The sequence below is a fragment of the Bos indicus genome, chromosome 10 (genome assembly GCF_029378745.1).
Source record: "Bos indicus isolate NIAB-ARS_2022 breed Sahiwal x Tharparkar chromosome 10, NIAB-ARS_B.indTharparkar_mat_pri_1.0, whole genome shotgun sequence".
Taxonomy (NCBI): Eukaryota; Metazoa; Chordata; class Mammalia; order Artiodactyla; family Bovidae; genus Bos; species Bos indicus.
In genome coordinates, this window is record NC_091769.1 from 94,726,442 (window position 1) to 94,798,530 (window position 72,089).

Genomic DNA, 72,089 nt, shown 5'->3' on the forward strand with positions numbered 1-72,089 from the left:
TAGAAGACATTCTTCTGGTCAACGATATCTCATGACAAGAAAGAGAAAACAAAAACCAACGAAAAACCAACTAAACACTGACAAATGGGACATCAAGCAGAGCTATGAATATAGTTAACATTCTTTTAACCTAATGATTGAAGAAAGCCAAAGGCATAATGAGAATCTGAAGGCAATTTTTTAAGTTTTAACTAAAGCTACACAATTAAGTTTTTGTCAATTCTATATCTTATCCTGACTCTATGACCTCACCTTCTGTTGAAAAAATTATAATATAAGAAAAAGCCAGTAAGTCAACTAAACAGTGATTAGCCTTTAATCTGGCTAGCTCTACATTCAAGGAAAATTTAAGGGGATTTGTGTTTCAGAGCAAGAAGAAAAAAAGTCACAAAATGCTAATTTGAATTTATGGGCTACACACACAGAATTGTTTCCTATTGTGGCTCTATCTGTTCTCCCACTAACTGGTTGGAATCAGCAGTAGGCACTGAGCCATGTGATTTCTAGTCTACTCTAGCACCACTGCTTGGAAGTAAACCATGGGAGAGCAGTGCCATGGACTGCTGTTGTTCTTGCTCAGTCACTGAGTCATGTCTGACTCTTTGTGACGGCATAGACTGAGCATGCCAGGCTTCCCTGTCCTCATGTCCATTGAGCTGTTGATGCTATGTAAACATCTCATCCTCTGCAGCTCCCTTCTTTGCCTCCAATCTTTCCCAGCATCAAGGTCTTTTCCCAGTCAGTCAGCTCTTCCCATCAAGTGGCCAAAGTATTGGAGCTTCAGCTTCAGCATCAGTCATTCCAATGAATATTCAGGGATGATTTCCTTTGGGTTTCACTGTTTGATCTCATTGCTGTCCAAGGAACTGTCAAGAGTCTTCTCTAGCTCCACAATTTGAAGGCATCAGTTCTTTGGTGCTCAGCTTTCTTTATGGTCCAATTCTCATATCCATACATGACTACTGGAAAAGCCATAGCTTTGACTATACGGACCTTTGTCAGTTAGGTGATGTCTTTGCTTTTTAATATGCTGTCTAGTTTTTTTTCATAACTTTTTTTCCAAAAAGAAGCATCTTTTAATTTCATGGCTGCCGTGGATTGCTCTCCTGAATTTACCATACTCCCAGAGGGTGGGATTATTTAGACTGAGGAAGATTTGAACAGAGATTTATGGTTGCTGTAAAGGATAAACCTCAAATTCTGCTGTACAGGATAAACCTCAAATTCCACTGTACAACCTATTTCTGAACTTGGAGATCAATTACCCAGTATAAGATAACTGAAAACTTTAGACAAAATGTGAAAGAATGACAATCAAATGAAACACACAAATAAATAAAAAATATCCCACTCAAACTAAGCTTGAAATTAAAATTCCAAATTTTATAAGTAGATATAATGTTAATAAAAACAGCTATAGGATCACTGACTAGAACATACATTTACTCTAAAATTAAAAAAAAAATTATTATGTAGAACCTAAAAGTAAAACCAATGCAATAAACTCATAATACAGAGAGGCGCATACTAAGTGATATCAACTGTAGCTAACACTCAGGGGAGAAGTGGTGAATTTCAAGAGAGTACTTGATATACCCCTTCCCTCTAAAATTCCAGAGTGATAATGATATATTTTATGTAATAAAGAACCAACTTTGATTAATATTTGTATAGTAAATATAATTTACATAGCAAATTAAATGGAGCAATATTTGTAAAGAAAAAATATATGAAGAATTTAAGAAGGACAGCAATTCATAGGTGAAACAGCCTAAGAAACAAGAGGGTTAAAATTAAATTTACAACCACACAGTTCATACTAAATTTGTATGTCATCACTGTTAAAGAGAAGTGATTGCAACTATCAGAAAGAAAAAAGAGATTATATGCAAAAGAATTAAGTAAGGTTAACCAGAGATGTCCCAGACAGATGGTAAAAGATAAATATCCCGGGAAAGATAAGAAAACATAACTCCACAATTCTATGCTGTTCAAACTGTCACTCAACACTGCAGGCAAAGTATTGAGACACAAAGGTAGGAGTGTTAACACCCCTATGACCAAAATAAAGAATTAATGAAGAATATACTTCAATGAGTGTACTACAAACAGGAGAGAAAAGAGACACAAGTAACGTTGTAGAGCACAGAAAGTGCACCTTAGTTAACTTCACTAAGACCGACCGCAAAGTAGTCATCATTACTTTGTGTTTAAAATTATATAAAATAAAATAACTAACAATATCAATGAAAAAGAAGTCATAATAAGTGGTTATTGTTCAAGAAAAGTTTATGAAGTTCCCTTAGTTTTATTAAGTAAGATGTGCAGTTAACTATGTTTGGGAAAATGTAAGTCAAACCAGTAAAATTACTGAAACAAATTTTGCATCCTTCAGCCCAGAAGAGGAAAGACAAGGGATATCAGGAATTTTATCCATCCAATCCAAATTAAAAAGAAAAAAACAAAAAAGGAAACAATAACAACAGGGAGATAGAGAAAGAATAAAAATAAAATGGAAAGCATATACAAAGAAAGAATAAAAATAAAATGGAAAGCATATACAAAATAAGATGTTGTACAATATGTATAGTATTTTATATTTATAATATAATTTTTGTGACTATATTTACATATAAAAACATCTATTTCTGCTTTATTGACTATGCCAAAGCCTTTGACTGTGTGGATCACAATAAACTGTGGAAAATTCTGAAAGAGATGGGAATACCAGACCATCTGACCTGCCTCTTGAGAAACGTTTATAAGAGTCAGGAAGCAACAGTTAGAACTGGACATGGAAAAACAGACTGGTTCCAAATAGGAAAAGGAGTACATCAAGGCTGTATATTGTCACCCTGTTTATTTAACTTATATGCAGAGTACATCATGAGAAACGCTGGACTGGAAGAAACACAAGCTGGAATCAAGATTGCTGGGAGAAATATCAATAACCTCAGATATGCAGATGATACCACCCTTATGGCAGAAAGTGAAGAGGAATTAAAAAGGTTCATGAAAGTGAAACTGGAGAGTGAAAAAGTTGGCTTAAAGCTCAACATTCAGAAAACGAAGATCATGGCATCCAGTCCCATCACTTCATGGGAAATAGATGGGGAAACAGTGTCAGACTTTATTTTTCTGGGCTCCAAAATCATTGCAGATGGTGATTGCAGCCATGAAATTAAAAGACGCTTACTCCTTGGAAGGAAAGTTATGACCAACCTAGACAGCATATTGAAAAGCAGAGACATTACTTTGCCAACAAAGGTTTGTGTAGTCAAGGCTATGGTTTTTCCTGTGGTCATGTATGGATGTGAAAGTTGGACTGTGAAGAAGGCTGAGCACCGAAGAATTGATGCTTTTGAACTGTGGTGTTGGAGAAGACTCTTGAGGGTCCCTTGGACTGCAAGGAGATCCAACCAGTCCATTCTGAAGGAGATCAGCCCTGGGATTTCTTTGGAAGGAATGATGCTAAAGCTGGAACTGCAGTACTTTGGCCACCTGATGGGAAGAGTTGACTCATTGGAAAAAACTCTGATGCTGGGAGGGATTGGGGGCAAGAGGAGAAGTGGACGGCAGAGGATGAAATGGCTGGATGGCATCACTAACTCGATGGACATGAGTCTGAGTGAACTCCAGGAGTTGGTGATGGACAGGGAGGCCTGGTGTGCTGCGATTCATGGGGTCGCAAAGAGTCGGATACGACTGAGCATGATCTGATCTGATTATATATAAATTATATATACACGTACAGTCACAACAAACATGACATAAATTTTACTTTTGAAAATATTATCAGATTGTATTAAAAACAACTCTAACAATACAAAATCAACTATATTCTACATAAAAGTCACATATAAACAAACGCAATATATAAAGGTGATAACAGAGGTCTGAAAGCAGGTATGCCTAGTAAACAGCAAATGAAAAAAGCAAGTAAAGCAATTTCAAATACCAGATAAGAGCTACTTTAAGGTGAAAGTATTAATTTGTATTTCACTTGGCACTCTCTTGCTCAGCCATATCCAACTCTTTGCAACTCCGGGACTATAGCCCACCTGGATCCTCTATCCATGGAGTTCTCCTGGCAAGACTACTGGAGCAGGTGGCCATTCTCTTCTCCGGGACACTTGGCACTGCATAGTATTAAAAGAAAAAGGCCACAGATCTCTTCAAGCAGCTCTGCAATTCATGAATATATAATCATGTAAGATCACAGCCTTCAAATACACAAAGCAAGAGCGATAAACTCTCACGAAGTAATTAAGGAATCAGTATCCTGAAGAATTTAATTTCAACACATATCCACTAGACATTGTCAGCCAGAAAGAGTGGTTCATAGATATACAAACAATTTTAACAAATAACTATAGTATGCTTGACATTAACACCTATTTATGTAGGATCCAGCCTTCCGAAATGGAGAATATTTTACCAAAAACTTTGTATTACTTTATTTTCACTTGCAAATTAAATGCCAAAGCAAAGCACACAATTATACCTCAATGCAATGATATTAAAAATTAAAAACAGAAAAAAATATGTTTAAAGACATAAATGCAAGCTAAATATTCTACAGGTGGTAAAGGAAACTGTTGAAAATTTTCAAATATATATAAAGTAGAACAAAAATAAAAATAATACACTAAAATTTGCATAAAAAGATCAATATAGTGATTAGTGGTAAATTTATAATTTTAAAGGCATTTACGTTAAAAAAAAATTCTGAAAACAAAGAGCTAAGAAAAGCTACAAAACAAATGACTAAGTTTATAGGAGAAATATGAGAGTAATAATAATAGCAAAAGTGGAAATTAATTTAATAGAAACACATTAGGAGAGAAAAGATCAATATATTTGTTACTTTGGCAATACTGATTAGGGGAGAAAAGCCACAAACAGATTTACAACAAAAAAGGAATGCTAATTTAGTTACAGTAGTGCTTCTTAAAATAATAAGATTGGTTTGAATAATTTTCTGTCAATTACCTAATAGAATATTGAGAAAATACAGAAATTATAAAAATGTACTGAGAATAACAGAAAACCTGAATATCTGATAAAGAACGTGAACCAAAAATTTAATCTTCAATCATCAGCCTTTTTACTTACAAAACACATGGTCAACCCAGATGACTTTACCTTCAAGGAACAGATGTTCCTGATTTTATACAATTACAGACAGTAAATTTAGAAAAAAAGGAGAACTATTCAGTTTAAGTTTATGAGGCTAGTATAAGCAGAATAACAAAACCAGACAAGAACAGCAAAAAGGAAAAAAAAAAAAAATATCAATACCAGTTTCCGAAAAAAGTCATGTACAACAACAATCCAAAATAAAGTACTAGCAAATCAAGTTCAATATTATAACCATATATGTACACATGTATAGGCATACACCTATGCACACATGCAAACTATATTGTAACAAATTAGTTTTTATTCCCAGGAATGTAAACAAATGTCAGTTTCAGATAAAACTATCACTATGTCATGCTGCATAGAGTTTAAGGGAGAAAAAACAATTGAGCTCAAAAAAAGCATATGAAGAATTTATTAAATTTCAATACCTAACTCATAATGGACACTCAAATGATTTCAACTGGAAAGGAAGCTCCTTGTTATCTGATGGACATCTATCAAAAACCTATACTAAATAATATGTTTAATGGTCCAATCCAGAGGCTAGATTGTATTCATTCTTATTTTGAGAAGTCCTAAACATAGTATTATTTAGAGACAAACATGATGTTAAAAAATAGGAATTGTCTCTGTTCATGCTGCTGTATCTTAAGCAATATCTAGAAGAATCAGCAAATTCAACTATCTAATTTTCTTTTAATTATCAACTTTCTACAATCGAGAACCATAAAAATATTAACTGTATTTTTAGTATTAACAGATAGAAAGTAAAATAGAAATGAAAAGACTATTTATAAAAACAACAAACTATAAGGTGTCTAGAGATAGAGCTTAAAAACAAAATATATGAATCAATAAAATTACCAATAATTATTGAAAAACATAAAAGAAGTTTTAGACAAAGAAACAGCTAGCTATGTACTATGTCCATGAATAGAAACAGTCAACATTTAGACATCAGTATTCCCAGTGAATCTAGAAATCCCTTAAATAGTATTTTAATAAATTTGCTGCAAGTTTGTTTGCTGCAAATGGAAAATGTAACTGAAGTAAATAATAAATTTTAAAAGGGATGCAAACCAGTACAGCCACTATGGAGAACAGTGTGGAGATTCCTTAAAAAACTGGAAATAGAACTGCCATACCACCCAGCAATCCCACTGCTGGGCATACACACCGAGGAAACCAGAATTGAAAGAGACACGTGTACCCCAATGTTCATTGCAGCACTGTTTATAATAGCCAGGACATGGTAGCAACCTAGATGTTCATCAGCAGATGAATGGATAAGAAAGCTGGGGTACATATACACAATGGAGTATTACTCAGCCATTAAAAAGAGTACACTTGAATCAGTTCTAATGAGGTGGATGAAACTGGAGCCTATTATACAGAGTGAAGTAAGTCAGAAAGAAAAACACCAATACAGTATACTAACACATATATACGGAATTTAGAAAGTTGGTAACGATAACCCTGTATTCAAGACAGCAAAAGAGATACAGGTGTATAGAACAGCCTTTTGGACTGTGTGGGAGAGGATGAGGGTGGGATGATTTGGGAGAATGGCATTGAAAGATGTATATTATTATATTTGAAATGAATCGCCAGTCCAGGTTCGACGCATGATACAGGATGCTCAGGGCTGGTGCACTGGGATGACCCAGAGGAATGGTATGGGGAGGAAGGTGGGAGGAGGGTTCAGGATGGGGAACACGTGAACACCCATGGCGGATTCATGTTGATGTATGACAAAACCAATACAATATTGTAAAGTAATTAGCCTCCAATTAAAATAAATAAATTTGTATATAAAAAAAAATAAAGATACACTGGTATGCCACACACACACAAAAAAAGTCACATTGTAGGAAAAATATAAGTTTTAAGCTCAGTTCAGTTCAGTTCAGTTCAGTCCCTCAGTCGTGTCCGACTCTTTGTGACCCCGTGAATTGCAGCACGCCAGGCCTTCCTGTCCATCACCAACTCCCGGAGTTCACTCAAACTCATGTCCATAGAGTCAGTAATACCATCCAGCCATCTCATCCTCTGTCGTCCCTTTCTCCTCCTGCCCTCAATCCCTCCCAGCATCAGAGTCTCTTCCAATGAGTCAACTCTTCGCATGAGGTGGCCAAAGTATTAGAGTTTCAGCTTTAGCATCAGTACTTCCAAAAAACACCCAGGACTGATCTCCTTTCAAATGGACTGGTTGGATAAATAATCCTAAATGCTTCACTTAATTAATTTAAAATAATTTAAAAGCCTATGAAATACACACCTTGTAGAAGTACTCTAAAATATCATAGTTTTAACTCAGAAAAGAGTGAAAAAAAAACTAAACAAATAAGTTAAAAATGAAGTGTCTATAATGTGAAAGTTGTCATGGAGGTTAACACAGAGATATCTAAGTGTCAGTCTCTGAGATCAAGCACCTCATAATTTAACAGAGCTGTATACACAGTATCTCCCATCTTAGGCAGCATATGTGTAGTCCCACAAAGATAGAGGAACAAAGAAAGGAGTACTTGAAAATGGCACTGACCAATGAGCAAGATTACAGTGAACTGCAAGGGCATTCTGGATAGAACATATTCTGAGCCACCATGGAGAAGCAGGAAAGTACACAGCATATTTTGAGACTCGTTGGTTTCCATAGGAGAGTAATAAGAGATAAACTAGGGATATGTATTGGTTGGTATCCCCTCTGTTTAAAAAGGAAGCAAAGAATCCAATTAAACTTCTGGCTACCATAGGAACAGAAAATGTGTAAACAATTGGGATGGATTACATATAAGAATTAGTTCTGGACAAAACTCTGGATGAAATTGGTCTGTGTTTCCCACGCTCTTCCCTGTTTAGTGTTCTAAAGCTTTCCTTAACCCTCTTTTCTCAATGTCTGTTGTTTTTATTAGATTTGGGAAATTTTAATAAAATTTTTAGAATGTAAAAAAAAAAAAAAGATATCAGAAGAGGATTTTTATCATTCTAAAGACAATACAAATAATGATAGTTTTATCAAAGCGTAGTATTGGCAGAATTAGGGACAAGTGGACCAGTGGCACTGAGTAGGACTGCATATAATATGTATATATAGAAAGACGTAGAATTGCTGCTGCTGCTGCTGCTAAGTCGCTTCAGTCGTGTCCGACTCTGTGCAACCCCAGAGACGGCAGCCCACCAGGCTCCCCCGTCCCTGGGATTCTCCAGGCAAGAACACTGGAGTCGGTTGCCATTTCCTTCTCCAATGCATGAAAGTGAAAAGTGAAAGTGAAGTCGCTCAGTCGTGTCCGACCCTCAGCGACCCCATGGACTGCAGCCCACCAGGCTCCTCCGTCCATGGGATTCACCAGGCAAGAGTACTGGAGTGGGGTGCCATTGCCTTCTCCAGGAAAAGCTACTGTGTTCAAATAAAAATGCTGGCACAGTCACTTGTTGTGTTCAGTTGCTCAGTTGCACTAAACTCTTTGGGACCCCATGAATTGCAGCACACCAGGCCTCCCTGTCCATCACCAACTCCCGGAGCTTGCTCAAACTCACGTCTATTGAGTCGGTAATGCCATCCAACCATCTCATCCTCTGTCGTCCCCTTCTCCTCCCACCTTCAGTTTGACCCAGTATCATGGTCTTTTTCCAATGCGTCAGTTCTTCCCATCAGGTGGCCAAAGTATTAGAGCTTCAGCTTCAGCATCAGTCCTTCCAATGAATATTCAGGATTGATTTCCTTTAGGATTGACTGGTTTGATCTCCTTGTGGTCCAAGGGACTCAAGAGTCTTCTCCATCACAGTTCAAAAGCATCAATTCTTAGTGCCTGATTTTACTCGTGAATCTCCTCCCATTTTAAAGTGAGTCCAAACTGGTTTGAGAGGTGATGTTTTGGTAGGGCTGGGACTGGTATCACTCTGAGGGATAGTTTAGGTGGTAGAAGTGTAGCCATGTTGAATTTCAGCTTTAGCATCAGTCCTTCCAAAGAACACCCAGGACTGACGTCCTTTAGAATGGACTGGTTGGATCTCCTTGCAGTCCAAGGGACCCTCAAAAGTCTTCTCCAACACCACAGTTCAAAAGTATCAATTCTTCGGCACTCAGCTTTCTTCACAGTCCAACTTTCACATCCATACATGACCACTGGAAAAGCCATAGTGAGATAAATTACCATATTCAATTTCAGATCTGATCTTACACATATAGAGTAAGTTTTCCTATTTGGTCAGTCAAAGCAATGGTAGTATTTAATATAAACTCTTGCCCAGGTTTGTGAAATCAGGGCTATTTCACATGGGATTTGTACAGCTGCAAATATGTTAGTTGAAGAAATGCAGATAAAGGTGATGGTAAAATTTAAAGAAAAAAGGAAAGAATTCTATCCCTGGAATAATTCAAAGTTGACGTCACCAAGTTTCCTCTTTCTTGGTCCTGCAACTTGTGGGATGAGCTTATTCCTGGAATATAAGAATACTCAAAGGGCCCAAATCGATGATAACCTGAAATTTTAATACTGAAGGAAATGGAAACCCACTCCAGTATTGTTGCCTGGGAAATTCCACGGACTGAGGAGCCTGGCAGGCTACATGGGGTCATGAGAGATGAGAGTCGGATATGACTTAGTGACTAGGGAAAAAAAAAAAAAAAAGAGGAGCTGGAGGGCTACAGTCCATGGGATCACAGAGTCGAACACAACTGAGCGTGCACACACACACACATGCTTTAATTCAAGGATCCTAAAAAACAGTTTTTAAGATATTAGGAGTTTCTTCTTTTTGAGTTTTAATGATGGGCTATAAAGAAAGCTGAGTGCAGAAGAATTGATGCTTTTGAACTGTGGTGTTGGAGAAAACTCTTGAAAGTCCCTTGGACTGCAAGGAGATCCAACCAGTCCATCCTAAAGGATATCAGTCCTGAGTGTTCATTGGAAGGACTGATGTTGAAGCTGAAAGTCCAATACTTTGGCCACCTGATGTAAAGAGCTGACTCATTTGAAAAGACCCTGATTCTGGGCAGGATTGGGGGCGGGAGGAGAAGGGGACGACAGAGGATGAAATGGTTGGATGGCATCACCGACTCAATGGACATGGGTTTGGGTGGACTCTGGGAGTTGGTGATGGACAGGAAAGCCTGGTGTGCTGGGGTTCATGGGGTCACAGAGAGTCGGACACAACTGAGTGACTGAACTGATGCACATTTATGATTTTTTTTTCTTAGATAATTTATTTCTGCCATGTTAGTTAACTACTTCTTAGTCATCCCAATTCCAGAATGTTGCTAAATAGCACGGGATAAAGGCAGAACAGAAATTCAAATTCAAAACTGTTTATTCCAATACCTGTCCCACTATGCCAAATCTTTTTTCTGAAAATGACTCAAAAAACATGTTGGCACATATGGGAAAGAAAACTAACATTTCAAAAAACTCTCCCTTTAGTCCCATTTATTACCATGCTTATATGAACCCTCACCACCAGAATTCGTTTTTAACTGTTCAGCTACCACAGGGTCTAAACTTATGTATCATCTTTAATTAATTATTCAGCCTACTTCAAACTACCTTCAATACCTATCACTTTATTGAAACTACTCATGAATGTGTTTTTTGCACTCAAATAGAATGGATCATTCTCAGTTCTCATTTATGTCTTCTTACACCTTGAAATATTTTCTGGTGTCTGTTAATGACATTGCATTTCACCTTGCTTACCTTTCTTAGGTGCTCCTTTCTATTCTCATAAAAATGAATGATTCTGCTTTCTCCTCCAAATTTGTATTGGTGGAGACACCAGTTTGGATGACACAGGCCTTGGACTTTTCACACTTATCTCTCTGGGTAAATATATCCAGTTCTAGAGTTTTGAACACTCTTTATACAGTGATTACTGCAATTGTACATGTCTAGCTGCTCATCATTGTTGGGATCCAGATACTAGCACCCAATTACTCGATATGACTCCTTAAATATTTTAAATATATGTATATAATTTGTATATATTTGCTAATATATTTATATATTTTTCCAATTATAACATTTACTTTATGATTATATTTATTATAAGCATTTCTTCTATTTATAGCATAAAATATATTTCCTTAAAATGCACATGCCCCCATGCTTGCCATGTGCATGCGTGCTCAGTTGCCCAGTTGTGTCTGACTATTTTGAGAACCCATGAGCTGTAACCCACCCGGCTTCTCTGTCCATGGGATTGTCCAGGCAGGAATACAGGAGTGGGTAGCCTTTTCCTCCTCCAGGGGATCTTCCTCACCCAGGGATGGAACCCAGGTCTCCTGCATTGGTATGTGGATTTTTTTTATCACTGAGCCAGCTGGGAAGCTGCACATGCCCCCAAAGTAATGCAAAATCCCTGATTCCAGTGGTTTCTGTGAAAATAAAACACACTGCCTTTTACGGGGTTGTTCCAACCCCAGACTCAAGAGTCTTACATGATTCTTTGTTTTTCCTCACCCCTCTTATCCAATTCATTAACAGATCCTTTTAACTATTCCCAGAATATACCCAGACAATTTTCACATCATCTTCTGGGCTTCTACCATATTTCTTGCTCAAGTTCCCACAGTATTTGGCCATGATAACTGTAATCATCAGTAATTGGTCTCCCTGCTTATTTTCTGCTTTGCTTTCTATTGCCGCTGTAACAAATAACCATAAACTTATGATGTAACATGGCACTCATTTATGAGCTCACAGTTCTGTAGGTCAGATATACAGGTAGGGCTTACTGGATTTTTTATTTGGAGTTACAAAAGGTTGAAACATAGGTGTTGATCAAACTGAGTTCTTAACTGCAGACTCTCAGGAAGAATATACTTCCAAGCTCAGTTGGATTGTTGGCAGAATTTATTCCTTGTGGTGGTAGGAATGAAGTCCCAGTTTTCTTGCTGCCTGTCAGCCACAGGCTGCTCTGGAAATCCAAGTGTATTGCTTCTCACTTGGCTGCTTTTATCTTTAACCCAGCAAACGAAGGTCAAATCCTTCCCATACTTTACATATCTTTGAATTGCTCTTTTTGGTAAACTCTTTTGCCATGTAGCAAGATAAACACAGCAGTAATGGACAAAGAGCAAAATTTATAGGGCCATCTAAAATTCTGTTTACCTACTGCTTCTTCTACTCTTGCCTCTCATCTACATGATTTGCTATTTATTTAAGAGCCAAAATGATAATTTCAAAGTATAAAATAAATGCACAGTTTTCCTACTTTAAGTCCTTTATGTCCTTTCTCAATTTATTGTCCCTAAGCTCCAAAACCATCCTTTTATTTTCTCTAATTACTAAAATTCTAATTGGATTATTTTAAGTTTGTAGCTGGTATTCTTTGTGTACTTTGGCAGATGACAACCTCTCTGAGTTTAGGTTCGATTGCCTATAAAATTTTATGTGATATGGTTATTTGGAGACATTGATACACACACACACATGCATATGTGTGTGTGTATATATACTTGAAAAAAGTGAAAGTATTAGTTTCTCAGTTGCATCCAACTCTTTGTGACCCCATGGACTGTAGCCTGCCAAGCTCCTCTGTTCATGGAATTCTCCAAGCAAGAATACTGAAGAGGATAGCCATTCCGTTCTCCAGATCTTCCTCACCCAGGGATCAAACCCAGAACTCCTGTATTGCAGGCAAGATTCTTTACCGTCTGAGCCACCAGGGAAGCCTATATATGTGTGTGCGTGTGTGTGTATACAGTGATTAACAGATGACTTATACTCTTCAAATAAGTCACCCCAATCATCCTATTTCCATGTTATCTTCCTGGGACCAGTCTGCTGACAATGATGACTACTTGCTCGCTCTATCTTTTGTCCAAATGGCTATGAAGAATGATTTATCTAAATGGTATATATTATATTGGGCAAAAGATAGGTATTCCTTTCAGTAAACACAGAGTGATTTCAGTCTAAAGTGTGTTGTAAACCCTGTGAAAAGCACAGAGACAACACAAGTGTTACATTGTGTCCTTCAAGAGTTTGGACTCTGGAGGTAGTGAATGAAATTAGATATGTCATGAAGTAGGATTGACATCTCACTATAAACAGAACTACGGTCTCATTTCAGGCAATGGATATGTCTGTCTCCAAAAGGCATCTTCTCAGATTTGGCTATTTATTTAATTTTGATTTGTGGTGGGAGAGATTGTCTGAAATGAGATTTATTAGAGATGTAATAGAATAAGCTAGGTAGTATGAATATGCCCTACTGTTTTCCCAAAAGAAAAATGGTACATGAGCTTAAACCACCATTGTAGATAGCCATTGGAAAATGATGATTCTAATTCATTAAATATGTTTCTCATAATTGCTATTTAGTTAACGACTGCAGTTAAATAAGACTATCATAAGACACACTATATTGGATACTAGTTAATTTAAAACATATGTTTTAAGACTAAGCAATTATAAATCAAGCTATTCACCCCCTAAACTTAAATAAATATATCCATGATAACTCACTTGTACATAATTAACAAACAATAATTACTTTAGTAAGCCTACATTATAAGGCCATGCTAATAAAAATAAGGAACAAAAATTTCTGTGTTGAACTTCCCAGCTGTTATTTATAGTTTTAAGACTTTTCACATTGAATTAAGCATAAAATAGGACAAACTCACTTGTGATTGCCACACTGGAATTGAGTACAAGAATTAAGCTTATTCACAACTATAACTCTTAAAAGAGATGCTAATAGAAGCATGTGATACACAGATTTAGTCTTCAGATATTTACTTCTATAGGCCCCTTCATCTTTAAACTTTAATAAAAATGTTAGCAAAGTTGGTTCTTAAACATAATTATTTGAAAGGAGAAATTTGAAGCATGAGTTCACTTTGGTTTGTGTGCTTTGTATTAATCCAATAAGTGACAAGAAGCCTTGTCACTCACCTTGTTACCCTGATCTTTACCATGAAATTATGTGTTACTTGTTAAAGGACACGGCATTACTACAGTGGTTAAATTCATTGGATCCTTCAGAGGATGATTGCAATGCATAGCAAATTGCTTTTATAATAATAGGTGGCATAATTGAAACAAAATCATCATTCTCTACCCAGTCAGGCTATTATGAATCCCTCTTTGTACTTCCTGACTATCTTGATGTAGCCCTATATTACAAATGATCATTATATTATGATCATATCATTGCTTGTGTATATTATTTACTGAAGTGTCGGTACAACAACTATGCTTATTTACATATTTAATTTAGTATTTAGCCTTAAAATGTATTATCACAATCTTAGTAGGCACAAAAAATTGTTTACTGAATGAATCTTTGAATGATGCATGCGGACTTCTCATTTGGAAAAAGGTTGCAAATAATTTAAAATAGTTTGTCTCAGTTTTTCTTTATACTGAAGAAGATAATTAAATCAATAAACTTTAGCTTAATGTATCTAGAGTAATGGGGCTTCCCTGGTGGGTCAGACAATAAAGAATCTGCCTGCAATGCAGCAGACCCCAGTTTGATCCCTGGGTCAGCAAAATCCTCTAGAGGAGGGAATGGCTAGCTGCTCCAATATTCTTGCCTGGAGACTTCTACTGACAGAGAGGCATGACCGGTTACAGTCCACAGGGTCACAAAGCGCCTGATACAGCTGAGTGACTAACACTTTCACTTTTAATTTTCATCTAGAGTAATATTGTTTAATCAAGTCACATCATTTTGTCAATTTTCTAGCTTTTTTTTTTGCATATGAACAAATTTATTTGTGAAATTGTTAAGAAGGAAAAAGAAATTCATGCTGAGTTTGCAGTAGTTTGACATTTATTTACTCATGTTTCTAATGTCTTTGCATTCTGGGCTTTCTTATATTATTTCACATACTCAAAAGATGGCTTCTGGATAGTCATGATTGGAGAAGCTTGACCTCGGGTAGGGTGTTTTGATTAGAAAAAAACTGAAATTATGCAGAGTATTTTCATGAGGAAAGTATTAGGCAGACTGGTCTTCCCAGATGGCACCAGTGGTGAAGAATCTGCCTGCTGATGCTGGAGGCACGAGTCATAGGTTCCATCCCTGGGTCAGAAAGATCACCCTGGAAGAGGAAATGGAACCTGCTCCAGTAATCTTGCATGGAAAATTCCGTGGACAGAGGTAGCTGGCGGGTTATAGTTCATGGGACTGCAGAGAGTTGGACACAACTGTGAGACTGAGAACACATTAAGCAAATGAAGAGTTTCTGTTGTTTTTATAGAAAGATTTATAAGAGTATTTAGGTTTTTACTTATTTATTTTTAATGTTTCTCATCAGGGCTGACAAGTTTAAAAAGGATGAAATAACTTAGGGGGTAAATCTTCCTAGAAATAGAGATCATGTTTAGCTGAAGTAATCTTTGTCTTGCATTCTTTGGAACATGAATATAACATGTGGAAAAAATTAATCTCACATTGAAATTACTATTATTACAATTGCTGATAGGAAGATACAGAATAGCAACATAATACCTTAGTCTGTGTCATTATACTCAGATCTAAATATCTTCTTCACTTGTCTGCCTCCAGAATTCTCTCTAATCAAACTGGTGTTCAGTACTAGAAATCAACCAATTTTAGAAGCTACTTTCTTAAGAAATCTCGGTTGCTCCCATTATTTAATTGATTCAAAACTCCTCTGATTTTTGAAAACATTTTTACTTAATACTTTTCAATAAAATCAAGTTAATTTCCCACAATATGCGAGTACGCAACTGTTACGTACATTTGAGTGAGCCTAATTATAGCTATCTTGCTTGATTCTGCACTCAAGCTTCCCCTTGTAGTATTTATTTCCTTATTGTTCCTTACTCTCATTCTACGTTCTGAACTCTCACCTAGCCAGCCATGACCTATTTAACTTCCACTCTCCATTTAAATAATTTCTCCATCTGTATCACTTGATTTTTGTCTTCAGCTATATTCAGATCCAGATGATTGACACACAATGGTTCTCAAGGTGTTACAAAATTTTCTGAAGACATGAAATTTTTCTCTCCTATTTCTTCCAGATATTTATCAAATGCTTTCTAATGATTGACAATTAGCAGAATTCATAATGACCTGTTAAAATCAATTGCTGTTAGTATTGAGAATTGACTGGAAATAGAAAAAGATTCTTGTGTAGGACTCATGTTTACTAAAAACACACACATGCTCTCTCTCCATATATATAAAATCTCTATTTATGGGGCAAGGAAGAAGTATGTTTAGTTGTCCCAACACTACTTCAGCCATATTAATAGAGAATACTTAAAGGAGATTTTTGTTCAAATGTACATTTTTATCATTACAAATTTTCCTGAGCCTTGTGATTTTAATCAAAGGATTTAAAAATGTGTTCCTTCATGTAGGCCTGCTTTTTAACAAATTCAGCTAATGGTGTCTTTGTGAATACATGTATAAATTAAAACAAAATAAATCTAAAAGATGTTTTAGTTTTTTTACTGGAGGTAAGTTGAAATATAAAATTTTATGCAGATATATGATTGTTTCGTCGATATCATCGTCTTAGTATAATAGCTATCAGAGCTAATAACACTTATTGTGAGCTTACTACATGCCAGAGTTCTCATTGCCTTACTGATACGCTATCTTATTTAATGTGCCTGTCTATGAGGCTGATAGTATTGCTATATTTATTACATAGATAAGGAATAAAAGTGTGAGAGAAATTCAGCTTTGTTTCAGATCACAAGCCAATAAATGATACATATGGATTCAAACTAAAAAATAGTTATAAATTATATAAATTTTGATTACTGTTGTTATCAAAATAATTTCTGAAGTTCCCAAAGGCACCAATTAGAGGAAAGACTTATTTTGTTTACATGTCTCAGGAATACATCTGCCACATGTGTTGCTACGATGCAAAGAATGAGAACAAATACCTTGAAAGTTCATACTATTGATAATTGTCATGTGGGCTGTGAAGCATACTGTTAAGGTAAAATTAGTCAATGGCTGCCCACTGCAGTACTCTTGCCTGGAAAATCCCATGGACGGAGGAGCCTGGAAGGCTGCAGTCCATGGTGTTGCGAAAAGTCGGACTCGACTGAGCAACTTCACTTTCACTTTTCACTTTCATGCATTGGAGAAGGAAATGGCAACCCACTCCAGTGTTCTTGCCTGGAGAATCCCAGGGACAGAGGAGCCTGGTGGGCTGCCATCTATGGGGTTGCACAGAGTCGGACACAACTGAAGCGACTTAGCAGCAGTAGCAGCAGCAGTCTCCTTCAGAAAAAACTTTTTTTTTTTGGCAATCTTTTTTTTTTTTCCAGTTCACTTAATTTTATTTCATTTATCAAATTTAATTTTATTTTAATTGAGATGTAATTGACATATAACATGGTGTAAGTTTAAGGAGTATGTTGTTGTTGTCTGGTCATTAAGTTGTGTCTGACTCTTTGTGACCCCATGGACTTCAGCACACTAGACTTCCCTATCCTTCACTATCTCCTGGAGTTTGCTCAAAGTCACGTCTAATTGAGTCAGTGATATTATCTAATCATCTCATCCTCTGCTACCCTCTTCTCCTTAAGGTGTATAACATGTTCATTTACTACCTTTACCCTTTGAAGTAGAAATTCCACTGTTGCATTAACTGACATCTCCATCAGGTCATGTAATAATTTATTTTTTGTGGTGAGAACATTTAATATCTTGTACCAGCAACTTTAAAGTACAAATAGAGTGTTGTTAACTATGATCACATTACTATACATTAGATGCTGCTGCTGCTGCTAAGTCGCTTCAGTCGTGTCCGACTCTGTTCGACCCCATAGACGGCAGCACACCAGGCTTCCCCATCCCTGGAATTCTCCAGGCAAGAACACTGGAGTGGGTTGCCATTGCCTTCTCCAATGCATGAAAGTGAAAAGTGAAAATGAAGTCGCTCAGTCGTATCCGACTCCTAGTGACCCCATGGACTGCAGCCTTCCAGGCTCCTCTGTCCATGGGATTTTCCAGGCAAGAGTACTGGAGTGGGTGGCATTGCCTTCTCCAATACATTAGATATCCAGAGCTTATTAATGAAGTTACCCACTAAGAACTGCTTTTGCACTATCATATAGATTCGGGCTTGCTGTTTTTTCATTTACATTTGTTTTGATTTTTTTTAACTTTTTTATTATTATTTTACATTGGAGTATAGCAGACTAACAATCTTGTGATAGTTTCAGGTGGATAGCAAAGGGATTCAGCCATTCTCCCCCATCCAGGTGTCACATAACACTGAGCAGAGTTCCCCGTGCTGTACAGTAGGTCCTAGTTGGTTATCCATTTTAAACACAGCAGTGTGTAAGTTAGTGTCCACCCCAAACTCCCTAACTATCTCTTCCTCTTGTTTTTTCCCCGTCATCAGTTACACTTAGTTTTAAACCTTACTTCAAATATATCTTTGGATGGACTGCTAATATTTTAACATTTCATGAACACCTATCACTGCTTGCTCTCTAGGTATCGTTGGAAACCAATAATACTTCCCTCAGAGAGGGACCACCTCTTTCTGTCAACCATAACTTCCCCGTAGGAGCTGTGCTATTTTTGCTTGACTCCCTTGCCTCTGGTTTAAATTTTATGGGTGTCTGACCATAGATAAGCCAATCAATCCCTTCCCTGGGACAATGAGATTAAACAGGTAAATTCATACAGGTATCAAAGTATTTTCCCCTTCAAAAGAGGCTGATCTGCAGAAGGAGAAAAAATATCTAACATAGAGAAACAAAGAAGGGGAAGAAAATTCTGAAGTCATTCAAAGTGCCTGACACAATATTCTTTTAGATTGAAGTAACCTCTTGGCCTTCACGGGTCTTCACCTGTGAACTCTACCTCTTATTCTGTGATACCTCTCAGCATCCTAATAATATAAAGCCCTTTCCTTTCCTTTCATTTTTAGCTTTATTTTTGTCTGAGTCTAATGGAAATGATTTTTTTCCTGAAATAGTCCTGGTTATTTTAAATGGTCAAATGAAAGTCTGTTTTTTATGCTATTCAAGTCCAGGTATCAAATGCTTAATAGAAGTTTATTACATTGAATTTCATTAAACTGTTTCAACTAAAGGCTATGAGACTAACTAGGATTGAAGTGGCTGAGGGAGAAGAAGACCTACTAGTTTTCTTTGACTTATAACTTTCTTTTATTTCCCAAATAACCTTAACGGAAAAGGAAATTACAAGCTTGTATAGAAAGACACTTGACTATTTTTATTGGACTGTATTGCTCTAGCTCAGCAGTAAAAAGGAGCCTTTCAATCTATTAGGGTGGAAAAAAATAGGAAAGAACTGTTTGAACCTGAGCAGTTATACAAAACAGAAATTGGCTTGGCCAGTCCACTCAAATCCTGATGCTTTTATTGGAAAAGGTTTCTTTTTCAGGAAGTTCTTTTTAGAGTTGCTGAGTTTGGACCGGCAACTAGAGACACCTGTTTGAGAAAATGATCATACAGAGACACTGACAGGGAGTTTTTCATAGAAGAGAATCTGGGAAGGAAAATATGAGTACCAAGTAGTGGGATTGTTTATATAAAATCCTCATGACCTATTGGTGGCAGAAAGCTTTTCTCCATAAGAAAATTCATCCATTCAGAGTCCAGTAACTCTCTTTCTCTCACAATCTCACTGTTAGGAAAAAAAAAGGAAACCCAGAATCTTGGCTCACTTTCATACAAATTCTGTTGAGGTTCCCAGTGAAGGAGTTTGAATGGTAACCCACCCCTGGGTTGCAAATGGCAATTCAGGAACAGATCATTTTGAATCATTCATGAAACAGTCAACCTTGAGATTCTGAACATTGTGTTTGAGAATAGAAGAACTGAACAAGGGACTTGGGATGGTCATTATTAAGAAGCAAAAGCTGCTATTCAGATGATTACTAGCACCCAGAAGGAGTAATCAGGTCTAAAATAGAGCTGTTTTACATTTGAAAGAGTTCTATACAAATGTCTTTGTGAAATATAACTGTTTCAGGTAGTATTTATTTTCCATCCTTTTCCATGTATTGGGTATTTTACAGTACATTTTCTTATCATATTACATTTCAGGCAGACCTATGGGATGTAGTCACACATGTATTTTAGAAGCTATATATTGAATGAGGCACATGTAAATCAATTAACTCCTAATTGTCCACATAGAGATTTGTGAATGTCTTTTTTTTCCTCCATATACTTTATTCATAGAGTTTGAAATAAAAGGGAGAAGTGAGAAAGGGGGTGTTATATGAAGGAGAACAGTTTTCTTAGCAAGAAACCTCTAAACTGCTGAGTTGAAGACATTTCAGCAAATTATCAAGGACATGGGGTCTCAGCAGCATTCACATCTCAGTAACATTGGATTGTGTGATATATAATCTTAATGATTGTGGCTTGAATTAAGCACACACACAATTTCTTACTCACAAATCTCAAGGTCCCCCAGTAATTTACTCAAATAACTTAGTGTAAGGTGACTTTTGGTTAGATGCCAGGTTATATCAAGTAAGATACTCCCGGGGCCAAAGTGTTAAGTTTGCTACATAAAAAGACTCAGAGATTATGGTCAAATTTAACTACTCATCCGAATCTCCTATATTGCCACTGTTTTAAAGACAGTTCTGTGTCTGTTTAATGTAGTTTTAAAATGTATTTTTTAAAAAAGGTATAAAAATCTATGCTTTTTTATTTAATAGCTTTGTACTAGAAAGCTTAGGAAGCTTTATTCAAAATAGTGTACACGAGCATTGTCAGAGATACATTATTACCTTAGTGCTTAAATTTGGCATGACCCATGGTAACATGCATTATTTCAATGCTCATATCAGGCTTGTTCTCTGTTAATGCTCACAACTGGCTCAGGTCTCCATTACTTGGGGCTCAATTTTAGGTGGTAAAGAATCTTCCTACAAGGCAGGATACATAGGAGAAGTGGGTTAAATCCTTGGTTGGAAAGATATCCTGAAGTAGGAAACGGCAACTTACTCCAGTATTGTTGCCTGGAAATTTCCAAGGACAGAGGACCCTGGTGGGCTACAGTCCATGGTATCACAAAGAGTCGCACACGATTGAGAATGCATGCATGTACATATAACATCGCTTAGAAGACATGAATGATTTTCTACCAATAAGACTAATTTTTCATCAGCTTTTATTTGGGAGTCTTATTAAGATACATATACTAAGACTGGAAGTTCCTGAAGCAGCTATTAATTATTTATTTGCATCTTGAGAAACCTGTACACAAGTCAGGAAGCAACAGTTAGAACTGGACATGGAACAACAGACTGGTTCCAAATAGGAAAAGGAGTACGTCAAGGCTGTATATTGTCACCCTGCTTATTTAACTTCTATGCAGAGTACATCATGAGAAACGCTGGACTGGTAGAAACACAAACTGGAATCAAGATTGCCAGGAGAAATATCAATAACCTCAGATATGCAGATGACACCACCCTTATGGCAGAAAGTGAAGAAGAATTAAAAAGCCTCTTGATGAAAGTGAAAGAGGAGAGTGAAAAAGTTGGCTTAAAGCTCAACATTCAGAAAACGAAGATCATGGCATCTGGTCTCATCACTTCATGGGAAATAGATGGGGAAACAGTGGAAACAGTGTCAGACTTTATTTTGGGGGGCTCCAAATCACTTCAGATGGTGACTGCAGCCATGAAATTAAAAGACGTTTACTCCTTGGAAGGAAAATTATGACCAACCTAGAGAGCATATTCAAAAGCAGAGATATTACTTTGTCAACAATGGTCCATGTAGTCGAGGCTGTGGTTTTTCTAGTTGTCATGTATGGATGTGAGAGTTGGACTCTAAAGAAAGCTGAGTGCCGAAGAATTGATGGTTTTGAACTGTGGTGTTGGAGAAGACTCTTGAGAGTCTCTTGGACTGCAAGGAGATCCAACCAGTCCATCCTAATGGAGATCAGTCCTGGGTATTCATTGGAAGGACTGATGTTGAAACTCCAATACTTTGGCCATCTCATGCGAAGAGCTGACTCATTGGAAAAGTCCCTGATGCTAGGAAAGATTGAGGGCTGGAGGAGAAGGAGACAACAAAGGATGAGATGGTTGGATGGCATCGCCGACTCTATGGACATGGGTTTGGGTGAACTCCGGGAGTTGGTGATGGACAGGGAGGCCTGCCGTGCTGTGGTTCGTGGAGTCACAAGGAGTCAGATATGACTGAGCAACTGAACTGACTGACTGACTTTCAAGGGAATCCCAGATCTTTCACTAAAGATAAATGTTTATAGTGGAAAACCATGGGGATAAAAAGGAAAATTTAATGAGTAAGGTCAAGGAAAATATATAAGAAAGGATTAAGAAAATATACTAAATCAAAATTGTTTCTTCTTGGAAACTACACAAAAGTGATTATAAATCTATTAGATTGGCTTTTCCTTCTATTAATTTGGATCAGTTGGTAGATAATGATAAAGACAAGTCAGAGAATATCATAGTTATACATTACTCTTGTAGGTATGGGAGCTGGAAACATAATATTATTGGAGTTACCATTAGATGCCTACTTTCTTCACTGAGCTCATCTCCTACCACTTTTCCTCATATATTTTGCAGTTATACTTTCTCTTTTCCTGTTTTTCAAATGCTTTATAATTATTCTCATTAATGGGCCTTGGCTGTCTGCTTACAAAACTGTAACTCCATTATTAAGATATTAATCTCATCTTTCTCAGGATTTGTATATCAGATCAAATGTCATCTTCTGGGAGACCTACTTCTTGATTACTCTAGTTAAAAACCAACCCCAATTTCCTATCTTCAATGGACTTGCTTTATATTTTTATAAACTATATCACTGCTTTGAAATTAATTACTTCTTTGCCTATATAAAAATGTAAACACAATGAGAGCATGTTTAAAGACAAATGGAGGCTCATTAGATTTGTAAGAGGTTATATGAGCCAATACCTACTTGAATGGGGCAGTGCCAGGCCTAGATTGGAATTGGTTAGGAGCCTCTCCACCAACAGGAGCTAGTGGAAAAACTTCTGTAGAGACGAGTTGGAAGCAAAGCAATTGCATTTTCTGACTAGCCATAGCTTATGAGGCTGTCTTATGTTTGAAAGCCTAGTTGGCTCTTTGTGACTGGTTGTCCTTAGGTTTTGTTGTCTCAACCAGGAGACATTTCAGACTTAGGTTTCTGTTTGCTTATATAAGCTAATGGACTCCTTGTCTAATTAATTTAAGGCATGGATTTTGCCTTGCTAGTTAGTGCATTCTAGTATCTAGAAGAAGGCCAGGCTCATATCTATACTCAATAAACGTTTGATAACGGACAAGTGATTATATTCAGATTCATGACATCATGATTGGATAGTGGCAACACCTTTGTAAGTGTCCATGATTACCACTAATTGTTCATTTGTCTATTTGTTGAATCATCCTTCATTGTAAAACTGCTTCTTGTTGTTCAGGGGCTCAGTAGTGTCCAACTCTTTGTGACTCCCTGTCCTTCACCATCTCCTGGAGCTTGTCCAAACTCATGTCCATTGAGTTGGTGATGCCATCATTCATTCTAAAACCACTTACCCACCACTAACTTAGTGCCATATACAGGACTACATTCTCTATGCCATGGAGAGTCCCAGAAAGATTTAAGTTAGTAATGAAACATTTATGAATGTGTATATATGTATACATATGTGTATGTGTATCTGTGTGCACATGCATATGTGTTTTTAGTAAATAACAATAATATCTGGAAAAAAGATGGATTTGAAAGAGTTTAGTCCAACTGTTATGGCAGTTTCAGAGCTAGATGATGACCAGTCAAATGCAAAGAAGTGACAAGTCCCAGATATACTTCAGTGATAAAGCTAACAGAACTTGTTAATTGAATGTTGAGGTGAGGAGGCTTTACAGATAGCCCTCGGTTTTTGAAAGACTGTGTGGTTAATGTTGCTTAAATTGATTAGATGGATCCAGATGGTTGAGAGAGAAAGGTCTGTGAGAGTTGTCTGAATGTCAGAAGTTGAGTTGAGGTCCTGTGGAGCATCTGTGTAAAGATATTCATCAGAGAGTAGGATACAATGATTTGAGGTTCAGGAAAATTGTATTTTGAGAAGATACACATTTGATAGCAATTATTTGAAATCATTAGAGTGTAAGGAACACAGAGGAATTCTCAGAGGAAACAGAGAAAGGAAGTCAAGAGACACATTAGGAAAACTATGTGAGTAAAGTTTGAAGAAAGAGAACTCGGTCAACGATATCAAATGTAGTAAAAGTTAAACGTGATGAAGAGTGAAAAATTATTAGAAGATATAATCATGCTATTTTTGGTTGCTACAGAGTCAATAATTTAGTTTATTACAGAACTTACGAATGTGAGACATTTTACAGCATACTGTTTTCTCAGATTCTTGGAAAAATGTTTTTTATGCTTTTTGATTTCCGATAAGAGGCATGCTAACTTTAGATGAGTATTCTACAGTTATTCTGAGGCAGACTCTATCTCAGATATGAAAATTTTTTGTCTGGGAAATGATGAAGAATAGACTAAGCCTGTGAATATCAAGATTTTCCAAACAGGACAACCTTGTAACAACCCCATTTGCTGCTGATTCCTTCTACTGTGATAAGCGCTGTTGCATTACACACCGACATTTCATTTAGCCATCTCTAAAAGAGAAAGGTCTTCAGTATTTCCAAAGGTGAAATGATCCCATATGCTACCTTTTACAACTAGCCTCAAACTTTTTCAGTTCAGTCCAGTTCAGTTCAGTCACTCAGTCGTGTCCAACTCTTTGCGACCCCATGGACCACAGCACGCCAGGCCTCCCTGTCCATCACCAACTCCCGGAGTTTACCCAAACTCATGTCCATTGAGTCGGTGATGCCATCCAACCATCTCATCCTTTGTCGTCCCCTTCTGCTCCTGCTTCAATCAAACTTCTTTCAAGTCTACTATCTTCCCCGTTGCATTGTCTACTCAAAGAAAACAATATATAAATCTTATCTTCTATAAATCTTATCTCAGCATTAAAATGTTGAGTCAGAATTGCTTTGAAATAGGACAGGTAAACCCAACACACACACACACACAGACACACACACACAGACACACACGCACACACAAACATAGGATTAAATAATGAGAAGAGATCAATGGAATAGAAATTAAAAATGGAGGAAAGAAACATCTTAGATGTTGAGAAAGCTCAACATCTAAAACTGATATAGAAGGTCTCTGAAAATTAACGTCTGTTTTTGCTTTCAGCCTCTTGTTCCACCTTTGTTTTCTCTGCCCGTGACTACTAGTGCTGTTCCCACTTTCCCAGTCACACCAAAGCCAAACCACGTCCGTTGTTTTGCTCCCTATCAACATGTAAACTGAAACTGGACCTGACGCCGCTCAGTCGTGTCCGGCTCTTCGAGACCCCGTGGACTGTAGCCTACCAGGCTCCTCCGTCCATGGGGTTCTCCAGGCAAGGACAGTGGAGTGGGTTGCCATTTCCTTCTCCAGGGGATCTTCCTGACCCAGGGATTGAACCTGGGTCTCCCGCCTTGCAGGCAGACGCTTTAACCTCTGAGCCACCAGGGAAGCCAACCACTCACCAAATCCTTTTGCTACTACCTCTTTAATAATCCAGATACCAGTGATTTTTCTGTTTCCTTAGACTGCATTCTAGTGGTATTTGGTCCTTCTGTGCACAGATTATTACAGTGGCCTCTTGATATCTATAACCCTTGCTTTGAATGGTTCTAAAATGAGTTCATAATTCATAGTACTTTCAGAATAATCTTTTTAAAATGAAAAATCTCGTCCCACTTTTTCCCTACTTAGAATCCTGCAATGACTCCCCAGGGGATTCAGTGTAAAATTCAACTCCTTACCAGCTTAGTGGTACCCTATCTAATCTGGAACCTGTAAGTTTTCTGACCTCATATCCTTCTAGTCTTTACATAAAGTCCAGCCTCTGGAAAACTTGTGGTTGATTTTATAGACCTTTCTTCTTTTTAGTACAAGCATTTAAAGTCATACGTTTCCTTATAAATCACATTTTTGCTTCATCCTACAAAACTAGATATGCTGAATTTAATTATTTAGTTAAAATAGTTTCTAATTCCTTTGTGCTTTATACAGATTATCTAAAACTATTTTGCATTATTTCTAAATATTTCTGTTTTCCTATTTTATAATTTTGATTTATAATTTAATTGTATTGATATTAGAGAATATACCATATGTTGAATTCAAATTCAAAGATTTGAATCCTTTGAATTCTACTTAATTTTTTTGGTAAGGTTATATATATTTTATCTTGGTGATATGTTACTTGCATTTGTGAAGAATGTGTAAACTAAAACCGTTGCACATATTCTGTGTGTATGTGCCTGCTGAGTCACTTCAGTCATGTCTGACTCTTTGCAACTCTATGGACTGCAGCCTGCCAGGTTCCTTGTGCATGGGGATTCTCCAGGCAAGGCTACTGGAGTGGGTTGCCACACTCTCCTCCAGGAGATCTTCGCAATACAGGGATGGAACCTGCATTTCTTATGTCTTCTGCATTGGCAAGAATGTTCTTTACCACTAGCGCCACCGTTCTATAAATATCAATTAAATCATGGTAGTGAGATAATGTCCAGATCACCTGTGTCTTTACTGAGTCTTTTATGTTTAGTTCTGTCAATTTTTGAATTAAAGATGTTAAAAATTTGGCAGTGTTTGTGAAATTGTCTCTTTGCTTGGTTCTGTCTGTCTTTGCTTCATGATTTTAAAGCTCTGTTATCAACTGAATATAGACTTCTGATTGCTTAATGTTCCTGACTCTTTTCTCAGTGTTAAATGTATATCTTATTTATGATAATTCATTTACCCCGTCTATTTTATCTGTTACTTATATAACCATTTTAGCTTTCTAATACATACTATTTGCATGATATCTATATTTTATTCATTTATTTTTAACCTGTATTTTTATATATATAGTACATCTCATATGGTATAGAGTTGATTTTTAATCACTTCTGACATTTTTATCTTTTCATTGGAATGTTTAATTTATTTATTGTCATTAATATAGTTGGATTTAAGTTTAATATTTTTTCCTGTTTGTCCTGTTTGTTTTTGTTCCTTTTTTTAAATTCCTTATCCTCTTTTATATTATTTTTATATTTAAAAAATTATTTTATTGCAACTTATGTATTGCTTTGTCTTAGTGATTACTCTAGGGATAACACTTCCTCAATGTTTCAGTATATTTTGAATTACTGTTTTATCAGTTCACAAAATGCATTTTTATGCATACAATGCAGAAACATTTTAATTGGTTATAGCTCTTTATTTTTATGCTACTGTGTCATATGTTACAAATACATGCATTGTAACAATCAGAACTTGTAATATTTTTGTAAAATATTCACGTGTATTTTAAAACAGAGAAAGAAAAGATAGTATTTTGAATTTATTTCAATATTTACCATTTCTGATGTTCTTCATTCATTCCTGATGATACTGTTCTTTACCATTACATATCCCTTCAACCTGAAGAATATCTTTTAACATTCCTTATATTTGGGATCTGCATATAGTTAACTTATTTTTATTTTCTCTAAAAATGTCTCACTATTATTCTTGAAAGATATTTGTGTACACATGAAATTCCAGGTGGGCAAGCTTTTCTTTCAACACTTCAAATATGTCATTTTGCTGTCTTCTGTTTTCTATCATTTCTGATTAGAAATTTTGTAACATTCTAATTATTTTACCCCTGAATGTACATTGTCCTTCTTCTCTGTCTGCTTCGAGACTTTACTCTTTATCTCTAGTTTTCAATAGCTGACTATGAAACATCTAGTTATGCTTTCTTTATATTTATTATGTTTGAATTTGACCAAGTCTATTGCATCTGTAAATATATGTCTTTCACCAAAACTGGGAAATTTTCAGGCCAGTATTTGTTCAAGTATTTTTCCTAGTCCAGTGTCTTTCAACTCTGTGGGATTATCATCATGTACACATTAAACGATTTTGCCTTTTGTTATGCTACTTGTCTCTAAAGTTCTGTTCCTTTTTCTTTCATCATTTTCTCCCCTTTTCTTTAGATTAGATATCTTCTATCAATCTATCTTTCTTTCTAGTGATTCTTTAAAAAAAAAAAAAAAACTCTCTCCAGTCTATTAAGACCACACTGAGTCTTAATATCTAACCAGGGTTAGATACTGTATTTTTCACTTCTAAAGTTTGCATTTGATTCCTTTCAGTTCAGTTCAGTTCAGTTCAGTCGCTTAGTCATGTCCGACTCTTTGCAATCCCATGAATCGCAGCACACCAGGCCTCCCTTTTATTGTTTCTATTTTCCTCTGACATCTATCATTTCATTTATTATAAGCTTATATTCCTCTTTTGGTCAGTCATAGTTATAATACTTGCTTCAAAGTCCTAGACTAAACATTCTAATACCTGGATCATCTCAGTATTGATTTCTGATGATTATTATTTTCCTTGAGAACAGTTCATATTTTCCAAGTTCTTCATACACTTAATAATTTTGGATTGTATTCTGGAACTGTAAATATTATATTGTGGATGATATTGACTCTGTATTATTTCTCCAGAGTTTTGGTATCATTCATATAGCAGGCAGCTAATACTGTTTAACTCAATTTACAAACCCCTTCTCTTGAGCAGCAGCTATGTTCCACTTTGTTCTTTTCTCTTTAGAGAGTTGTTGGCAGTCTGCCCCATACCGTGTGTTTCTCACTTCAGTGCAGAGATTTAGGAATAGGGTAAACATAGAATTTGGAGTTTACCCTGATGATTCACATGGGAAAGAATCTGCCTGCATTGCAGGAGACCTGGGTTTGATCCCTGGGTTGGGAAGATCCCCTGGAGAAGATAATGGCTACTCATGCCAGTATTCTTGCCTGGAGAATCCCATGGACAGAGGAGCTTGGTGGGCTGCAGTCCACGGCCCTGCAAAGAGTCAGACACCACTGAGCGGCTAACACTTTCACTTCTTTTCTCTTGCTCTATTACTCTGCAGTGGAGAAGGCAATGGCACCCCACTCCAGTACTCTTGCCTGGAGAATCCCATGGATGGAGGAGCCTAGTAGGCCGCAGTCCAGGGGGTCTCGAAGAGTCAGACAGGACTGAACGACTTCACTTTCACTTTTCACTTTCATGCATTGGAGAAGGAAATGGCAACCCACTCCAGCGTTCTTGCCTGGAGAATCCCAGGGACGGGGGAGCCTGGTGGGCTGCTGTCTATGGGGTCGCACAGAGTCGGCCACGACTGAAGCGACTTAGCAGCAGCAGCAGCATTACCCTCCAGGATTAACTACTCACTTTCCAAAGATAGTGGTTGCTTTGAAATCTGATGCCTGTTACTGTAGGCCAAAAGACTTTGTGTTTTCTTTCTGAGTTTCAGCCTCTGTCATCCAACTGAAAGTTCTAAGAATGAGTAACATTGTAAGTTATTCTCTTCTTCCAACTCTGCATCAGAAAACTTCTTTGGTCTTGTGTATATCTCAGAGTCCATAGGTAGTTTTTGTTTGGGTTATTCATAACTGATGTTCATCTGTTGGTCTCTTGATTTAGAGTTTACAGGAATGTATTTGAATATACCTGAAACAGAACCCAGATATTCAGTTTGTATTTTGTCGTATAGTTCAGCAACAATGAAAGCAAGCCTCAGGTTGGAGACACAGACATAAAATTCGTTCGGCTATCAACCCAGTTGATATTTAATTAGGAATGGTGATTTTCAGATGCTGGCCTCAAATAATAATCTACTTTCAATTTTGAACCTACCTTTTTATGTCTAAATTTCTAAAACAACTATTAAAATATATAAAAACCTGTGAGGTCTTTTCCCTGAGGTCATCACACAGTTATATAATCATCTTTTGCATATTTAGAAATACTTATAAGCAAAACAACTCTTCAACATTATAAGGTATCCTATTAAGGCATTTGCTTAATTTACCTTGTATAAAGATCAGTCCTTTGCACCAATTTTATTCATGAAGTAACATCTATTTGAAAAGAAGATAGTGCCATGATACATGGCCATAGTATGATAATCTGATAACTGTTCGGGAGATGGGAGAGGCATAATAGATTGAAAATGTGGATCCTGTGAAGCCCCAATAACACTATTATTAGACTGAGTTTATTTTGTGAAAAAACTGCATCTTTACTATTTTTATATCTCCAGTATCTAGTTCCTTGACTTATATACGCTGTGTATTTGGTAGATTTTAAGAAAATTACATCAGATAAAAAACAATTTTGTTCATTCAATAATCATCTCTTGATGGATGTTGTTTGCAGAAGAGTATGACATTCATAGTCTGAAACATTTTGATACTAGGTTTTAGAATTTAATGAACACAATCAGGTAAGTGAAACTTTTTGACTCTAACTGACTTTACAAAATGGCAATCATGTTGACTAATTTACCAGGTGGTGCAAGTCACATAAGATAATGTAGGTGAAATTGTTTTCAAAATAGTAAATGTCTATTAAATGATAGGACTTCCCTAGTAGCTCAGTGGTTAAACAATCCTCCTGCCAGTGCAGATGGGGAGTTCGATCCCTGGGTTGGGAAAATTTCCCTGGAGAAGGAAATGGCAGTCCACTCCAGTATTCTTGACTGGGAAACCCCATGGGCAGAGGAGCCTGGCAGACTACAGCCCATTGGGTCACAAAAGAGTTGGACATGACTTAGCAACTAAACAACAATAACCATAAAATGCTAATCATGATTATCTCTGTGTAACTCAGTATTCTAGTTAGTGTAGCAAACATAAAATACTCAAGATAAAATTCATTGCAAGGAAGAAGTTGCAGTCTAGACAAATGAACCTGTGAGCCTATAATTATGTAAAAAAATTCCCATGTGTAAGATTCATGTGTTCAAATTAAATGGTCTCTGATTGAGGATGCAAGCAATTCATCTAGAAGATGATATCTACAAACTTTGGAATGTAACTCTGTAATGCCTTCCTTTTGGCCTTCTAAAGCCCTATGCTTTCTTTTCCTGCTTATTTCAAGAAAGTTGAATAAATAAAATATCATAATGTATATTTGTATATTATGTTTATTTATCATTGCTACATTGGTTCATCATTTGTATATTCAAAAATATTTTTAAGATGGTGGGTGGCATGCAATTTGTAAAAAGAAGGTAAAAGTGTGGAGACAAGCCTCCTGTTTAGTTATCAGGCAATCCTCTCTGTTCTTGCATCACTTTAGCTTTTCTGCTTCCTTTTCTGAACCCAAGAGTACCCACTCTGATACTCTTGCCTGGAAAATTCCATGGGCGGAGAAGCCTGGTGCAGGCTATAGTCCATGGGGATCGCAGAGTCGGACATGACTGAGCAACTTCACTTTCACTTTGAGAAAAGAGACCTGGGATTCCCATTTTAAAGTAATAAATGCTATTGTTCTGATCCTGACTCAAAATAGACAATTTAGAGGTTGGAGGTTAGGCTTTAATTCTAAAAGTACCTTCTCTGTGACTCACACTTCTTCCCTTTTCCATTTAAAGACTTAGCTGAGACCTTTATTTCAAAGAAGCAAACTATATAGTGCTAACTACACTATTAAATACAGCAGTGGACTTGGTGAATATGTTGAACGAGAGACAATAGTTTGCAATAACTGTAAATGGATATGACCTTTAAAATTGTATAAAAATAAAAATAAAGTGGGTTCTGTTCTGACAGTTTTCATGTAGCAGATACATTATAACTAGCACATTAGCTTCCCTTGTTTCTTAATTAACTACGGCTTGGGGGAGAAAATTGATATTTTGTGTTGGCTCCTCACACAGGACCAACACATGAAAGCCATCACAGACTAAAATGTGCTGGTTTCCTAGGCCCTCCTGCCTGTCCTTTGGAAAAGGTTTACATCTCTGTGCTAAAGATTATTTCCATTTTTCATGTTTAAGAAAAGGTCCTCCAATTGCACCATGACATTTATATCATCTAAGAGACATCTCATTGCTAAAGTAAATTTGTACATAATATATCTCAGCATTAAGGTTTCTGGATTTTAATTAGGGGATGAAACATAAATCAGAATTTTAAGCCACAGTAGTTAATAGACCTGTCCGTATGCTTTCTATTAGACTAACAGTGCCAATCACAATATTCACACATAAACATGCCAAATTTTAGTTTGTGCTTAGGAAAGCCTTTGAAAACTTGTTCTCTACCTTGTATTGATAAAAGGTGGGATTTTTAGCCTTAGGTACTTTGCAGCAAAATGTGCACTGCAGTGAGAGTGCACCACTAAAAATAAATTCAGACTCACCTGCCTATCTGGCCTCCCCCTTGAGCCCTTTCTTATTTAATATGTGATATAGTGAGCAAAGCAAGAAAAAAAGCAAAAACAAAAAAGACGTGTGGTATGCATGTTTACATCCACTGCACTTTAAAGGATTTAAAAAAATTTGTTTGGCTTTTTCAGTGCATTTAACTGCTCACAAATATATGAAAACATGCTTACATGTAGTAGTTTTTAAATTTAATGGTGTATTTTTTGGAAAACCAGGGAAATGTGGAACACCTGCTTTTAAACAGCCTGTTAAAGTTTTCAGTTATATGCTTAGGCAACTACAGAGCCACTGAAAGCAGCAGTGTACCAAGAACCACAGTATTTAGAATTATCCACAAAATAAATAGAATATCCTACCAAGGATCAAAAACTTAATGTGAATCATTTGTCTCATGGATACTTTTGGTAGGTTGTGTTAAAGAAAACCACAGCCTATGGCAATGTTAAATGCTAAAGCATAATTAGTGATAATACGTCCTTCACTTTCTGCCAGGCAAGTAAAAATGCCCAAAGTTATCTTCTTTCAAATAGTTCATTCTCTTTTGTTTGGTACAAAATTTCCTAAAAAGCATGAGTCTCACTCTATTGTTAACATAAGTTAATTTTGAGAAGAAAAGAATGAAAAGAAACCAAAGGCGATTTTCACGTATTACTTTGTACATTTTTGACATTTTAAGTCCAGTGAGAATTTACCCATATATAAACATTGCATAAAGAAAGAATGCATGTATTGATTTTCACTCTAAGAAAAAAGAATTTTCATTAGTTGTCTAAATTAGCATCGTTTTTTCTAGATTTCCTCCTATAAACTAGAGAATGTGATTGGTGCATGGTTGTATTTTAAAAATGCACAGGACTGTCTTAACTACTGATCTTACAGTCTGGCAGAGAAGACCGGCAAGTGACATTGGACTGATATTAGAATGACAGAACAGCATTATTAGAGGTATTCTGAAGTGCTTGGGTGTTCATTGGAAGGACTGATGTTGAAGCTGAAATTCCAGTAACTTGGCCACCTGATGCGAAGAGCTGACTCATTTGAAAAGACCCTGATGCTGGAAAAGATTGAGGGCAGGAGGAGAAGGGGACGACAGAGGATGAGATGGTTGGATGGCATCATCGACTTGATGGACATGGGTTTGGGTGGACTCTGGGAGTTGGTGATGGACAGGGAGGCCTGGCGTGCTGCGGTACATGGGGTCGCAAAGAGTCGGACACAACTGAGCGACTGAACTGAACTGAACTGAAGTGCTTAGGGAACAGAGGAGAAAGATACACAACAGGTGGGGAATTTCAGGAAGGGGCAGTGATATCAGCTTGGTGCTGAGCCCTGTGGAAAAAACACAAATATCTCAGTTGAATACAGAAAGGAAGGCCAATATAACAGAGAGAAGAGCATCTGTGAAGCACAGACTGGAACACAACATGACTACCTTTACAAGAGTAATTCGCGTATCCCAGAGCAAGCTAAGAAAGCGTATTTTCTAGGAAGTGACATAGAATGAGTTCGCACACATAGACCAGCTATTCTACATTAATGCTTGTTTTTAGTGCTGGTCCAGGGCGTCAGAGATTGGGGAAAAAAAGTTCAAACAGAGGAATAAATACTCAGATTTACATTCCATGGTGCCTGAGGATCACAGCCAAATGATTTCTCAACAGCTGTCTGTACTTCATCTAGCATTTAATATATGTACAATTAGTGATAATTTCAATAATTGTTATGCCACCACCTGGGAGAAGGTATCAGTGTCCTATTTCCCACATGCAAAGGGTTATCTGTAGACTCCTTAAATATGTGAGCAACTTAACCCAAGAATCTCATTTTGAGTGTGTATTTCCTAGGGCTGTTCATGAGTCCAACAGGAAAGAGATGGCAACATCAATGGCAACAATTCATAAAGCAAAAGCAGTTTTAATAGAAATGGTGATGAAACATCCTAAATCTAACAACAGTGGACAGAAAAGTTGCTATTCACAGGTCTAAAGGGGGAAGAGGAGGTGTGGTTACATAAGCTAGGGAGATTACCTGTAGGCAAATGCTGCCTGATAGTAGGTTTGGTCTTTAGTAGAGGGACACTGCCAATTTGTAGTGGTTTTGTGGGGAGACACTCAGAGTAACAAGGACTGGACCTCTCACCCATTCTCTTAATTCCTATTGGTGCCAACCTTTGGCTAATTTGAAATCAAAATGAAGAACTGATCAGCTATTTAGGAAGCTGTGTGGAAACAGTGAAGCCAATCTGATGGGAAGAATGGAAATATCAAACATATCACACCTCTTTTTTTTTTTCATCAGTGGGATGGTTGGCTTCAGGGCACCATATCTCAAAAAGTTTCCTAGAGTCATAGTTTTATAGTGTGCTAATCATTTAATTTTAAGAATTTTCAAGTGATCAATTATGATTATATCAAATACACAGAAAACATGTCCATATGGATGAGCCACTCAGGTCTTTAATATACAAATAGCAGTGCAGCCCTCCAAGTACACATGCAGTATTCTTAGATGCATTTGAATATTAAACTCCTTTTTAGAGTTTAAGTTGGAGGGCGAATTAGGAACTATGAGGCTATACTTACAAATTCAAGGAAAAAAGATACTCAATTTTTATATTTTTTCTGAGTTATTGTGTTGGCTGACAAAAAATTCATCTGCCACAGCTATCATATTCACGAAACTCAACGTTTTCTGTCTTTTCATCATGGAAGATATGACCCTACTGACCACAGTTCATTGGCTCATTGAAAATATTATAGTTTTATCAAAAACTATTTGTGTATACATCATTTTGCAATTTGACTTGAAGTAATCTTTATAAAAACTTCAAAGCTATAAGCTTGCATTTTCAAAAATGAAATTCTTTCAGTTCTGGGGTAGGGTTCCATATTTTCCCTCTTCAGTTCTCTGCTCTTAACATTATGTCTTTTAGTAGCTAAATCTCCTTGTCATTTCTGCTGCTAAAGAGCTACGTAAGAATAAATAAAATGGCCCAACTTCCTTGATATGGCTGTGGAATCTTCTAGCTCTTGCCTTGGGATTAGTGCTTCAAAATCTGAAATGTATATTCTCTTGCTTACGTTCTTTTCCCGTATTTACTTTGAGGCCATTCTTGTATTCTCTTCTGAGCATCTTTATACATTTATTTTTGGCTGTACGGAGTTTTGTTGCTGTGCATCCTTTCCTCTACTTGCTGTGAACAGAGACTCCCTCTAGTTGCGGTCCGCAGACGGCTCACTGCAGTGGCTTCTCTTGCTGTTCTCTAGGCTTCAGTAGTCGCGGTGAGTGGGCTCAGTAGTTGCGGTTCCTGGACTCTAGAGCCCAGGCTCAGTAGTTTGTGGCGTACGGGCTTGGGCTTCGTTGCTCCTTGGCATGTGGGACCTTCCCCACCCAGGGACGGAGGCTGCGTCTTCTGCGGCGTACGGGCTTCGTTGCTCCTTGGCATGTGGGACCTTCCCCACCCAGGGACGGAGGCTGCGTCTTCTGCATTGGAAGCGTACTCTTTACCACTGAGCCATCGGGGAAACCCCATCCTTATATTCTTAAACGTGAAACGCGTATACTTAGTGTACTTTTCTTATTGTAGTTTGAACTTTTCAATATCAGAAGAATAACTGGAAAGCAATTACAGGAAAGAAAATAAAGGAATCTTGAAAACTGCAAAATTAAGCACAATGATTTCAGATAATTGACAAGTCAGTATGTGATATCATCTCAAAATATTTTGGACAGTTGGTTAAAATATCCACCTTGACACTATGATTTATGGCAAACTAGTTAATCATTAGGTCTGTGATGGACACGCTTACATTCTGCAGCTGCAGTTTCATTGGGGGGTCTCGTGATCACTTGCAGATGTGCAAAGGAATTTGAGCATTCTGTCCTCAATCCTCTTACTCTTTTAAAACCTTCTCTCATTTCACTGAACAATACGATTAATATGATTGGATACAATACATATTCATCGATTCATTTACATAAACAATACATTTATAAACAATTCATAAACAATACATTTACATCAAATTTTGGTGTAAATTTTTATTCTATCAATAAATGTATATTTGGAATTTTCTAATTTTTCTGTTTTTATTTTTGATATTATAACTGATTTAAATTAAAAAAATTAGAGTAGACACCCATAGATTATTTTGAAATTTTCACAATATAGTGCTTGGAACATAGAAGTATTTGTTGAATTAAAAAAAATATATTCTGGATTATAGCTTTGTCCTTCTGCTACATATTAAAAAATAAAAATTGCTAATAAATAGGGAAAGGTAGCCCAATATCACTCATTGCTATATAACTTCCAAGGTTTAATATTTACTTCAGAAAATATAGAATTTAGCCATGGGTAAAATGAAAATTTTAAATTATTCATAAGGTAAGATGTTATTGGAAAAGATGGTACATCTGTGTCTGAAACATGTCAATTATTTTACAAAAGAATGCTATCATTTATGATGTACAAACAGATTCTCCAAAGCTAATATATTGAGTCATAAATCTTTGCTTGAATATTTTTCATTTCAAGTCACTGATGGGCAGAATCGTGGAGATGTGCCACTATAAATAAAATGGTATTGGAGTGTCACAAGCTGAGTGATTTTTGCATGAGTAAAAGTAGACTGCAGTATTCCAGATGATGACAGAATGATTTCTTCAAAATATCAATTTTTACTTAAATCCACTTAAAGAATATTTTCATAACTTATTAATTAATAGAACAAGATAAAACATTCTATAATTACATTCTCTATTAGTTTTTGCTTTTTAAGAATAAATTTCATTGAAAATATGTGTTAGAAGGTAATTATACTAAAGCTTTGAAAGTTTATAAAAGAGTGTGTGCATGTGTATAAAAATGTAAATTGCTTCTCCTTAGAACAAATCAATCATTTCTTTATAATAAATATTGCTGGTATGCTTTTGGTGTGAAAATGAATATGTCATTTCTGATTTGGTGTTATAATGTATTAATCTCCTGTGGGTAATAGCCAACCTACTGTATAAAAGAGTGCTTCACAGTACATCAAAAATTGCAATCAGAGTTCTTTCCCCTGTGATTTGTATTCTAGAAAGAAAAATACAAAACTAAAGTGGTCTGTGGGCACCTTCTCTCCATGTGAGAACAGGGTCAAGACCATCAATTTGACTCATATTTAAAAGCTCATATCTTTCAATGGTAAACACTAGAGAAGAAAAATATTTGTTTATTAGTTTTCTCAGTTTAGCCTGACAATACCAATGTATACATATACATGACTTTCGTATTTAGAGAATTAAATCTTAATTCAGAAACAGCTGATCAAAATGTTTACTTTCAGTAACTGTTTTTATTTTATTTTTTTTAATTTTTTTTTCTTTAATAGAAAATTATTTAATTAGTATACATGTGTTCCCCATCCTGAACCCTCCTCCCTCCTCCCTCCCCACACCATCCCTCTGGGTCGTCCCAGTGCACCAGCCCCAAGCATCCAGCATCGTGCATTGAACCTGGACTGGCATCTCGTTTCATACATGACGTTTCACATGTTTCAATGCCATTCTCCCAAATCTTCCCACCCTCTCCCTCTCCCACAGAGTCCATAAGACTGTTCTATACATCAGTGTCTCTTTTGCTGTCTCGTATACAGGGTTATCGTTACCATCTTTCTAAATTCCATATATATGCGTTAGTATACTGTCTTGGTGTTTTTCCTTCTGGCTTACTTCACTCTGTATAATAGGCTCCAGTTTCATCCACCTCATTAGAACTGATTCAAATGTATTCTTTTTAATGGCTGAGTAATACTCCATTGTGTATATGTACCACAGCTTTCTTATCCATTCATCTGCTGATGGACAACTAGGTTGCTTCCATGTCCTGGCTATTATAAACAGTGCTGCGATGAACACTGGGGTACACGTGTCTCTTTCCCTTCTGGTTTCCTCAGTGTGTATGCCCAGCAGTGGGATTGCTGTTTTTAAAGTGAAGTCACTCAGTCGTGTCCGACTCTTTGCGACCCCATGGACTGTGGCCTACCAGGCTCCTCAGTCCGTGGAATTTTCCAGGCAAGAGTAGTGCAGTGGGTTGCCATTTCCTTCTCCAGGGGATCTTCCCAACCCAGGGATGGAACCCGGGTCTCCTGCACCACAGGCAGACGCTTTACCATCTGAGCCACAGGGTAGATAAACATGGTTGTCAATGATGGTGATCTTTATAGTCAGAAAGATGTATGTTTTAGTATAAATTCCCATAATACGGATGCATGGGCTTAATCATGACATGAGAAACCTTGTATAAATGCTTGGCATGTATCCAGTATTATATTAAAGGTCTTCTGAACATTATCACACACAATCCTCATAGCAACATGATGATGCATTTCATAGATTATAGAAATGAGACAGAAAGTTTGCGAGTTAGCTGAAGAAAAAAAATAAAAGATATTAAACTTGTCTGTCCAACTCAAGTTTATACTCAAAACACCTGTGTTCTGCCTCCTTCCAATTTATGTAAAATTTCCGAGTTTGTTTCCTCTTAAGACGGGAACATTTGTTTCCTTCTTCAAAGCTCGTGTTAGAATTAGAAAGCATAAATGAAAAATCCTTAGCATGGAATCTGGTGCATAACGGTCTGTAAAAAATACAACTGCTATTACTTTAACATATGTTGAAAGGATATTTCTTCTAAATAATTAACAGATATGATGTTGTTGATGATACTGTTATAATAGTTGAATTGCCAATTTATCCTTTTTCAAATTGGATGTTCCATTCTTCATAGGGAGTGCGATTGCCTGTCTTGTTCTCTCTCTGTAAGAGAAGGTCAGAGAGAGAGATGTGTTCCTGAATACTTTGCTGCAGGGAAATGACATTATAACTAACTCAATGAATCATGAGAAAAGGATAAATAGAATAACTACTGAATTTGAGATAAGATATGAATCATAAACAAACATGGTGTGTCAATTGTAAATTTTTTTCATCAAAAACTCACTTTCTCTTGATTTTGGAATGGGAATATCTAGAAAGAAAGTGATCTGGATAGTAGCAGAAAAAAATGGGCCAATAATAATAACTAGCATTTACCAACTGCATAAGTTCAGTGCCTACTGCTGTTCTAGGGAGTTTTATATGGAAACTCTGTTAACAAGAGGTACAATGGTTATCACCTTTTACAGATGAGGAAACTGAGGTACATGTAAGTAAAATACAATTGATTCAAGATTACACAAAAGATTGAACTCAGTCAATGTGGCCTCAGAGTCCATAATTTAAAACAAGAAATAATTGAGTGTATATATTTATCCATGCATTTTTTTTTCCTTTGGTATTTAAACAGGCAAAGTGACTTAAAATATAAGACTCACTGGCAAAATATAGCATAAAGGATAAAAGCTCTAGCTTTGGAATACAAAAAATAGGTAATGCATTAATTATGTGACTTTAGGCTATATAAGACTTCTCTGAGCCTCATTCTCCTTATCTATTAACTGGAATGATACTAGTTCTTCTGTGGTTTGTAATAGTGCCTTTAAGAGATACTTAAGTTAAAGGTTGGCATAACTTTGCATGTAGAATATCTTCAACAACTATTCACTGAATATGAAATTAGAAAGCATCTTGAATTTTAGAATATTACTCTTTTAACATTTCATTGTGATTGAATCTACCTTATCTGTGAATTCATAATCAGCAGTTCATTTCAAGATCTTAAAGCATTATTTAAATGAAAGTGAAATAATTCTATAATATAAAGCAACACAACTTCCCTGAATAAACCATTATAGAAGATTTAAGTGAAGAAATAACTTTTCCTTCCTCAGCTTTCCTCCTTCCTATTAAATATCCCAATAGGTTTATTTACGTTATTTTTCTGATTAAATGCTGAGTAAATGTTTAAAATCTAAATGATTTTTTAAACTGTTTTCTCTCTTTTTTTATTTTTTAAAAGAATTATCACATAATCAAAAAAAATCTAAGTTTGCCATAAACAAGGTATTTTTTTAACCATGATCATAATTTGTTTGCTATGAGAGGTAATCTGTGAGAAGTCATATTACCCCTCCCTTTTTTTTAATAGAAAATGCATCTGAATTTTAAAGAAGTAAACCACCTTCTTCTAGATAGAAAATGCTAGTAAACCAGATTATAAATCCAGATTTGTCCACCGAAACAAACAGGCGCTCATTACCCGCACAGGTTTAATAGCCCCTGATGATTTGTGCTGATCGTCCACAGGCAGCATCTGATTCATTAACATAATATAGGTCTGGCCTTACATTTCAGGTAGCAAAGTAATTTATAATCTATCATTAGCTGAATGTCTGAGAGAGGTAGTAAAACTTCATGTTGAGTCATTAGCATGACTTCACAACCCGGCAATCACATTAATGTCCGGGAACCAGAGACCCGAAGGCTGCTTTCTGCTTACTGCATCTGTTTTCAATTATGATGCTATCTGGATTCCCAGTTCAAGTCAATGTTCTGACCTTTAAAATTTTTTTAAACAATACCGTAGTTACAGTCTTCTTCTTGAGTTACTTCTTCCTGAAATAATTTTGTTCTTGTTGCATAAATTTGCAGCTCTTGAAAAGTCTTGAACCATGTCTGTGCAGTCAGGCTGGGTTAGGGAAAAACAAGTGGCCTTTTACTATTCCCAGATAGAATAACTAGTGATTGAAGCAATTAGAACAAGAAGAGCATTCTTGTACCAATTGCCATATTTGACCAAAATAAACAGACATTTTATTAAGTATATATTGATTTTCCAGTCTGGCTACAAGTTCAAGTACATATTAGGATAATGCACATTGATCAGTGCAGTACAGCACAGAGCACATTGTAAGAACACGGGTTATTTAACCTGTTTCAGATTTCAGGGAGCTACATAGAAGGCTCATGCTGCATTTGGTAATAGAAATTTATTTTGAGAATATATAAGGTAATGTAGAAGCACAGGAAACTCAACTTTTTTGGTCAAACCTTCTGGTCTTGAAGATTTGAAACTACAGTCAGAGTATCAAAATGTCCAATGGAAGCTTTTTATAAGCCAGCCACTATACAAGGCATTTTATGTACATTATATATTAATCCCCTTGATAACTCAGAGAAGATATTATCATACCTACTTTTATATGACAGCATTCAGGTTTAAGAGATAGAATGATTCTCTCTCTATCACATAGCTAGTAGATGTCAGGGTTAGAATCTGAACTTGAGCTTTGGTAGAAATCAATTATGGAGAAGGCAATGGCACCCCACTCCAGTACTCTTGCCTGGAAAATCCCATGGATGGAAGAGCTTGGTGGGCTGCAGTCCATGGGGTCGCTAAGAGTTGGACACAACTGAGCAACTTCGCTTTCACTTTTCACTCTCATGCTTTGGAGAAGGAAATGGCAACCCACTCCAGTGTTCTTGCCTGGAGAATCCCAGGGGCAGAGCATGGTGGGCTGCCATCTATGGGGTCGCACAGAGTCGGCCACAACTGAAGCAGCTGCAGCAGCAGCAGAAATCAATTATGGGATGGGGTTGATAAAGCCAAATAAAATAATACTGTTATGCTGATAGTCTTTCTGTGTACCACATCCTCCACCCAACCCCATGTTATTTTCTTGACTCTTACTTTCTCACAAGGAAAGATTAATGATATTTGTACATGAAATGGTCCAAGAATATCAGAAAGATATTAAAAGGAGGAATTTCCTGCTGTATCAACAAACCAGAAGTATTGGCCTGGGTATATAGTTTGGATTCTGAATTCTGCCCCTACCCAAATACTTGATCTTAACCAGCCTTCTGAGCCCTCCCTTTGCTCATTGTTTTAAAGTCCATATTCCCCTCACACTCAGTGTAATGTGTGACTTCCTAATTAATGGGACTTTTCTATGGAAAATGTTAGTTGCTCAATCATGTCCAATTCTTTTTGACCCCATGCTGTAGCCTGCCAGGCTCCTAAATCCATGGGATTTTCCAGGCAAGTATAGTGGAGTGGGTTGCCCTTTCCTTCTCCAGGGGGTATTCCCAACCCAGGGATCAAACCTGGATCTCTCACATTGCAGGCAGGCTCTTTACTGTCTGAGCCACCAGGGAGCCAGCTTCATTGATGGCTCAGACCTTAAAGAACAGCCTGCGATGAGGGAGACCTGGGTTGGATCCCTGGGTTGGGAAGATCCCCTGGAGGAGGGCATGGCAACCCACTCCAGTATTCTTACCTGGAGAATCCCATGGACAGAGAAGCCTGGTGGGCTACAGTCCATGGGGTCACAACTGAGCGAGCACAGCACATTCTATCCAATCTCACACACTTAATTTTCAGCATTGTAGACATTCTATAAATATTTACTAAATGAATATAAAAAAAGGGGATGAATGTAAAACTGTGGATTATGATAAATAATTGTGAATAATTTAAAAAGATTCTAGCATTCATTGAGGTAATATTGGCACTTGATTAAGTTGTTTATGATATTTTGTTTTGGATCTGTGTGATCCCCACCACAGAAGAAAAATGGCCAGATACTGATAAAAATTTTCTTGTACTTGACATTTATTATTGAAATAATACTTAATAGCTACTAATTGTATTGTAGAAAGATATACTCTGGGTAATTCAGAGTTCAAAAAGTCAATTACCAATTGGCAAGCTTTTAGAATCTCCTAAGACTATTACCTCACTATCTTTTAGAGATACACATTTCATGGTTTCCTATTTAAAAAATTATATCCTTTATCAGAGTGAGTCAGAAGCTGTTAAACAGTGTTATGCTTGTTATCAAATGCTATTCATGATATTGAAAACAAATAATTAAAGTATGAAATGTGTGTGTTTATTCATATTTGTGATTTAAACTCTTACAGAAATTTTTTTAGTAAAATTATATTCAACCTAAGGATTATTTTTATCAGACACTGGAGAATAATACATTTTGTAGGCTGTTAATTTATTTTAAAGTTTATTTGTAGAACTAAAACAATCATATCTATGAATAAAATGTACTTTTCTTTTGAATGATCCATGGGGATGCATTTCTTACCAGCCAGTGTTGAAAATTTCTTGTTAGTTTCTATGCTATGTTGATTTGAGGCCAAAGGTTATTGTCTTGATCATCAGAAGTTTATGTGGAATAATTTTATGATATTAGTCATAGTCTTTACTATAAATCTGGAGAAGGGAATGGCAACCTACTCCAGTGTTCTTGCCTGTAGAATCCCATGGACAGAGGAGCCTGGCGAGCTACAGTCCACGGGGTCACAAAAAGTCAGACACAACTGAGTGATGAACACTTACTGTGAATAATTCTTCAGTCAGTGTTTAGCACATCTTCTTTAGTTTTATAAAATAATATTGGAGCCAAATGAATTATTTCAATGTCATCATGGAAATTTTAGCCTCTTTCTTAAGAAAAATATACACATAGAGACACACCTACATACCCATATGTCTTCACGTTTTTAAGTGTTCTTAAACTCATCCATAAATCTCAGGTTAATTACTTGCAAATAAATAATGAAAGGAAGTCACTAATGAATGAATATCTGTCATTGTACTGTGGGTGAAATGAGGCCAAGATAAATATGAAGCTTGCTTCTTGCCTTGGAGGAGCTCACTACTAGAATTCCACATAAAGATTTCATAAACAGTAAAACACCCAGTTAGAGAGACATATTAAAGATCAATAGCACATGTGAAGCAAATATTTGTAGAGTGAATACTAAAATATAATTCAATGAGAAAGAATAAAGAGTAAAGTAGAAAAATAAAAAATACTCTTTATAGAAAAACATGCACAATATTAAAAAATTCTCAACCTCAGTCATAATTAAAGAAATAAAAATACTTCAAAAATAATTGTTATTTATTCCTACTATTTAGCAAGGGTAAATAAGGTTTATATAATACTTCACAGGAAAATGGAAGAGCAATTTTGCATTGCATGAAAATTGAAAGAGTTCGTTCGCCCTACCTCTCCCTCTTCTCCTGTTCCTTTCCCCAAACTGAACTCTTTAAGAACTATTAATATTTAATCCTAGGTTTTGACAGCTCCAGGTGTTAGTGATGGACAGGGAAGCCTGGCTTGCAGCAGTCCATGTGGTAGCAAAGATTCAGACATGACTGAGTGACTGAACTGAACTGAAGGTTTTGAGTCAAGACAGAAGAAATCAAACGTCCAAAAAGGGGATGGGAAGCCACTTTGGTCCAGGGAGAGGTGACAACCCAAGTAGCTTGATGAGAGCATCTTTACCAAAGAGTCAGCAATGACAGAAAAAGACTAAGTGTAAAAATCCAAGTGGAGTGGAGGAAGGCATCTTCATGGAGGAAGAGGGCAGTAAACACATTAGTAATAATGGAGCCAGCTGAATAAGCTACAAATAAGAAAAAGAGAAAAAAAATCATCGGGTTGGAATTGCTTGTATTGGCACAAATACATAGCTTTCGATATATACAGGTGCGGAAATAAATATAGGTAGATTATATATAGGCATAAACAGTGCAAAAGACTTAGAAGGAAATAGAAAAATATTTTTAAAAAATTGATAATCTAGCTCTGCCCTTTGAGAGGGCTGGAAACTAGTGATACCTCATAGTAATGATGATACCAAACTCCAAATTTTGGCTTCTATGCACCAATCTCCACTAAAAAGAACTCTGATTCGTGGAGAAATGACTAATCGTAGGGTTCAGTTCAGTTCAGTTCAGTCGCTCAGTCGTGTCCGACTCTTTGCCACCCATGGACCAAAGCACGTCAGGCCTCCCTGTCCATCAGCAACTCCCGGAGTCCACCCAAACCCATGTCCGTTGAGTCAGTGATGCCATCCAACCATCTCATCCTCTGTCAACCCCTTCTCCTCCCACCTTCAATCTTTTCCAGCATTACGGTCTTTTCAAACGAGTTAGCTCTCCACATCAGGTGGCCAAAGTATTGGAATTTCAGCTTCAGCATCAGTCCTTTCAATGAACACCCAGGACTGATCTCCTTTAGGATGGACTGGTTGGATCTCTTTGCAGTCCAAGGGACTCTCAAGAGTCTTCTCCAACACCACAGTTCAAAAGCATCAATTCTTTGTCACTCAGCTTTCTTTATAGTCCAACTCTCACATCCGTACATGACTACTGGAAAAACCATAGCCTTGACTAGATAGACCTTTGTTGGCAATGTCTCTGCTTTTTAATATGCTGCCTAGGTTGGCCATAACTTTCCTTTCAAGGAGCAAACATCTTTTAATTTCATGGCTGCCATCACCATCTGCAGTGATTTTGGAGCCCCCAAAAATAAAGTCAGCCACTGTTTCCTCATCTATTTCCCATGAAGTGATGGACTGTGATCTTAGTAATCATAGAGTAGCAAAAGGAAATAAGATAAAACCTTAGAACCTGTTGGGTCAGAAAGCAGGGAAGGTCTGGAAAATGATGGAGCCAATAAAAGTAATAGCTTATAGATTATAAGCTATTGAATAAAATAAGACACCTTGAATCCAAGCTAAAATAATAAACAGGTATGATGGGAGAGGGGATATTTAAATAATTTTAAAGAACTTCCTTATAGAATGAAAAGTACAAATGTTGGTGGGGGGAGGTGGAAAGTAACTTTAGCAGAAAAGCTTGGAAGAACAATTACAAATTAATTAAGGTTAACATCATCAATATTTAGATAAATTAAAAATGCTCACTAATGGATAGGGTGCAATGAGAAGAAATAGCATGATCTCTGTAGCATTCCTGCCAAGGGCACATCACCAAAATCTAATCATGAGAAAACCTCAGATAAATCAAGCTGAAGGACCTTCTGCAACATACCAATGGGCTATTTTCAAAAGTATCAAGGTCATAAAAATCAAGGGAAGCTAAAGGTAATATTTTAGACTGGAGAAGACTAAAGAGAAATAAGAAATAAATGTAAAACACAATCTGAATTTCAGTGCGTCTGTTGTAAAAAGGACATTAGGAAAAATTTTTAGAGGGTCTGAGAATTAGATGGTAGTAATGTACCAAAATAAAAGAAAACAATAGAATAAGAAAGACTAGAGATCTTTTCAAGAAAATTGAAGATATGAAGGGAACATTTCATACAAATATGGGTCACGATAAAGGACAGAAAAAGTAAGGGCCTAATAGAAGCCGAAGAGATCAGGAGGTGCCAAGAATACACAGAAGAACTGTACAAAGAAAGTTCTTAATGACCTGTTAATAACCACGATGGTGTGGTCACTCGCTGAGAGCCAGAGATCCTGGAATGTGAAGTCAAGTGGGCCTTAGGAAGCATTACTATGAAAAAAGCTGGTGGAGGTGATGGAATTCCAGCTGATCTGTTTAAAATCTTATGAGATGATGCTGTAAAGTACTGCACTCAATACGTCAGCAAATTTGGTAAACTCAGCAGTGGCCACTGGACTGGAAAAGGGCTGATTTCATTCCAGTCCCAAAGAAGGTCAAGGCCAAAGAATATTCAAACTACTATAGAGCTGTGCTCATTTCACATGCTAGCCACATAAGGCTCAAAATCCTTCAAGCTACGCTTCAACAGTACTTGAACTGAGAATTTTCAGATGTAAAATCTGGATTTAGAAAAGGCAGAGGAAATAGAAGTCAAGTCACCAGTATCTGTTGGGTCATAGAGAAAGCAAGGTAATTCAAGAAAAACATCTACTTCTGCTTCATAGACTACGCTAAAAACCTTTGACTGTGTGCGTGTGCTAAGTCACTTTAATTTCCAACTCTTTGAGACACTATGGCCTGTAGCCCTCCGGGCTCCTCAGTCTATGAGATTCTCCACGCAAGAATACTTGAGCGGGTTACCATTTCCTCCTCCAGGGGATCTTCTTGACCCAGGGATCCAACCCTGTGTCTGTTAGGTCTCCTGCTTTGGCAAGAGGGTTCTTTACCACTAATGCCACCTGGTGTGGATCACAACAAATTGTGGAAAATTCTTAAAATAGATGGGCATACCAGACCACCTTACCTGCCTTCTAGGAAGTCTGTATGCAGGTCAAGAAGAAACAATTGCAACCAGACATGGAACAATGGATTTTGTTTTTAAGAAAGGAGTACAACAAGACTGTATATAGTCACCTAGCTTGTTTAACTTCTATGCAGAGTGCATCATGCAAAATACTGTGGTAGATGACTCTCAATCTGGAATCAAAAAGTAATTAGCCTCCAACTAAAATAAATAAATTTAAATTTAAAAACAAAAGATTCCTAGGAGAAATATCAACAACCTCAGATATGCAGATGATGCCACTCTAATGGTAGAAGTGAAGAGGAGCTAAAGAGCCTCTTGATGAAGATGAAAGAGGAGAGTGAAAAAGCTGGCTTAAAACTCAGCATTCAAAACACTAAGACCATGGCATCCAGTCCATCACTTCATGGCAAATAGAAGGGGAAAAAGTGGAAGCAGTGACAAATTTTATTTTCTTGGGCTCCAAAATCACTGCAGACAGTGACTGCAGCCATGAAATTAAAAGACATTTTTTCCTCGGAAAGAAAACTATGACAAACTAAGACATCATATTAAAAAAACAAACAAACAAAAAAAACAGAGCCACCATTTTGCCATCAAAAGTCCGTGTAGTCAAAGCTATGGTTTTTTTCAGTAGTCATGTACAGATGTGAAATTTGTACCATAAAGAAGGCTGAATACCAGAGATGTGATGCTTTCGAATTGTGATGCTGGAGAAGACTCTTAAGAGTCCCTTGGAGGTGAAGGAGCATCTCCTTGTTGTAAGGAGATTAAGCCAGTCAATCATAAAGGAAATCAACCCTGAATATTCATTGGAAGGACTGATGCTGAGGCTGAAGCTCCAATACATTGGTCACCTGATGTGAAGAGCCAGCTCATTGAAAAAGACCCTGATGTTGTGAATGATTGAAGGCAGGAGGAGAAATTGGCATCAGAAGATGAGACAGTTGGATAGCATCACCCACAAATCAACAATGAGTTTGAGCAAACTCCAGGAAGGATACAGGGATCTGGCATGCTGCAGTCCATGGTGTCACAAAGAATTGGGCATTACTTTGCAACTGAACAATAACAACACTACCAATTCTACTAGTTCTAAGGTTTCCTTGTTAGTAAAAAATACATATTAAAATATTTGGAAGTTATGACCATTACATAATGACTTGAGTTCAAATGGTTTAGGGAAACAAATCCTTTGTCATGTTCTTGCAATTTTTATATAACTGAGACTGTTTCAAAATTTAAAAAAGAAGTTTATTAATTTCAACTTTGTAATTTCACAAGTAATCTATACCATATACATACTTTCACTAGTATTTAAAAAATATACACACACATACACACAACCCACAGGGCTTCCCCTCCACTCTGAGATGCCTTTTGTCACTGAGGAAAGAGGAAAAGACAGAAATCCTCTACCTCAAATAGTCTTGAGTGCAGACCTTTACATGAAAGAATTTAAGGGCTGACAGACTGATTTTGACTGTGATGCTGATTATACGACCCTATGTGTTTGTCGAAATTCATAGAACTACACGGTAAAAACACTTTATCAGACAAATGGTTACCTCAGGTTAGGGAGATAGTGACAGAAACAGGTGGTAAAATATTGCTTTGGGATCTAATTAATGCTCTGTTTTTTGTTGTGAGTGGTATTTATAATAAGGCAAAAAATCACTGGGCCAAACACCAATGTTTTAAATATGTTATTATTTTATGCCTAAGCAAAAATTACATTAGGTGTTTAATGTTAATGATTGAAATGCCAATAATATCATCATACCAGTAATGTTAATAACTGTTTTATAGTCATGCCAGAAATATAAACTGATGACAAACATTTAAATTTCCAGGAAGATTTGAAATAATTCATTGAAAAGACCATATTATGGAAATGCTTTATCAATACTCACCTGGAACAGGCTGTAAATTATATTCCTATCTCTGTCCTCACTTGCATGCAGTCGACATCATTATAATGAAAGGAAAACAGTGGTTCAAGGGGGTTAAAAGCAATTATGCTAAGATTATTGGTAGTGCCTAAAAGTAATCAAGAGGATGCGTGCCCTGTGTGCTCAGGTGCTTAGGTGTGTCAGACTGCTTGTGGCGCTATGGACTGTAGCTCCCAGGCTCCTCTGTCCATGGGATTTTCCAGGCAAGGCTGCTGGAGGGCTTGCCATGCCCTCCTCCAGGGGATCTTCCTGACCCACGGACTGAACCGGGACATCCTGTGTCTGCTGCATTGCAGGTGGATTCTTTACCACTGAGCCACCATGGAAGCCCAGTTGAGAGTATACTGGAATCTATATTCAAAATTCGATCCCCAGTTCTAGCTTGTCTTTATTCACCAAAAACTAGAGTCTCTTCCAGTAGAACCATATCTTATTTGAGGGAGGAAGCAGGGATAACATGGTGACAAAGAAAAATGAGGTAGATGAAAGGCATCATCCATAGGATATGTTGAAAAAATAGAACATGTAGCATAAAATACCTGCTGCATATGTTTCATGATTTTATTACCATTAATAACTATTGCTACTAAAAGAAATGAAAGGATGCTAGTGCAGCTAGTGATTGTATCAGACAGATATTAGTACAGAACAGTCATGATTGTGTCTACTCTTTGAAGAATTCAGTGTAATTTTAATAGTGTCTATGAAATTCTAACATCCAGCCACACTCCCCACTAACAGCTTTTTCTCCACATCATATGTGAATTGCCAAATTAAAATATGAGACCTCCTAAAGTTTATGCCATCAAAAAACTCTTTTTCAAATCAACATTGTAGTAGTTCACCATTTCTCCTCCCATAGAAGAATAAAGCATGCTCTCAAAGCTCAATATTCAAAGCAAAACAGGGAGTATTTCCTACAAGTTGTTTGTTTTCAATTTACACTTCTCCTCACCTCAGCATACCCATGGATCTGCAAAACTGTTACTTCTCAGCCATCTGGGAGAGAGTGTGAGTTCCTGTTGTAAAGCTGTTTCTCTCAAAAAAAGCTCTTCCTGTAAAGAATGTATGTTTAGAAATGGCAATAAAAGAGAATATTAGATAACTGAATTTCCTCACGTTGTAGAAAAACAATTCCTTAGTTGAATTGGTTGACTCTGGCATGCTAAAGCTATATTGAAATGGATTTGTCCATTCATTTTAAATAGGCCTCTACCTTCTTAAGATATCATATTGCTCTATACCCATGAGGTTAGCTAAATATTAAAAAATCTTTTTCACAGTAACACATTTTAGGCTACCTTGTGTCTCTATTCTGCACATTAAGTTAGTATTCTACTTTCAATGTATTTCATCAGGAAATTAAATTAATAAATTAGCATTAGTAGAAGGTCATGGAGATAAAATTTTCTTTGCTTTCATGTGACTTTTCCTTTAAAACCATATGTGTTACACTGTATTACATTATATTTATTTCTGTATTTGTTTGGGGCTTGGCTCAGATGGTAAAGAATCTGCCTGCAAAGCAAGAGACCCAAGTTTGATCCTTGGGTTGGCAAGACTCTCTGGAGAAGGGTATGGTAACACAGTCTAGTCTTCTTGCATAGAGAATTCCGTAGAGAGAGGAGCCTGGTGGGCTGCAGTCCACGGGGTCACAAAGAGTCAGACGTGACTGAAGTGATTTAGCCTGCATGCAGCTATATTTGTCTACTTGCACTGAGGACTATTATTAATATTACTGGGAGAATAATTTTTATTACAACTTTTCTGTTATATAAGTTTGAGATTGTTTCAAAACAATGTCATCATCTGTAAAGAACACTCCATATTAACTTCTGTTGATTTTTATATCAGTCTTGTTACACAGAATTTTATTTCTGAATGTATTTTATCACCCAAAACATTTTTATTTCAGCTACTAATACTTCCTTGTCAATGCAGATAACTCGATGATAATCTCTGGTCAGTAAAAAAAAAAGTCACACAATCCCTTTTATCTCCACTAGCAACATAGATGATATACATGTATTTTAATGGCTAATGGATTTAAAAATGAACATGTTTCCTGTTCGATGAGCTGCACTTAGTTTCTCAGTCCTGTCTGACTCTTTGAGACTCAATGGACTGTCGCCTGCCAGGCTCCTCTGTCCGTTAGAAGTCCTGTTCTATGCAGATATGTTTTTTCCAGGGTGGAAATCCCTAGATAGTTCAGGGTATGTAATACTGAATATATATGTTTTTTGCCCAGTCTCCTCTGGGAACAACCAATCATACACAGTTCAGTTCAGTTCAGTCGCTCAGTCATGTCCGACTCTTTGCAACCCCATGAATCGAAAAAATGCCAGGCCTCCCTGTCCATCGCCAACTCCCAGAGTTAACCCAAACTCATGTGCATTGAGTCAGTGATGCCATCCAGCCATCTCATCCTCTGTCATTCCCTTCTCCTCCTGCCCCCAGTCCCTCCCAGAATCAGGATCTTTTCCAATGAGTCAGTTCTTTGCATCAGGTGGCCAAAGTATTGGAGTTTCAGCTTCAGCATCATTCCCTCCAAAGAAATCCCAGGGCTGATCTCCTTCAGAATGGACTGGTTGGATCTCCTTGCAGTGCAGGGGACTCTCAAGAGTCTTCTCCAACACCACAGTTCAAAAGCATCAATTCTTTGGCACTCAGCTTTCTTCACAGTCCAACTCTTATATCCATACACGACCACAGGAAAAACCATAGCCTTGACTAGACGGACCTTCGTTGGCAAAGTAATGTCTTACTTTTGAATATGCTGTCTAGGTTGGTCATAACTTTCCTTCCAAGGAGTAAGCGTCTTTTAATTTCATGGCTGCAGTCACCATCTGTAGTGATTTTGGAGCCCCCCCAAAATAAAATCTGACACTGTTTCCACTGTTTTCCCATCTATTTCCCATGAAGTGATGGGACCAGATGCCATGATCTTCGTTTTCTGAATGTTGAGCTTTAAACCAACTTCTTCACTCTCCTCTTTCACTTTCATCAAGAGGCTTTTGAGTTCCTCTTCACTATCTGCCATAAGGGTGGTGTCATCTGCATATCTGAGGTTATTGATATTTCTCCTGGCAATCTTGATTCCAGCTTGTGCTTCTTCCAGCCCAGCATTTCTCATGATGTACTCTGCATATAAATTAAATAAGCAGGGTGACAATATACAGCCTTGACATACTCCTTTTCCTATTTGGAACCAGTCTATTGTTCCATGTCCAGTTCTAACTATTGCTTCCTGACCTGCATATAGGTTTCTCAAGAGTCAGGTCAGGTGGTCTGATATTTCCATCTCTTTCAGAATTTTCCACAGTAAAATAAACAAAACCCAGATTTTTGAAGACAACCAAGAACCACAAACACAGCCTGAGTTTGAGAAGCTAAGGTCTTTGAAAGAATGGTGAGTGAGTGAGACAGTGAGGTAAACTTGAGCTTTTTTATGGCTTTTTCCTGAAGACATTTGATGAGTCACAGAGATTTATATTCAGGCTCGGCAGAAAGTAGCAACTAGAAACTAAAAATTTGTTAGTGTTATGAGTTTAGAGAGTCCAAAACTGGAATTCAGATGCTAAGACCCAGAACAAAAGAGAACAGTAATGTGGACATATAATTCCACAAGATTTTGCTCTTGAAATGTTTGCTAAATCCTAAGATTCCCAGGGGTAAGAAGCTTAGAAATCAAGCAGAAAGAAGTGACTGATGGCTAAAGTGCTAAGTAGAAATTTTTAGCAGTCTGTTGGTACTGGGCATTAAAAAAGTAAAATTTGGATCTTGTTCAGACTTAGGCACCCTAGTTCAAAACCAAGCTTTCAGCAGAGACTCCTGAAATATTATGTCATTTTAGTGAATGTCAACCAGAAATGTGTACATTGAGACTCAAAGTGATCTGTCCCTACCCTAAATTAGAAGAAACTCTGAGGAAAACAGTGTCATTCATTCAGAACCACTACAGTTTTTCTTGTACTACATCTATCAAATTCATGCATAGTATATAAGAAATAAAATCTAATCAACAAAGCCAAGAGAAGAAACAGTCAATAACAATAGACATGCAGCTAATCCAGATACTGGATTTCTCAGACATAGACTTTAAAATAGGCATGATTAATGTGAGTAGTAAAGTTTATTTGTCTGATTGGAAATTGTATTTGGAATAAGCAGGGATGTGCTAATTCAAATCTATTGATTACCTCCAAGTGGTGAAATTCTTCAGTGATTTGTCTTGTGCTATAAAAGTTGTCTTCACATTAACCTTCTAAGGGTCATTATTATCCTTTTTTCTCATTTCTTTTAAAATGGAAGTCAGGGTTGGATTATATAAAATCATGTATCTTTAAAAATATACAATATATTAAACTCAACCTAAAACAAGGACAATACATATTTTAAGGACATTTTTCTTAATTTAATTTTATTTTTTAACATTATAATATTGTATTGGTTTTGCCATATATCAAAATGAATCCGCCACAGGTATACATGTGTTCCCCATCCTGATCCCTCCTCCCTCCTCCCTCCCCATACCATACCTCTGGGTCATCCCAGTGCACCAGCCCCAAGCATCCAGTATCGTGCATCGAACCTGGACTGGCGACTCGTTTCATATATATATTATACATGTTTCAATGCCATGGTCCCAAATCATCCCACCCTCTCCCTCTCCCACAGAGTCTAAAAGACTGTTCTATACATCAGTGTCTCTTTTGCTGTCTCATATACAGGGTTATTGTTACCATCTTTCTAAATTCCATATATATGCATTAGTATACTGTATTGGTGTTTTTCTTTCTGGCTTACTTCACTCTGTATAATAGGCTCCAGTTTCATCCACCTCATTAGAACTGATTCAAATGTATTCTTTTTAATGGCTGAGTAATACTCCATTGTGTATATATACCATAGCTTTCTTATCCATTCATCTGCTGATGGACATTTAGGTTGCTTCCATGTCCTGGCTATTATAAACAGTGCTGCGATGAACATTGGGGTACACGTGTCTCTTTCCCTTCTGGTTTCCTCAGTGTGTATGCCCAGCAGTAGGACTGCTGGATCATAAGGCAGTTCTATTTCCAGTTTTTTAAGGAATCTCCACACTGTTCTCCATAGTGGCTGTACTAGTTTGCATTCCCACCAACAGTGTAAGAGGGTTCCCTTTTCTCCACACCCTCTCCAGCATTTATTGCTTGTAGACTTTTGGATCACAGCCATTCTGACTGGTGTGAAATGGTACCTCATAGTGGTTTTGATTTGCATTTCTCTGATAATGAGTGATGTTGAGCATCTTTTCATGTGTTTGTTAGCCATCTGTATGTCTTCTTTGGAGAAGTGTCTATTTAGTTCTTTGGCCCATTTTTTGATTGGGTCATTTATTTTTCTGGAATTGAGTTGTAGGGGTTGCTTGTATATTTTTGAGATTAGTTGTTTGTCAGTTGCTTCACATGCTATTATTTTCTCCCATTCTGAAGGCTGTCTTTTCACCTTGCTTATAGTTTCCATTGTTGTGCAGAAGCTTTTAAGTTTAATTAGGTCGCATTTGTTTTTGCTTTTATTTCCAATATTCTGGGAGGTGGGTCATAGAGGATCTTGCTGTGATGTATGTCAGAGAGTGTTTTGCCTATGTTCTCCTCTAGGAGTTTTATAGTTTCTGGTCTTACGTTTAGATCTTTAATCCATTTTGAGTTTATTTTTGTGTATGGTGTTAGAAAGTGTTCTAGTTTCATTCTTTTACAAGTGGTTGACCAGTTTTCCCAGCACCACTTGTTAGAGAGATTCCATTGTATAATCCATTGTATATTCTTGTATATAGAGATAATCTCATTGTATATAGAAATAATCCATTGTATATGCTTGCCTTTTTTGTTAAAGGTAAGGTATCCATATGTGCATGGATTTATCTCTGGGCTTTATATTTTGTTCCATTGATCTATATTTCTGTCTTTGTGCCAGTACCATACTATCTTGATGACTGTGGCTTTGTAGTAGAGCCTGAAGTCAGGAAGGTTGATTCCTCCAGTTCCATTCTTCTTTCTCAAGATTGCTTTGGCTATTCGAGGTTTTTTGTATTTCCATACAAATTGTGAAATTATTTGTTCTAGCTCTGTGAAGAATACTGTTGGTAGCTTGATAGGGATTGCATTGAATCTATAAATTGCTTTGGGTAGTATACTCATTTTCACTATACTGATTCTTCCAATCCATGAACATGGTATATTTCTCCATCTATTAGTGTCCTCTTTGATTTCTTTCACCAGTGTTTTATAGTTTTCTATGTATAGGTCTTTAGTTTCTTTAGGTAGATATATTCCTAAGTATTTTATTCTTTCCGTTGCAATGGTGAATGGAATTGTTTCCTTAATTTCTCTTTCTATTTTCTCATTATTAGTGTATAGGAATGCAAGGGATTTCTGTGTGTTGGTTTTATATCCTGCAAATTTACTATATTCATTGATTAGTTCTAGTAATTTTCTGGTGGAGTCTTTAGGGTTTTCTATGTAGAGGATCATGTCATCTGCAAATAGTGAGAGTTTTACTTCTTCTTTTCCAATTTGGATTCCTTTTATTTCTTTTTCTGCTTTGATTGCTGTGGCCAAAACTTCCAAAACTATGTTGAATAGTAATGGTGAAAGTGGGCACCCTTGTCATGTTCCTGACTTTAGAGGAAATGCTTTCAATTTTTCACCATTGAGGATAATGTTTGCTGTGGGTTTGTCATATATAGCTTTTATTATGTTGAGGTGTGTTCCTTCTATTCCTGCTTTCTGGAGAGTTTTTATCTTAAATGGATGTTGAATTTTGTCAAAGGCTTTCTCTGTATCTATTGAGATAATCGTATGGTTTTTATTTTTCAATTTGTTAATGTGGTGTATTACATTGATTGATTTGTGGATATTGAAGAATCCTTGCATCCCTGGGATAAAGCCCACTTGGTCACGGTGTATGATCTTTTTAATGTGTTGTTGGATTCTGATTGCTAGAATTTTGTTAAGGATTTTTGCATCTATGTTCATCAATGATATTGGCCTGTAGTTCTCTTTTTTTGTGGGATCTTTGTCAGGTTTTGGTGTTAGGGTGATGGTGGCCTCATAGAATGAGTTTGGAAGTTTACCTTCCTCTGCAATTTTGTGGAGAAGTTCAAGTAGGATAGGTGTTAGCTCTTCTCTAAATTTTTGGTAGAATTCAGCTGTGAAGTCGTCTGGACCTGGGCTTTTGTTTGCTGGAAGATTTCTGATTACAGTTTCAATTTCCATGCTTGTGACGGGTCTGTTAAGATTTTCTATTTCTTCCTGGTCCAGTTTTGGAAAGTTGTACTTTTCTAAGAATTTGTCCATTTCTTCCACATTGTCCATTTTATTGGCATATAATTACTGATAGTAGTCTCTTATGATCCTTTGTATTTCTGTGTTGGTCTGTTGTGATTTCTCCATTTTCATTTCTAATTTTATTGACTTGATTTTTCTCCCTTTGTTTCTTGATGAGTCTGGCTAATGGTTTGTCGATTTTATTTATCCTTTCAAAGAACCAGGTTTTGGCTTTGTTGATTTTTTCTGTGGTCTCTTTTATTTCTTTTGCATTTATTTCTGCCCTAATTTTTTAAGATTTTTGAAGTAAGACATTGACAGGGTACCCAAGGCATCTATACTGTGAAAGAATAGATGAAGCTAACAAATGACAAGGAAATGAGTCCAATGAAGCAGAATCAATGGAATAAAACATATCTTTTGACCATTTACATATGAGACTGTAACGGGTTACTTTAATCCTATATGTGGGAGAATTAAGTCTGTGTAAAGGACAGTCCCCTCATTTCTTACTGTGTTTGTCCCCACCCCTCTGCTGACCTCAGGCTAAAGAGAATCCCATGTTCTGATCTGTCTTTATTAGCCCAGTAGGCACAGTTCAGGCAGTAGCCCCCACAGCTGACCATCACCCATGACGATGCTGCCTACTTCCCCTCTCTGAATCCTGGGTTGGAACACATATTGGTTTTTCTGCCCAGTTTCTCTTCTGTTTTGGGTATAATTAATATTTCACACATTATCAGTCTGCTTTAAATGCCACCTCGTTAATACACTGGGACTCCACTTCCATGGCTGATTTTTTCAAAAGAGGGGCATGGCCGTAGAAGAACCATCTATGATTTTATAAATGGAAGAGAAATCCATTTCTTTGTCAACAAAGTGCAAGTTATGTTACCTTTGGAGATGTGGGCAACTATTTTCTGCCATATGGCTTAAGGGGGAAAAACTGAAGACTTCTAAATATTAAATGAATAAGATTCTTTCATTGACCATACTCTAGCCGGGCTCCTCTGAGCTCTCTTCCCAAATAGACATTGGCTTACAAAGACCTAAGCAAATTCTGTTGTAGTTTTTAACAGCTCGAGGCCACATCCCTAGGATGATCCTAACTCCTCTAAAGTGGGCTGCCTGAGAAAACTCAAGACTTCCAGGAGAATGTAGTGTTTGTTTCAGAGGACCCCTGAAGACAGGGCTCCTGTATCCCAGCTCCAGGGCAGTGGGTAGGAGCTCCACATTGACACGCGCTAGGTAGCAAACCTAGGTGATTTTCACATGGAGCAAACTTCTCCCCTTCCTCTTTTTGCAAATTTTCATCTTTCTGATTCTCCACTTCACTCTGCCTTTAAAGAAATCAGTCACTTCTGTACAAATTGAAGTTAAATTCAGTTCACACTGGACTCTTTCTCTATTGCAACAGGATATTAATGATCAAAATCTTTCTTTACACTTTAGTCTCTATCTTTATTTTTTAGAGTGCAGTTGCTTATTTATTTATTTATATTTATGGTTGCACTGGGTCTTTCCTGCTCCCCTTGGGCTTTCTCTAGTTATGGTGAGTGGGAGCAACTGTTTGTTGTGGCACACAGACATCTCCTTGCAGTGACTTCTCTTGTTGCAGAGCACAGGCTCCAGGTATGAGCTTCAGCAGTTATGGCATGTAGTCTCTGTAGTTGTGGCTCATGGGCTCTGGAGACTGGGCTCAGTAGTTGTGATGCATGGGCTTAGTTGTTCCACAGCATGTGGAATCTTCCCAGACCAGGGATCAAACCCATGTCCCTTGCATCAGCAGAGGCATTTCTATCCACTGTGCCACCAGTGTAGTCCTGTCTTTATTTTTGATAGTAATAAAAATAAAGACTTTTCTTTCAGAGCTTCTGAGAGAAAGTTATGTCATGCCTAATGGATATAGAAAAAAAAAGTTTCCAGGTAATTAAAATTTCTCTCTTGAAATAGAAAGGATTGTAACTGGAAACAGGAAAAATAGTAATGCAAGAACACTCATGGTTTTTTCATCCTGTCTCCAAAAATAAGTCATAAATTTGTTTTCCATGAAATATTTCAGCTGTTAAGTTTATAACTTGTGTCCTACTCTTTGAGACCCCATGGATGGCAACACACAAGGCTTCCCTGTCCTTCACTATCTCCCAGAGTTTTCCCACACTTATGTCAATTAAGTCGGTGATGCCATCAAACCATCTCATTCTCTGTTGCCCCCTTATCCTCCTGCCCTCAATCTTTCCCAGCATGAGGGTCTTTCCCTGAAGCTCTTCACATCAGATAGACAAAGTTTTATAGCTTCAGCTTCAGCACCAGTCCTTCCAATGAATATTCAGGGTTGATTTCCTTTAGGATTGACTGGTTTGATAATCTTGTAGTCTAAGGGATTCTCAAGAGTCTTCTTCAGCACCACAATTTGAAGGCATCTTCAAAGTCTTCAGTTCTCAGCCTTTATTATGGTCCACCTCTCACATCCATACATGACTATTGGGAAAAAAACATAGCTTTGACTCATTCAGTTGTATCTGACTCTTTGCAACCCATGGACTGTAGCCTGCCAGTCTCCCCTGTCCATGGAATTCTCCAGGCTAGAATTCTCCAGTGGGTAGCCATTCCTTCTCCAGGGGATCTTCTCAACCCAGAAATTGAACTCAGGTTTCTTGCATAGCAGGTGGATTATTTACCAGTTGAGCCAACAGGGAAGCCCATAGCTTTGACCATACAGACTTTTGTTGGCAAAGTGATGTCTGTTTTTTATACACTGTCTAGGTTTGTCATAGCTTTCCTTTCAAGGAGCAACTGTCTTTTAATTTCATGGCTGCAGTCACTGTCTACAATGATTTTGAAGCCCAAGAAAAGAGAATCCAACACTGTTCCCACTTTTTCCATCTATTTGTCATTAAGTGATGGAAACAGATGCCACAATCTTAGTTTTCTGAAATTTGAGTTTTTTTTTTTTTTTTTTTTAACTTTACAATGGATTAAAGACAATCTCTTTAACAAGTCATGCTGGGAAAACTGGTCAACCACTTGCAAAAGAATGAAACTAGAACACTTTCTAACACCATACACAAGAATAAACTCAAAATGGATTAAAGATCTAAACATAAGACCAGAAACGATAAAACTCCTAGAGGAGAACATAGGCAAAACACTCTCTGACATACATCACAGCAGGATCCTCTATGACCCACCTCCCAGAATATTGGAAATAAAAGCAAAAATAAACAAATGGGACCTAATTAAACTTAAAAGCTTCTGCACAACAATGGAAACTATAAGCAAGGTGAAAACACAGCCTTCAGAATAGGAGAAAATAATAGCAAATGAAGCAACTGAAATTTGAGTTTTAAGCCAACTTTTTCACTTGCTGTTTAGTTCCTCTTTACTTTCAGCCATCAGAGTGGTAGCATCTGCATATCCGAGGTTGTTGATATTTCTCCCACCATCTTGGTTCCAGCTTGTGATTCATCCAGCACAGCATTTTGCATGGTGTACTCTGCGTACAAGTTAAATAAACAGGGTGACAGTATACAGCCTTAACGTACTCTGTTCCCAATTTGGAACAGGTCCATTGGTCCATGTGTGGTTCTAACTGTTGCTTTTTGGCCTGCATACAGTTTTCTCAGGAGACAAGTAAGGTGGTCTGGTTCCCATCTCTTTAATATTTTTCCACAGTTTGTTGTGATCCATACAGTTAAAGGCTTTAGCATAGTCAATGAAGCAGAAATAGATGTTTTTCTGGAATTCCTTTGCTTTCTTTTATGAATACTATGCTCCAGATGGAAGTTCTCAGCAAGATTTGCTTTACTTTCATATAAGAACAGGCAGTTTCATATCCACCCATTAGAGTGTTGTGAAAGTGAACAATGGTCGTGGTGTTAAAAAAAAATTGAGAATTACTTTTATATGCTACTTAAGAAATGTAAGAACCAATGGTCTTGATAGCAATAATGCATTTGAATCACTGGCAGTATCTATATAGGTGAATAATTCTTGAATAAATTTATTTACTGTTCATAAGGAGGAAAATGTAATTGGAATGTTTAGTCCAGGTAATTTGATGAATTCCCAGTATAAGGAGTTGATTTAAGCTAGTGCCTATAAAAGTTGAAAACTAAAGTCATCCTTCTGTATTCTTTTACCATTTGCTATGAAATTGCATCAGTCTTTTTCAGGAAAAGAGCCAGGACAGATAAATCTAAGTTCACTGGGAAAAGAGTTTGTGTTTATGACAGTGCCCAGTGAGCTTCTATTGCTTAATAAATGTCAAATCTGATGGATAATATTCATTTATATGTTACATGGCTGCTTTTATATTTCCCATTGCAAAGCTTTGACTTATGGACAGAGATGTTAAATGTCCTTATTCTAATCTAATTTCACAATACCTAATTATGGTAGCTCACCCTTTTCGGCTAAAGTGTTTTAGGACTAAAGAACCAGTACTCTTGTTTTTTTTTTTTTTTTTTCCATTTATATGTACTTATATTCTGGAAACATTTATTGGAAACTCTTAGGATCCAGACATGAAAATGCGTTAGAATACAACCCTTATCTTCAATAATATTGAAATCTAGTAGAAGACACAGACACAAAAGTAATTAACTATGAATCAATGTATTAAATATTATTTGGGGACAAACACTTTGTACATTTATCTACATTCCACCTGCCTTTAAAAATGATTTTCTCCTTCCTATTAACATTAGGAATTTTTTCACACTGTATTTTTATCTTATAATTTGTGGCTCTCTCCAAGTTGTATTAAAATCCTTTTCTTTCTTTCTTTTCTTTCTTTTTTTTTTTTTTTGAGACAAGTTTGAGTGCATTGTGCATGCTTGCTAAATCATTTCAGTCATGTCTGACTCTTTGCAACACTATGGATATGAGCCACCACCTGGTCCTCTGTGCATAGCATTTTCCAGGCAAGAACACTGAAGGGGATTGCCATGCACTGCTCCAGGGGGTCTTTCCAACCCAGGAATCAAACCCATGTTTCTCATATCTCTTGCATTGGAAGGTGGGTTCTGTACAACTAGCTCTACCTCGGAAGAGAAGATGAGTTTGGGAATGTTAAGTAAAATTCAGGTCAGTAAATGAATGAATAAACAATTATAATCATGAGTCATATGTAATAATATCTAGTAAAGTGCTGGGAGTGAAAAGAGGAGGAATTCATTCTGCATAGAAAAAAAATTTTTTTTTAAATTATATCCAAGGATGAATACAATTCCAAGATAAATAAAATGGATAACTGAAATAAATATTACCAATTTGTAACTTATGAACCTTAATTTTTTTCCAAAACATTGATATCTTTCCTCATTTTACCATTTAGCATATCTTGAAAATAATTAACTGATATAAAACTTCACTTTTTTCATCTATTTTTAATGTTCATATGTTTGGTAAAATACTATTAAAAAGTGGAATGCCCTCAGGGAAGGAGAAAGAGAAAAATCATGTTTAGAAAATTGGCCATGGAAGTATTACTAAATGTTCAGTTTTCCTTCATCATGAATAATGTGAAGAAACATTCTCACTTAATTCCCAAGAAATGTTTTAAACTTCTCACAGAAATTTTTTTTGTCTTTTATATTGACAAAGCCAAAATGAGTTTTATGGTGTTTGCTTTTTCTCTTTCAATTTGTTGTCAATCTGAAGTACAAATGAAGAATCCTGCTTTTATTTTTATTTTTTTGTTTATTTTTTAAATATAAATTTATTTATTTTAATTGGAGATTAATTACTTTACAATATTGTATTGGTTTTGCCATACATCATTATCGGGTTTAACTTACCTAGAAGCCCTCATAGACTTCTTTTTCTTTTTTGCAGACAGGAAAAAAATAAAATGGAGAAAGATAAAATGAAAAGGGCATTAATATTGGCTATGAGGCCCTATACAATCTGGTGACTGCAGTGCGTTCATTTCATTCTGGATTCTCATCATGTTTTTGGTTCCTTGAAAAATGTGTGCACTTTCTCATGTCAGAGACAAGTGATTCACTTTGAAGTGCTTTACTCTCAAAACTAACCCTTAATACCTACATGTACCCCCAGTTTTCCTGTCTGTAAAACAGGAACAATTATAGTACCTATCTCAGAAGCATATAAAGAGAAGCTTGTTAACACAGGACAAGTACTTAGGACTGTACCTTGCTCAGAGTAAATGCTCCCCAATGCTATATAGCTTGACCTTTAGACTGTTAGATACAAGAGTTAGATCCTGTTATATATTGTGGTTCTGTCATTTATTAATCCTCAACACATGGCACTGTGCACTTAATAAGTAATTCTGGTCTATCTCAAGGGATTCCTGAGTGAATTTAAAAAATAGTTTTCTTTTTTTTAATGTCCATATTATTTAGGAAATTTATTTCATGAGTATTTTGGTCCAATTAAGACATATGGATTACTTGGTTGAAGTTCAGTTGACAGCCTCTGTAGTATCCCATAAATAACTTCAACAACTTAGTTTTGGGGAAAAAAAAAAAACATAAATACCAAAAATATTCTTACTGTTTTAATTATAATAAATTGTTTTTCTTATATGTCATATTGCCATTACTTCCACTTTAGATCATCATGAATTTCTTCTGTATAGGTGAAATAAAACTTAAAATACTTGTGAAAGAAGTTCTTCACAAGGAATAGAATGAATCTTTATGGTATAAAACTACTAGAAAAGTGTTAGAGGAAATAGAATCAATATTTTTACATATTTTGTAGTTTCAACCAACAATTTACTCTTTATAAAGAATTTCAGATGCTTAGAGAAAATTAAAAATATAGCTGAAAGGTTATGTTCAAGAAAGAAGAGCTGAAATACAACTAGATATGGCAATAAGAGAACTTTCTAAGTGTAATGAGATTTTCCATTTAGATAGGACTAGAATATGGCTATAACTATAATGATAGGAATACAGTGTGACTATTTTAGGAGAAGAGATTTGCTTGTGTAATAGCAAAAAACATGCATTACATTTATGTCCTATAGAGTTAAAATTAGCATTATGGCATATAAAAGAGTTTGGAGATATCCCAGGGCCTCTAAAATTTCATATCTTTTTAAAATTATAGAATAAAAGAATGTTGCTTTAAACAAAAGTCCGGTTTAGCAAATAGCTTAATGATAAGAATTATCAAATGATGGAAATGTTGCCTTTTATCTCAAGGATAGACCATTAATGGCAATTGGCAAATAGTTTTTTGTGCCCACATGATATACATGAAGTGTTCTAGGACTTCATGGACCATAAAACTCAATGCCTCTGCTGTTTCAGACTTCTGGCCGTCTGTTTGTATGTATAAAATCAGCATATGCTTAGTTCATAATCATAGAGCAGTTTTCTTTGGATTGGTGGAGATGCTTAATTCCTTCCCCTGCCCCCAAGAAAATATTGGCTGTATTGACTTTATCTCTTTTTTTCAAGCTATTTTGTAATGAATTTAAAGCAGAGTCTAAGTTGCTTTTATTTATTTGTCATAATTGTATGCTTTAAAACAAACAAATGCTAATATGCAAACATGAAATGTTTGAGTGAAAATTGTGAAGTTAGAAGAAAAAGAGACAATCAGATGATCAAATATAGCACTTAGTCTTGATTACAGAGGAGAAACAAAGTACAGATATAATAAATGCAGGTGGTTTTTATTCTTTTGATTATGTATTTAGAAGCAATGAAGACAGATGGTATTTTTCTTTCTTTCTTTCTTTCTTTCTTTATTTTTTTAATTTTATTTTATTTTTAAACTTTACATAATTGTATTAGTTTTGCCAAACATCAAAATGAATCCGCCACAGGTATACATGTGTTCCCCACCCTGAACCCTCCTCCCTCCTCCCTCCCCATACCATCCCTCTGGGTCGTCCCGGTGCTCTAGCCCCAAGCATCCAGCATCGTGCATCGAACCTGGACTGTCAACTCATCTCTTACATGACATTTTACATGTTTCAATGCCATTCTCCCAAATCTTCCCACCCTCTCCCTCTCCCACAGAGTCCATAAGACTGTTCTATACATCAGTGTCTCCTTTGCTGTCTCGTACACCAGGTTATTGTTACCATCTTTCTAAATTCCATATATATGCGTTAGTATACTGTATTTATGTTTTTCCTTCTGGCTTACTTCACTCTGTATAATAGGCTCCAGTTTCATCCACCTCATTAGAACTGATTCAAATGTATTCTTTTTAATGGCTGAGTAATACTCCATTGTGTATATGTACCACAGCTTTCTTATCCATTCATCTGCTGATGGACATCTAGGTTGCTTCCATGTCCTGGCTATTATAAACAGTGCTGCGATGAACATTGGGGTACATGTGTCTCTTTCCCTTCTGGTTTCCTCAGTGTGTATGCCCAGCAGTGGAATTGCTGGATCATAAGGCAGTTCTATTTCCAGTTTTTTAAGGAATCTCCACACTGTTCTCCATAATGGCTGTACTAATTTGCATTCCCACTAACAGTGTAAGAGGGTTCCCTTTTCTCCACACCCTCTCCAGCATTTATTATTTGTAGACTTTTGGATCGCAGCCATTCTGACTGGTGTGAAATGGTACCTCATAGTGGTTTTGATTTGCATTTCTCTGATAATGAGTGATGTTGAGCATCTTTTCATGTGTTTGTTAGCCATCTGTATGTCTTCTTTGGAGAAATGTCTATTTAGTTCTTTGGCCCATTTTTTGATTGGGTCGTTTATTTTTCTGGAGTTGAGCTGTAAGAGTTGCTTGTATATTTTTGAGATTAGTTGTTTGTTGGTTGTTTCATTTGCTATTATTTTCTCCCATTCTGAAGGCTGTCTTTTCACCTTGCTAATAGTTTCCTTTGATGTGCAGAAGCTTTTAAGGTTAATTAGGTCCCATTTGTTTATTTTTGCTTTTATTTCCAATATTCTGGGAGGTGGGTCATAGAGGATCCTGCTGTGATGTATGTCGAAGAGTGTTTTGCCTATGTTCTCCTCTAGGAGTTTTATAGTTTCTGGTCTTACGTTTAGATCTTTAATCCATTTTGAGTTTATTTTTGTGTATGGTGTTAGAAAGTGGTCTAGTATTTTTCAAAATGTTTGGTAGCTCAGCTAGTAAAGAATCCGGCTGCAATGCAGGAAATGTGGGTTCGATTCTTCGGTCAGAAAGATCCCCTGGAGAAGGGAATGGCGACCCACTCCAGTATTCTTGCCTGGAGAATCCCATGGGCAGAGGAGCCTGGTGGGCTACAATCCATGGGGTCACAAAGAGTCAGACATGGCTGAATGACTAACACTTTCACTTCACAGAGAGCTAGGGTAATTTTAAATAAGATGAATATCCTTCTTAAATTAAAAATAAAAATAAAAAACCTGATCTCAAGCCTTTATGAACTAAAGTAGGAAGATACAGAAAGTGAATATGTAGTAGTAGAAAGTTACACTTAACTCATATTTTGCCTGCATATTAAAATGCATAGAAAGGAGAGAGAGGGAAAAATAAGAAATATAAAGTGACTTATATTGAAGATAATCTTAATATTAGGTAATTGTGTATGTGCTATCTCATTCAGTGCAGAGGATGACTAGGTTGAATGTATTCACAGTAGGTAAATGCCACACATACTCCTTAATCCTTCTTGAGCATCTGTTGATAAACTTATGACTTATCTGTGTGCTTTTAAGTTGTCACCAATCTTTTCTATGTTGTGGTATGTTTGAATTCCTTCCCTAGATTTATTTCCTTAGTATCCCATTTCTCTATAACAACATTAAGCTAATCAGATCAAATAATCCCCAGAAAAGAATTTGAAGAGTACTATACTACCCTTCTAACAGAGCAAAACATCTTTTTTTGTTTTTTAATGAACTGCAATTTTACAAAAATTTCTAAGATATAGGTAATGTGAAACTAATATACACTTAAATAACATTTGTTGACGTCTTGGAAATTCAAAGATGAAGAGATACGCTTTTAGTATTTGTGGAGAATAACTTTTCTTCCGACCTTTAATGATGGATAAAATATCCACAGGAAGATCATTCAAGACAGAAGAAACATTGTCAGCGGAAATCTGAGACAAGAAAATATGGGATGGCTAGGAGAAGTATAATCAATTTGATACTAACAGAACATAGTTCATCTGGGGAGAGTTGTGTTAAATGATGAGGAAGAGGATTCTTTACAGGATGGTTTAAACTGCAACTGATGTCAATTTAACCACTGTTTATTGAACGCTGAGGAATTCAAAAATGAAGAGACAGTTTAAGTGCTCAAGGGGGAAATGATTCAGTTCAGTTCAGTTGTTCGGTCCTGTCTGACTCTTTGCGAGGAAATGGTAGGTGGCAGTAAATGCTAGATAATCATCAAACCTACTTTCTTTCTGGACATAGGTGTAGACTACATTAGCCAAATGCAATGAAGGCAATTGGCCAGGTTCCAATCAATGGTATGTAGGTTGAAGGTAAGTTCAATGTTACCGAGACGTAGCCTTAAAGCAGCTCTCCACACAGGGTGCTTCATTGGTCTTTCGCTTTCCGTGGTGACTTCGAAGTCATAGAATACAGTTGGGAGAGACAAAAATAACCTTCGTCCCCAATCAGTATTCTGGCCTGGAGAATGCCATGGACTGTAAAGTCCATGGGGTTGCGAAGAGTCAGATATGACTGAGCAACTTGCACTATCACTTTCTGGTAACTTCTTGAAATAAATATTACTTATGAGTGAAAAAAATAATATTGTTTTAAGCCATTGAGATTTTGAGGCTCTGTGGCATCTCTTAGCATTAACTTAAAGAATGTAATGCAGTAATTCATGAAATACATGACCATTTGAAAGATGAGGTGTATCATTCAAGGTGAGAATGTAAACAGACTATAGGTGTAGATTAAGGCTAGATTTAGGACAAGTAAAAACAAAAACAAAAAGAATCAAATGAGGAAATACAAGTATCTTATCAAACAGATTTCCTAAATCCTCGTATCAAGGAAAATGTATATAGACTTCTAGTTGTATCTTACTATATTGTTTTATCAAATATATCTGTAATCAGCAATCTTTTGCCACTTGGTTTTTATAGAGTGATCAAAAATGGGTTTAGAGACATATTGAATCCATCAATTGCTCTCAAGCTAGAAATATTATTTAATGTATAGATTTGACTTAGAAATAAAGCCTATATTTCATTATCTTAAAAGATATTGTGGTCATAAACAATGGCAGAGTATTTAAAGTGAAAAGTTTTATGAACGATATACTCACCCTTTCCATTTGTAAAGACTTCAGAATTCTCAAAGCATTTTCATATAACATTTCATTTGATCATTTCTAAAAATATAGTGAGTATTTCAATGATCTATTATGTAACTACCCTCTCAGAAAGTAAGTGGCTTAAACAAAGCAATCACTTATTGAATTCACAAATCTAGAATTTGAATCAGGCTCAATGGAAATAGGACTGGACATGGAACAACTTACTGGCACAAAATCAAGAAAGGAGTATGAAGAGGCTGTATACTGTCACCCTGCTTATTTACCTTATTGGAGAGTACATCATACAAAATGCCTGGATGGATGGATCTCAGAATGGAATCAAGGTTGCCAGGAGAAATATCAACTACCTCAGATATGCAGATGATACCACTCTAATTACAGAAAGTCAAGAGGAACTAAAGAACCTCTTGATGCAAGTGAAAGAGGAGAGTGAAAAAGCTGGCTTAAAACTCAACATTCAAAAACTAAGGTCAAAGCATTCAGTCTCATCACTTCATGGAAAATAGATGGGGAAAAAGTGGAAACAGTGATGGATTTTCTTTTCTTGGGTTCCAAATTCAGATGGTGACTGAACTCATGAAATTAAAAGATGCTTGCTCCTTGGAAGGAAAGCTGTGACATACCTCATTTTGTTCTGTTTTTCTTCCTTTAGTTGCTAAGTAGCGTCTGACTCTTTGGAATGAGGTCCACCCCAAGACTATAGGCTCCTCTGTTCTTGGGATTTCTGAGGCAAGAATACTGGAGTAGGTTGCCATTTCCTTCTCCAAGGGATCTTCCTGACACAGGGGTCAAACCCACCTTTCCCCTGCATTGGCAGGCAGATTCTTCATCACTGTGCAACCTGAGAAGCTATGCAATCCTAGAGAGCATATTAAAAGGCAGACATCACTTTGCTGACAAAGATCCGTATAGTCAAAACTTATGGTTTTTCTAGTAGTCATGTACAGATGTGAGAGTTGCACCATAAAGAAGACTGAGCACCAGCCAAGGAATTGATGCTTTTGAACTGGAGTGCTGGAGAAGGGACTTGAAACTTGAGAAGTCTCAAGAAGAAACTCTTGAGAGTCCCTTGGACTGCAAGGAGATCAAACCAGTCAATCCTAAAGGAAATCAACCCCAGATATTCATTGTAAGGATTGTTGCTAAAGCTGAAACTCCAATACATTGGCTACCTGATGTGAAGAGCTGACTCATTGAAAAAGATCTTGATGCTGGGAATTACTGAAGGCAAAAGGGTAGAGGGGGGCAGAGGATGAGATGGTTAGATAGCATCATCAGCTCAATCGATATGAATTTGAGCAAACTCTGGGAGATATTGGAGGACAAAGGAGCCTGGAGTGATGCAGTCCATGGGGTCACAAAGAGTTGGACACAATTTAGAGACTGGACAAGAACAAATCTCAAAAACCTACTGAGGCTCATAAAGAGAAGATGGACAGTTCACCTCTTGAGACAATGGCGAGGCTATGGAAGAACATGTAGGATGAAAAATGTTTTCACAGCCATTTTTAGAAAATGACATCTGCCAATTCAAAATAGGCATTGCCATTCTCATTTTTAAATAATAAAATTGAGGTTAAGATTGTGTATACCCATGGCGGATTCATGTTGATGTATGGCAAAACCAATACAATATTGTAAAGTAATTAACCTCCAATTATATTAAAAGATTGTGTAAGTGATTGACCCAATGCCAAATAGAAATAGGAAAGCTGAAGCTGAAAGAAAGTCTATTTTCTCCAAAGAAAGCACTTTTTTTCCCTTCTATTATTAGTTCCTAACCACAATGGTAATCACATCTATAGAAACAGTTAGCATCAAGTACATTCCTGGTGTATCAGTAGTATACCACATTAGCTCAAAAGTGGTACTAAATGAAAATGCAAAATGAAATTAAAATAGTGAGAAGTTAAATAATTTTACTGGTAGTAAAAATCAGCATAATTATTTTACAGTGATATATCATGCATTATCATGGAAATCATATGCTATAGTGAACTATACAATTGAGTTTGCATTAGAGCAAAATATTATTATTGCAATTCCTATGAATATTTAAATTTTAGATTTCCAGATTTGAAATTTTTCCAGGTCAATGAAGCAAGGATACTCACACTTAAGACAATTCCCAATGAAACACTTGATATAGCTTAGCTCCCATCATTACTATTCCTCTGGAATGTTCTTCATGTGTATGTGCATGTGAACTGAGTTGTGTCTGACTCCTTGAAACCCCATGGACTCCCCATAGCCCACTAAGCTCCTCTGTCCATGGAATTTTCCAGGAAAGAATATTGGAATGTGTTGCCGTTTCCTACTCCAGAGGATATTCTCAAGCGAGGGATGGAACTAGCATCTGTTGTGTCTCCTGCATTGGCAGGCGGATCCTTTCCCAGTGGTGCCGCATGATTTTCACATTATTTCACTGTCCCTTTGGTTCTCCAATACAGACTGCTGCTGCTAAGTCACTTCAGTCATGTCTGACTCTGTGCAACCCCACAGACGGCAGCCTACCAGGCTCCCCGTCCCTAGGATTCTCCAGGCAAGAACACTGGAGTGAGTTGTCATTTCCTTCTCCAATGCATGAAGGTGAAAAGTGAAAGTGAAGTCGCTCAGTCGTGTCCGACTCTTAGCGACTCCATGGACTGCAGCCCACCAGGCTCCTCCGTCCATGGGATTCTACAGACTGCTCATAGCAATTTAACTTCTCTCCTGACCGCTTTTATTCCTTCACATACATTTATCTAGTTAGGCAAAAATTTGGCTTATTTAACCTTCTAAATAGTGCCTAAATTTTCTAATACTTCTCTATTCTTCCTGAAATTATCAAAATTAAGTATAGCTTCATCCTATACTTGGGATATTCCATTTTCTTTTTGTCTCCTGTCATAGTTTTCGTTACAATCTCCAAACTACTGCCTATGTCATAGTGATCTTAAAATAGAAAGATTACCCTTACATATGTGAAAGAATCACAAAGATGAAAGTCAAAGTACATGGAATTGTAAAGTAATAACAATTACACCACCAATACCACAATGACGACAGCCCCATGAGTCTTCACCTTGTGCAAAGCATTGAATGGACAAAGAACCTATCTCATAATCCTCATTCTAATTTAGGCTATTATTATTCCAGCTTTACACAAACTGAGTTCTTTTGGGGTCACTAACTTGCCAAAGGAAACGCAGATGCAAGGAAAACCTGTCCAGATTCGCATTTTACCATTTCCTCCAAAGCACTGTATCTTTAAGTCACAGTGAGTCCTTTTATAGCCTTAAATGTCATGCTTTTCATATGTTATTTCTCTATCTGAAATGTAGTATTCAGTGGAAAATTCTTATTCTTTTAAAATAAATAGAACATTACGCTCTTATGGGAGGTGTTCCCAAGATATGAGTAATTATTAAAAACTATTCCTAATAAGAGCTATCCTTTTTGATGACTAACCGTATGTCCAAAACTCATAAATTTTAAATATATTTATTTATCCTCCCTTGACATAAATGTGATTAGCATCCTTATGTGTGACACATGTGAACACTGAGAAGCAGAGCGTGACTTGCCTTAAGACATAGAACAAGATCATGTAGCATTGCCAGTGATTCCAACATGTTTTTGTAACTTGTATGATTTTTGTGAGAGCTTATGACTAAATCTATGTGAAAGAATATATCAGATGGACAAATTACAGGCATTCCATATTTTTTTATAAGCTATATTGTATGGATAGATGATATAGATAAATGATGGTAAGTGACAGATAGATGTATTCCCATTAAATTATGTCTTATACCATCTACAGAGATTTTTTATTTTTATTTCTATATCTATCTATCTATATATTTATCATTTAGTACAGAGTTGGAACGTAGAATTTTTATTCCCAAAATGTTTGTTGAAATCATGTTTCTTTCTTTCTTTTTTTTTTTTTTAGGAAAAACACCAATACAGTATACTAACACATATATATGGAATTTAGAAGGATGGTAACAATAACCCTGTGTACGAAACAGCAAAAGAGACACTGATGTATAGAACAGTCTTATGGACTCTGTGGGAGAGGGAGAGGGTGGGAAGATATGGGAGAATGGCATTGAAACATGTAAAATATCATGTATGAAACGAGATGCCAGTCCAGGTTCGATGTATGATACTGGATGCTTGGGGCTAGTGCACTGGGACGACCCAGAGGGATGGTATGGGGAGGGAGG